At 49.3% G+C, this 68313-nt stretch overlaps 1 protein-coding gene across 1 annotated transcript; it reads right to left on the bottom strand.

Moving 5' to 3' along the window:
* Positions 1-23895: 23895 nt before the first annotated feature.
* LOC139274669 (kelch-like protein 24) lies at positions 23896-45062 on the bottom strand. The gene is made up of 7 exons (XM_070891346.1): positions 44993-45062; positions 35196-36102; positions 32250-32434; positions 30857-30975; positions 25725-25913; positions 24488-24676; positions 23896-24087 (listed from the first exon to the last, which is right to left on the bottom strand). Exons 2-7 carry the CDS (start codon positions 36065-36067, stop codon positions 23896-23898), a joined length of 1746 nt encoding a protein of 581 aa, XP_070747447.1. The 5' UTR covers positions 36068-36102; positions 44993-45062.
* Between the last annotated feature and the right edge of the window lie 23251 nt (positions 45063-68313).

Raw genomic sequence — 68313 nt, 5'->3', positions numbered from 1 at the left:
ATTTTAAACGTTTCTATGAGGTCCCCTCTCATTCTTCTGAACTCCAGTGAATACAAGCCCAGTTGATCCAGTCTTTATTGATAGGTCAGTCCCGCCATCCCGGGAATCAGTCTGGTGAACCTTCGCTGCACTCCCTCAATAGCAAGAATGTCCTTCCTCAGGTTAGGAGACCAAAACTGTACACAATACTCCAGGTGTGGCCTCACCAAGGCCCTGTACAATTGTAGCAACACCTCCCTGCCCCTGTACTCAAATCCCCTCGCTATGAAGGCCAACATGCCATTTGCTTTCTTAACCGCCTGCTGTACCTGCATGCCAACCTTCAATGACTGATGTACCATGACACCCAGGTCTCTTTGCACCTCCCCTTTTCCTAATCTGTCACCATTCAGATAATAGTCTGTCTCTCTGTTTTTACCACCAAAGTGGATAACCTCACATTTATCCACATTATACTTCATCTGCCATGCATTTGCCCACTCACCTAACCTATCCAAGTCGCTCTGCAGCCTCATAGCATCCTCCTCGCAGCTCACACTGCCACCCAACTTAGTGTCATCTGCAAATTTGGAGATACTACATTTAATGCCCTCATCTAAATCATTAATGTACAGTGTAAACAGCTGGGGCCCCAGCACAGAACCTTGCGGTACCCCACTAGTCACTGCCTGCCATTCTGAAAAGTCTCCATTTACTCCTACTCTTTGCTTCCTATCTGACAACCAGTTCTCAATCCATGTCAGCACACTACCCCCAATCCCATGTGCTTTAACTTTGAACATTAATCTCTTGTGTGGGACCTTGTCGAAAGCCTTCTGAAAGTCCAAATATACCACATCAACTGGTTATCCCTTGTCCACTCTACTGGAAACATCCTCAAAAAATTCCATAAGATTTGTCAAGCATGATTTCCCTTTCACAAATCCATGCTGACTTGGACCTATCATATTACCTCTTTCCAAATGCACTGCTATGACATCCTGAATAATTGATTCCATCATTTTACCCACTACCGATGTCAGGCTGACCGGTCTATAATTCCCTGTTTTCTCTCTCCCTCCCTTTTTAAAAAGTGGGGTTACATTGGCTACCCTCCACTCCATAGGAACTGATCCAGAGTCAATGGAATGTTGGAAAATACTGTCAATGCATCCACTATTTCCAAGGCCACCTCCTTAAGTACTCTGGGATGCAGTCCATCAGGCCCTGGGGATTTATCGGCCTTCAATCTCACCAATTTCCCCAACACAGTTTCCCGACTAATAAGGATTTCCCTCAGTTCCTCCTCCTTACTAGACCTTCCGACCCCTTTTATATCCGGAAGGTTGTTTGTGTCCTCCTCAGTGAATACCGAACCAAAGTACTTGTTTAATTGGTCCGCCATTTCTTTGTTCCCCTTTATGACTTCCCCTGATTCTGACTGCAGGGGACCTACGTTTGTCTTTACTAACCTTTTTCTCTTTACATATCTATAGAAACTTTTGCAATCCGTCTTAATGTTCCCTGCAAGCTTCTTCTCGTACTCCATTTTCCCTGCCCTAATCAAACCCTTTGTCCTCCTCTGCTGAGCTCTAAATTTCTCCCAGTCCCCGGGTTCGCTGCTATTTCTGGCCAATTTGTATGCCACTTCCTTGGCTTTAATGCTATCCCTGATTTCCCTTGATAGCCACGGTTGAGCCACCTTCCCTTTTTTATTTTTACGACAGACAGGAATGTACAATTGTTGTAGTTCATCCATGCGGTCTCTAAATGTCTGCCATTGCCCATCCACAGTTAACCCCTTCAGTATCATTCGCCAATCTATCCTAGCCAATTCACGCCTCATACCTTCAAAGTTACCCTTCTTTAAGTTCTGGACCATGGTCTCTGAATTAACTGTTTCATTCTCCATCCTAATGCAGAATTCCACCATATTATGGTCACTCTTCCCCAAGGGGCCTCGCACAACGAGATTCCTAATTAATCCTCTCTCATTACACAACACCCAGTCTAAGATGGCCTCCCCGCTAGTTGGTTCCTCGACATATTGGTCTAAAAAACCATCCCTTATGCACTCCAGGAAATCCTCCTCCACCGTATTACTTCCAGTTTGGTTAACCCAATCTATGTGCATATTAAAGTCACCCATTATATCTGCTGCACCTTTATTGCACGCACACCTAATTTCATGTTTGATGCCTTCCCCAACATCACTACTACTGTTTGGAGGTCTGTACACAACTCCCACTAATGTTTTATATTATATTATAAGAGAATAGCAGTTCCTATGTATATTATAGAGAATAGCAGCTCCTGTGTATATTATCGAGAATAGCAGCCCCTGTGTATATTATAGAGAGTAGCACCCTGTGTATATTATAGAGAATAGCAGCCCCTGTGTATATAGAAACATAGAAACATAGAAAATAGGTGCAGGCGTAGACCATTTGGCCTATCGAGCCTGCACCACCATTCAATAAGATCATTCACCTCAGTACCCCGATCCTGCTTTCTCTCCATACCTCTTGATCCCTTTAGCCGTGAGGTCCACATCTAACTGCCTCTTGAATATATCTGCCAACCAGTTCTCTATCCACGTCAGTACATTACCCCCAATACCATGTGCTTTGATTTTGCACACCAATCTCTTGTGTGGGACCTTGTCAAAAGCCTTTTGAAAGTCTAAATACACCACATCCACTGGCTCCCCCTTGTCCATTCTACTAGTTACAATCTCAAAGAATTCTAGAAGATTTGTCAAGCATGATTTCCCTTTCATAAATCCATGCTGACTTGGACCGATCCTGTCACTGCTATTACATCTTTAATAATTGATTCCAACATTTTCCCCACCACCGACGTCAGGCTAACCGGTCTATAATTCCCCGGTTTCTCTCTCCCTCCTTTTTTTAAAAGTGGTGTTACATTAGCTACCCTCCAGTCCATATGAACTGATACAGAGTCTATAGAATGTTGGAAAATGACCACCAATGCATCCACTATTTCTAGGGCCAATTCCTTAAGTACTCTGGGATGCAGACTACCAGGCCCTGGAGATTTATCGCCCTTTAATCCCATCAATTTCCCTAACACAATTTGCTGAATAATAAAGATTTCCTTCAGTTCCTCCTTCTCGCTAGACCCTCGTTCCCCTAGTATTTCCGGAAGGTTATTTGTGTCTTCCTTAGTGAAGGCAGAACCAAAGTATTTGTTCAATTGGTCTGCCATTTCTTTGTTCCCCATTATGACTTTACCTGATTCTGACTGTAAGGGACCTACATTTGTCTTCACTAATCTTTTTCTCTTCAAATTATAGAGAATAGTGCCCCCTGTGTATAGTATAGAGAATAGCAGCCCTGTGTATATTACAGAGAATAGCAGCCCCTGTGTATATTATAGAGAATAACACCCTGTGTATATTGTAGAGAATAGTATCCCCTGTGGATATTATGGAGAATAACACCCTGTGTATATTATAGAGAATAGCAGCCCTGTGTATATTATAGAGAATCGCAGCCCCTGTGTATATAATTATTTGCGGGCCCTGACACGAGAATCCCCATGGATTTTCAGGGCCAGAGACAGACAGAAAGTGAGACAGACTGAGGGAGGGGGAGACAGAGAGAGAGAGAGAGAGAGAGACCGAGAGAGAGCAGAGAGAAAGAGAGACAGAGATACAGAGAGAGGAAAACAGACAGACTGAGAGAGAGTGATCGACAGAGAAAGACTGACTGAGAGAGATAGCGAGAGAGAAAGACAGACAGGCAGAGAACGAGAGAGAGAGGGAGACACAAAGACACAAAGGCAGACAGAAAGACAAAGACATAGAGATAGAGAGATGAACAGATAATACAGAGGGAGAAAGAGACAGAGATAGCAGATAAAGACAGAAGGAGAGGCAGGCAGAGAGAGATAAAGACAGTCGGAGAAAGACAGAGACAGCCCGAGAGATAGAGAGCGACAGAGAGAGACACAGACAGAGAGAAGTAAAGAGAGAGAGAGACCGACAGCAAAGATAGAGACAAACAAAGAGAGTGGGGAGCGAAACAAAGAATGTCCTTTGTGCTGTTATTTTCCGTCCTGTGCGATTTGCCAGACTGAAGGCAGTGCTGTTCTACCAGGGCAGCCTGCACCCTCAGCTACCGTGCAGCTCGGGCTAGCCACGCCCCCCTACAACCCCACAGCCCACCCACACCCCTCCTCCCCCTCACCACTCCCCTCCCCCCCCACCCTCCCTCTCACCACTCCCCTCCCCCCTCACCACTCCCCTCCCGCTCACCCCCCTCACCACTCCCCTCCCCCTCACCACTCCCCTCCCTCTCACCCCCCTCACCACTCCCCTCCCCCTCCTCCCCCTCACCACTCCCCTCCCCCCCCACCCTCCCTCTCACCACTCCCCTCCCCCCTCACCACTCCCCTCCCGCTCACCCCCCTCACCACTCCCCTCCCCCTCACCACTCCCCTCCCCCTCACCCCTCTCACCACTCCCCTCCCCCTCACCCCCCTCACCACTCCCCCTCCCCCCACTACTCCCATCCACCCTCACCACTCCCCCTCCCCCCTCACCACTCCCCCCCCCCCCCCCCACCACTACCCCGGTGGGTGAGAACTCTGAGATACTCTGCAGTTCCTGACACTGGGGCTGTGTGACCGACAGCAATCGACGAGAGTATTGCTTATCAATGTGTGGTGCAGTCATTGCTATGGAAACCGAGGGCCTGTTGGTCCTGTGTTGGGAGCAGAGCTGGGCTGGGTATTTGCTGATGGGGAGGGAGCAGAGTTGGGGACAGCTGGTATTCCGGTCTCCATCCCCTGAGGCCAATCCCGGGGAGGGACTTACATATAATTAACGTGCTCCCGTCTCCAAGGTCGTAGCTGTGAAAGGGAAATCGTGCAGAGGTTGTGGCTAGGCCCGAGTGCAAATTGAATATGGTTAAAAGGGTATCCTTCATGCAGTTGCGAGACTAAGACACGAGAAGGAATATTAGAAGGTGAACAAGAGTATGCAGAAATGGTGCAAAGCCTGATAAAAAAGAAAGGAAAGATTTGCATTTCTGTAGCGCCTTTCACAACCACTGCATGCCTCAAAGCACTTTACAACCAATGAAGAACTTTTTGAAGTTGTAATGTGGGAAACGCAGCAGCCAAATTTGCGCACAGCAAGCTCCCACATCCTGCAATGTGATATTAATCTGAAACTGTTTTTTAGTGATGTTGATTGAGGGATAAATATTGGCCCCAGGACACCGGGGATAACTCCCCTGCTCTTCTTCGAAATAGTGCCATGGGATCTTTTACATCTACCTGAGAGAGCAGACGGGGCCTCGGTTTAATGCCTCATCCGAAAGATGGCACCTCCGATAGTGTGCGCTCCCTCAGTACTGCCCCTCCGACAGTGCGGCGCTCCCTCAGCACTGCACCTCTGACAGTGCGGCGCTCCCTCAGCACTGCCCCTCCGACAGTGCGGCGCTCCCTCAGTATGCACCTCCGATAGTGCGGTGCTCCCTCAGCACTGCCCCTCCGACAGTGCAGCACTCCCTCATTACTGCCCCTCTGACAGTGCGGCGCTCCCTCAGTACTACCCCTCCGACAGTGCGGCACTCCCTCAGTACTGCCCCTCCGACAGTGCGGCGCTCCCTCAGTACTGCCCCTCCGACAGTGCGGCGCTCCCTCAGTACTGCCCCTCCGACAGTGCGGCGCTCCCTCAGTACTGCCCCTCCGACAGTGCGGCACTCCCTCAGTACTTTCCCTCCGACAGTGCGGCGCTCCCTCAGTACTGCCCCTCCAACAGTGCGGCGCTCCCTCAGTACTGCCTTGGGAGTGTCAGCCTAGATTTCTTTTGTGCTCAAAGTCCCTGGAGTGGGACTTGAACCCACAACCTTCTGACTCAGAGGCGAGAGTGCTGCCCCCTGAGCCACGGCTGACAAGCGAGTGGGATCTCTGGTGCCGTCTTTCAGATGAGAAATGAACCAGGTGGATCCCAAGGCCACTATTTGGAAGAAAAGCAGGGGAGTTCTGCCCCCGTGTCCTGGGGTCAATATATTTCCCTCATCTAACATCACTGAAAACAGATTACCTGGTCATCCTGAGATCATTAAAGGTGCCAGAAACAGTATGGAGAATCACAACCTGTAATTAAGCTAGCACGATTGTAATGTATGCACCTGTGAGCATCGAGTCGCTAAAAACAGCATTGGGCCCTGACTCCGTTAGGTGTGTCGAGGAGGCTCAAGCACGTGGGGAGATCCCGTCCGAACTGACCCCCGTCCGGACGGAATTCCTCATCGGCGCCAAACCCCGGAACCTCCCTCGGGAGCCGGCGCCTCACAACTTGAGCCTCCTCAGGGAAATCCCCTCCGTGCCTTTCAGTTCTGCGCGGAGGGGTTTCCTGTACGGGCTGTTCCTGCACACTCTCCACCTTGCCATCCTCGCCGGCCGTCCGGACACACCATGGTTCAGCATCATGTCATCCGGAGGAGGCGGGGGTCCCCAATGGAGTGCACTCTAGCGGGAGTCCTCCCTCTATTTATTGGGGACTCGGCCTGGAGGGTGGTGCATGGAGCAGTCCTGTGCAATTGATTTTTAAATCAGTTCACGGGCTCCCAGGCTGCCTGCAATTTCTGCGGTCTGGAGGAGTCCGTGTTCCATGTTTTTATGGAATGTACGAGGTTGCAGCCCCTGTTCCACTATTTGAAGGGGCTGCTCCTCAAATTCTGGTTGCACTTCAGTCCCACACTCCTGATCTTTGGGCACCCTGTGCAGAGGGGAGCGGGTCGGTCCGAGGGCCTCCTCGTAGGCCTGCTCCTGGGCACAGCCAAGGGGGCCATCAGCCGGTCCAGGCAGCGGGCGGTCGAAGGGGTCGTTCAGCCCGACTGCCTGCCTCTCTTCCGCGGTCACGTCCGAGCCAGGGTGTCCCTGGAGATGGAGCACGCGGTGTCCACCGGTACGCTCGCGGCCTTCCACGAGAGGTGGGCGCCGGAGGGACTGGAGTGCATCATCACCCCCGGCAACCAAATTATAATTTGAATTAAGTTTACAGTAAAAAGTTAAATTCTTTAATTTGTCGGTTTTAGCGCCCCTTTAATAAGGGGGTACTTGATTTATATTTCAACTTAAAATAGTTATAGAGCTGTTGCATTGTGAGTGGCTTAGCCAGTCACGTGATGTTCACAAGACTCAATAAAACCCCAGCCAGTTGGTTTCGTGGAATCCACGATGGGGCAGGTGGTTGTGAGCCTGGTGAAGGTGCTCCCACAGTGCTGTTAGGGAGGGAGTTCCAGGATTTTGATCCAGCGACGATGAAGGAACGGATGATATATTTCCAAGTCAGGATGGAGGGGAATGTGGAGATGTGGTGTTCCCATGCGCCTGCTGCCCTCATCCATCTAGGTCAGGGAGTGCGATATTTTTTTTACGACATCACCAACAAACACACTCGACAAGATGGCTCCAATACACGATGTGACTGGGCACATTACCCTTTTATTGTTTACATCAGTAGTTGCATTACCACGGTAGTCCACCAGGTGGAGCAGCAGTGCACTAAGGGGAGCTCTGTATTGCCGGGAGGTTGCGGGCTTGGGAGGTGCTGATGTTTTTGGGGCATAAATCCGTAAACCTGAGCTCATCCAAAACTCGGCCACCCGTGTCCTAACTCGTACCAAGTCCCGCTCACCCATCACCCCTGTGCTCGCTGACCTACATTGTCTCCCGGTCCGACACCGCCTCGATTTCAAAATTCCCATTCTTGTTTACAAAGCGCTCCATGGCCTCGTCCCTCCCTATCTCTGTAATCTCATCCCCTACCCCCCAACCCCCCCCCCCCCCCCACCGAGATCTCGGCGCTCCTCCAATTCTGGATCCTTGTGCATCTCCTATTTGAATCATTCCACCACTGGCTGGCCGTGCCTTCAGCTACCCGGGCCCCAAGCTCTGGAATTCCCTCCCTAAAACCTCACCGCCTCTCTACCTCTCTCGTTCCTCCTTAAAACCTACCTCTTGACCAAGCTTTTGCTGTGTAAGCTGCTTTCTGACCTGCTCAACTGCACATTTAAACAGGCCGGTGTGTGCTGAGCTTTACCCGTGACCATCCGCGTGCACACATTTCCGCTGCCACTCCGGACCCAAGCCATTCAATACTGTTCCACTTGGAGATGATAATGATGACTTATATCCCCCTCTTTTTCTTTTCTCTCCATTCCTCCCAGACCAGGTCTCTCCTGTGGTCGTGCCTCCTTTCATCTTTCCGCTCTCGAATACACCCCTGCCTCAACCTCTCCGCCTCTCGACCTCTCTTTCCTCCTTCAATACGCTCCTTACAACCGACCTCTTTGACCAAGCTTTTGGTCACCTGACCTAATTTCTCCTTATGCGGCTCGGTGTCAAATTTTTTAAAATCTCCTAACGCTGCTGTGAAGCGCCTTAGAACGTTTCACTACGTTAAAGGCGCTAGATAAATATAAGTTGTTGTTGTTGTCATCCTGATATTTCCATATGTGGCTCGGTGTCAATTTTTATAAGAACATAAGAAATAGGAGCAGCAGTCGGCCATTTGGCCCCTCGAGCCTGCTCCGCCATTCAATAATATCATGGCTGATCTGATCATGGACTCAGCTCCACTTCCCTGCCCGCTCCCCATAACCCTTTACTCCCTTATCGCTCAAAAATCTGTCTATCTCCGCCTTAAATATATTCAATGACCCAGCCTCCACAGCTCTCTGGGGCAGAGAATTCCACAGATTTACAACCCTCTGAGAAAATAAATTCCGTTTTAAATGAGCGACCCCTTATTCTGAAACTGTGCCCGTTAGTTCTAGATTCCCCCATGAGGCGAAACATCCTCTCTTCATCTACCCTGTCGAGCCCCCGCAGAATCTTATACGTTTCAATAAGATCACCTCTCATTCTTCTAAACTCCAATGAGTAGAGGCCCAACCTGCTCAACCTTTTTTCATAAGTCAATCCCCTCATCTCCGGAATCAACCGAGTGAACCTTCTCTGAACTGCCTCCAATGCAAGTATATCCCTCCTTAAATAATAAATTTTCTTGTGATAATCGCTCCTGTGCACCATCTTGGGACTTTTTACTTAAGGAGTACTTAAGGAGGTGGCCTTGGAAATAGTGGATGCGTTGACAGTCATTTTCCAACATTCCATTGACTCTGGATCAGTTCCTATGGAGTGGAGGATAACCAATGTAACCCCACTTTTTAAAAAAGGAGGGAGAGAGAAAACAGGGAATTATAGACCGGTCAGCCTGACATCGGTAGTGGGTAAAATGATGGAATCAATTATTAAGGATGTCATAGCAGCGCATTTGGAAAGAGGTGACATGATAGGTCCAAGTCAGCATGGATTTGTGAAAGGGAAATCATGCTTGACAAATCTTCTGGAATTTTTTGAGGCTGTTTCCAGTAGAGTGGACAAGGGAGAACCAGTTGATGTGGTGTATTTGGACTTTCAGAAGGCTTTTGACAATGTCCCACACAAGAGATTAATGTGCAAAATTAAAGCACATGGGATTGGGGGTAGTGAGCTGACGTGGATTGAGAACTGGTTGTCAGACAGGAAGCAAAGAGTAGGAGTAAATGGGTACCACAGTGAATAGTGGGGTACCACAAGGTTCTGTGCTGGGGCCCCAGCTGTTTATATTGTACATTAATGATTTAGTCGAGGGGATTAAATGTAGTATCTCCAAATTTGCGGATGGCACTAAGTTGGGTGGCAGTGTGAGTTGCGAGGAGGATGCAATGAGGCTGCAGAGTGACTTGGATAGGTTAGGTGAGTGGGCAAATGCATGGCAAATGAAGTATAATGTGGATAAATGTGAGGTTATCCACTTTGGTGGTAAAAACAGAGAGACAGACTATTATCTGAATGGTGACAGATTAGGAAAAGGGGAGGTGCAACGAGACCTGGGTGTCATGGTACATCAGTCATTGAAGGTTGGCATGCAGGTACAGCAGGCGGTTAAGAAAGCAAATGGCATGTTGGCCTTCATAGCGAGGGGATTTGAGTACAGGGGCAGGGAGGTGTTACTACAGTTGTACAGGGCATTGGTGAGGCCACACCTGGAGTATTGTGTACAGTTTTGGTCTCCGAACTTGAGGAAGGAAATTCTTGCTATTGAGGGAGTGCAGCGAAGGTTCACCAGACTGATTCCTGGGATGGCGGGACTGACATATCATGAAAGACTGGATCAACTGGGCTTGTATTCACTGGAGTTCAGAAGAATGAGAGAGGAATCTCATAAAAAAGTTTAAAATTTTGACAGGTTTAGACAGGTTAGATGCAGGAAGAATGTTCCCAATGTTGGGGAAGTCCAGAACCAGGGGACACAGTCTAAGGATAAGGGGGAAGCCATTTAGGACCGAGATGAGGAGAAACTTCTTCATCCAGAGAGTGGTGAACCTGTGGAATTCTCTACCACAGAAAGTTGTTGAGGCCAATTCACTAAATATATTCAAAAAGGAGTTAGATGAAGTCCTTACTATTAGGGGGATCAAGGGGTATGGCGAGAAAGCAGGAATGGGGTACTGAAGTTGCATGTTCAGCCATGAACTCATTGAAGGGTGGTGCAGGCTTGAAGGGCCGAATGGCCTACTCCTGCACCGATTTTCTATGCTTCCATGTTTAAGGTGCTATATAAATGCAAGCTTTTGTTGTTGTAAGTTCACAGCCACTTTCTCCCCCTTTTCCACTGTTATGCCATCAAAATGTGGGCGGGATGGAGGAGGGATCTACAGCCCTCGTTGCTGGTGTGACTGAGGCACGAGAATCAGATCAATGACTCACGTCGTGAGTCTGGGTGTCACAGCCTGTGAGAGAGGCTGAGGGTCAGATGATTTAATTTTCATTTAAACGGAGAAAAATTGCAAAGTGCTGCAGTACAGAGGGACCTGAGGATCCTTGTGCATGAAACACAAAAAGTTGGTATGCAGGTACAGCAAGTAATCAGGAAGGCAAATGGAATGTTGGCCTTTATTGCAAGGGGGATAGAATATAAAAGCAGAGAAGTCCTGCTACAACTGTACAGGGTATTGGCGAGGCCACACCTGGAGTACTGCGTACAGTTTTGGTCTTCGTATTTAAGGAAGGATATACTTGCATTGGAGGCTGTTCAGAGAAGGTTCACTCGGTTGATTCCGGAGATGAGGGGATTGACTTATGAAGATAGGTTGAGTAGGTTGAGCCTATGCACATTGGAGTTCAGAAGAATGAGAGATGATCTTATTGAACCTTGTAAGATAACGAGGGGGCTCGACAAGGTGGAAGCAGAGAGGATATTTCCACGCATAGGGGAGACTAAAACTAGGGGACATAGCCTCAGAATAAGGGGCCGCCCACTTAAAACTGAGATGAGGAGGAATTTCTTCTCTCAGAGGGTTGTAAATCTGTGGAATTCTCTGCCCTAGAGAGCTGTGGAGGCTGGGTCATTGAATATATTTAAGGCGGAGATAGACAGATTTTTGAGCGATGAGGGAGTAAAGGATTAAGTGGAGCGGGCGGGGAAGTGGAGCTGAGTCCATGATCGGATCAGCCATGATCGTATTTAATGGCGGAGCAGGCTCGAGGGGCCGAATGGCCGACTCCTGCTCCTATTTCTTATGTTCTTATGTGAGAGAGGCTGAGTGTCACAGCAGGTGAGGGAGGTTGGGCCAAAGGGTATAACAGGTGAGCACTGCAATAAGAAACAGTTAATAATTAATATCAAACCAGCACTGACGGTGAAGTGCAAACGGTGGAAAATATTAATCCGATGATTTTGAAAATTGATGGAAGAAGTGGAGTTTCTCAGGGTGACGTTTCCATTGGGGCCACAAGATGGCAGTGTGAGTCGCTGACAATTCTTAAAGGTGGAACATCAGGAGGCTAATATTGCTCAGACAAAAGGAGGAAAGGAAGGAAAGACCGAAAGACAGAAAGAAAGAAGGAAAGAGAGGAGGACAGACAGATATAAAGAAATTGCAGTTATGTAACGCCTTCCACGATCACCGGACGTCTCAAAGCACTTTACGGCCAATGAAGTACTTTTGGAGTGTAGTCACTGTTGTATTGTGGGAAATGCAGCAGCCAATTTGCGCACAGCAAGCTCCCACAAACAACAATGTGATAATGACCCAGATAATCTGTTTTAGTGATGTTGATTGAGGGATAAATATTGGCCCCAGGCCACAGGGGATAACTCCCCTGCTCTTCTTCGAAATAACGCCATGGGATCTTTTACGACCGCCTGAGAGAGCAGACGGGTCCTCGGTTTAACGATTCATTCGAAAGACAGGATTTCTGACAGTGCAGTGCTCCCTCAGTATTGCCCCTCCGACAGTGCGGCGCTCCCTCAATACTGCCCCTCCAACAGAGCAGCACTCCCTCAGTACTGCCCCTCCGACGGTGCAGTGTTCCTGCACTACTGCCCCTCCGACAGTGCAGTGCTCCCTCAGTATTGCCCCTCCGACAGTGCGGCGCTCCCTCAGTACTGCCCCTCCGACAGTGCAGTGCTCCCTCAGTACTGCCCCTCCGACAGTGCGGCGCTCCCTCAGTACTGCCCCTCCGACAGTGCGGCGCTCCCTCAGTACTGCCCCTCCGACAGTGCAGTGCTCCCTCAATACTGCCCCTCCAACAGAGCAGCACTCCCTCAGTACTGCCCCTCCGACGGTGCAGTGTTCCTGCACTACTGCCCCTCCGACAGTGCAGTGCTCCCTCAATACTGCCCCTCCGACAGTGCAGTGCCCCCTCAGTACTGCCCCTCCGACAGTGCAGTGCTCCCTCAGTACTGCCCCTCCGACAGTGCAGCACTCCCTCAGTACTGCCCCTCCGACAGTGCAGTGCTCCCGCACTACTGCACTAGATTTTGTGCTCAAGTCGCTGGAGTGGGATTTGAACCCACAACCTTCACCATCGCTGCGAGTGCTAGATAAGGGAGACCAATCAGCCCATCGTAGCCAATCCTCCCAGAAATGCTCTTCAATGCCTGGTTCTTTGATGAGACTAAGATGCTCATCTCCATTATTCCTGTATGAAGAAATTCTCCCTGATCTCGGTCCTTCGTTTGTGCTACTTCAGTTTGAACCTGTGTCCCCGATGCCTTACTGTCGTGTGTGTCCAGACAACAACCATGGGGAGGAGGAGGGGCGGCTATTCAACCATGAAAGGCGCTGCCTTCACTCAGTGCCACACACCGCGTACCGTCTACAAGATGCACTGCGGCAACTCGCCAAGGCTTCTTCGGCAGCACCTCTCAAATCCACAACCTCTACCGCCTAGAAGGACGAGGGCAGCAGGCGCATGGGAACACCACCACCTCCACGTTCCCCTCCGAGTCACACACCATCCTGACTTGGAAATATATCGGCCGTTCCTTCATCGTCGCTGGGTCACAATCCTGGAACTCCCTCCCTAACAGCACTGTGGGAGCACCTTCACCACACGGACTGCAGCGGTTCAAGAAGGCGGCTCACCACCACCTTCTCCAGGGGCAATTAGGGATGGGCAATAAATGCTGGCCTTGCCAGCAACGCCCACATGCCAGGAACAAGTAAAGAACAACACACAAGATCATTGGCAGCAGTCAGGAACAGGAACCCTGGCTCACCCTTGGGTCAAACTGAGGTCAATAAATGGCTCTCCCTCCCCATTCAGCTGAGATTCAACATGGTCATGAGGACTGAGCATGTGACCTCCCTGGGTCTGTGTTTGGGTCTCATTAGCTAAGGAAGGTTATATCTGTCTTGGAGGCAGGGCAAGGAAGGTTCACTACATTGATTCCTGGAATGAGAGGGCTGTACTTGGCCTGGAGGATGTTGCAGGGAGCAGACCCGTGCAATAGGTTTTTAAGTCGGTTCACAGACTCCCAGGCCGACTGCAATTTCTGCGGTCTGGAGGAGTCCGTGTTCCACCTTTTATGTTAAATGTGCGAGGTTGCAGCCCCTCTTCCATTATTTGAAGGGGCTGCTCCTTAAATCTGGTTACACTTTAGTCCCACACTCCTGATCTTTGGGCACCCTGTGCGGAGGGGAGCGGGCAGGTCAGAAGGTCTCCTCGTAGGACTGCTCCTGGGCATGGCCAAGGGTGCCATCAGCCGGTCCAGGCAGCGGGCGGTTGAGGGGGTCGTTCAGCCCGACTGCCTGCCTCTCTTCCGCGGTTACATCCGAGCCAGGGTGTCCCTGGAGATGGAGCACGCGGTGTCCACCGGTACGCTCGCGGCCTTCCGCCAGAAGTGGGCACCGGAGGGACTGGAGTGCATCATCACCCCTGGCAATCAAATTTTAATTTAATTTTTTTAATGTCAAAAGTTTAATTTGATTAATGTGTCGGTTTTAGTGCCCCTCTAAGAAGGGAGACAGAATATTATCTGAATGGTGACAGATTCAGAAAAGGAGAGGTGCAACGAGACCTGGGTGTCATGGTACATCAGTCATTGAAGGTTGGCATGCAGGTACAGCAGGCGGTTAAGAAAGCAAATGGCATGTTGGCCTTCATAGCGAGGGGATTTGAGTACAGGGGCAGGGAGGTGTTACTACAGTTGTACAGGGCCTTGGTGAGGCCACACCTGGAGTATTGTGTACAGTTTTGGTCTCCTAACTTTAAGGAAGGACATTCTTGCTATTGAGGGAGTGCAGCGAAGGTTCACCAGACTGATTCCCGGGATGCCGGGACTGACATATCAAGAAAGACTTGATCAACTGGGCTTGTATTCACTGGAGTTCAGAAGAATGAGAGGGGATCTCATAGAAATGTTTAAAATTCTGACGGGTTTAGACAGGTTAGATGCAGGAAGAATGTTCCCAATGTTGGGGAAGTCCAGAACCAGGGGTCACAGTCTAAGGATAAGGGGTAAGCCATTTAGGACTGAGATGAGGAGAAACTTCTTCACCCAGAGAGTGGTGAACCTGTGGAATTTTCTACCGCAGAAAGGTGTTGAGGCCAATTCACTAAATATATTCAAAAAGGAGTTAGATGTAGTCCTTACTACTAGGGGGATCAAGGGGTATGGCGAGAAAGTAGGAATGGGGTACTGAAGTTGCATGTTCAGCCATGAACTCATTGAATGGCGGTGCAGGCTCGAAGGGCCGAATGGCCTACTCCTGCACCTATTTTCTATGTTTCTATGGGCCCAAGTTTCGAGCCTGACCTGGACGCCCGTTTTTCACGCCACAAAGTGCGCCTAAAAAAATTAAGAAATTAATTCTTATTAATTTTTTTTGATTGATTTATTGGTTGATTTGATGTATTTATCATTTATTATTGATGATGGCTCTTTATTTGTAAAACTGAAGTGTTTAATGTTTGTAAACTTCCCTTTAAACCCCCCCCCCCCCCACCATTCCCTACGCCTGATTTGTAACCTACGCCTGATTTTCTAAAGTGTAGACAAGGTTTTTTCGAGCGTACAAAAATCTTCACTTACTCCATTCTAAGTTAGTTTGGAGTAAGTTTTCACTGACGAAACGTTGAAAACAGGCGTAAGTGGCCGGACACGCACCCTTTTGAAAACAAAATTCTGTTCCAAAGTGAAACTGTTCTAACTGACTAGAACTGGAGCAAACTAAATGACGAGAATTCCGATTTCTAAGATACTCCGTTCTACACCAGTTGCTCCTAAAAATCAGGAGCAAATCACGCGGAAGCTTGGGGCCTATGTTTCTATGATTGTGTAGAATGGGCTCATTGGAACATACACAATTCTTACAGGGCTCAACAAGGTAGATGCAGGGAGGATGTTTCCCCTGGGCTGGGGAGTCTAGAACCAGGGGTCACAGTCTCAGGATAAGAGGTCGGCCATTTAGGACTGAGATGAGGAGAAATTTCTTCACTCAGAGGGTGGTGAATCTTTGGAATTCTCTGCCCCAGAGGGCTGTGGATGCTCAGTAATTGAGTATATTCAAGGCTGAGATCGATAGATTTCTGGGCACGAGGGGAATCGAGGGATATGGGGATCAGGCGGGAAAGTGGAGTTGAGGTAGAAGATCAGCCATGATCTTATTGAATGGCGGAGCAGGCTCGAGGGGCCATGTGGCCCACTCCTGCTCCTAGTACTTATGTTCTCATGCAATACTGCACCGGCCTGTCCTACAGTGGGGCTGGCATCACCAATATGTATCAAAGCTCGACAAGGCCCTTCTCACGGTACTGCTCCTGGGCTGGACAAGGATGGCCCTTCACAGACCCAGGATGCCCTCGGCCTGGCCATCTCTTCCACGGTTTAGTCCGCGCCCGTGTGGCCCTGGAGAAGGTGGGCACTGCTGGGGATAGAGGGGTAGAGTTTCTGCGAGTTGTATCAGCACAATCCGGGTGAAATCGGACCAAACTGACACGAAAGATTGTGAAATTGTAAACGTAAGATACGTCAAGCACAAGTCGCTAAGCGGGACCTTATCATCATCATCATCATCATCGGCAGTCCCTCAAAATGAGTTCGCGGGTAACTGTACAGTCCAATACAAGAACCACAGTCTCTGTCACAGGTGGGACAGACAGTGGTTGAAGGAAAGGGTGGGTGGGGAGTCTGGTTTGCCGCACGCTCCTTCCGCTGCCTGCACTTGGTTTCTGCATGCTCTCGGCGACGAGACTCGAGGTGCTCAGCGCCCTCCCGGATGCACTTTCTCCACTTAGGGAGGTCTTTGGCCAGGGACTCCCAGGTGTGGGTGGGGATGTTGCACTTTATCAGGGAGGCTTTGAGGGTGTCCTTGTAACGTTTCCTCTGCCCACCTGGGGAACGCTTCCCATGTATAGAGCACAGAAGGAGACCACTCGGCCCATTGTGCCTGTGTCGGCTCTGTGAAAGAGCGATCCAATTAGTCGTCCCACTCCCCCCTGCTCTCTCCTCATAGCCCTGCACATTTTCACATGTATATCCAATTCTCTTTTGAAAGTTACTATTGAATCTGCTACCACTGCCCTTTCAGGCAGCACATTCCAGATCACAACAACTCGCTGCGTAAAAACATTCTCCCCATCTTGCCTCTGGCTCTTTTACCAATGCTTTTAAATCTGTGCCCTCTGGTTACCGACCCTCCTGCCACTGGAAACAGTTTATCCTTATTTATTCTATCAAAGTTCATGATTTTTAACACCTCTATTAAATCTCCCCTTAATCTTCTCTGCTCCAAAGAGAACAACCCCAGCTTCTCCAGTCTATCCATGTCACTGAAGTCCCTCGTCGCTGCTCCCATTCTGGTAAATCCCCTCCGCACCCTCTCCAAGGCCTTGACATCCTTCCTAAAGTGCGGTGCCCAGAATTGGACACAATACTCCAGCTGGGGCCTAACCAGGGATTTGTACAGGATTCCCGTTACTCCCTCACTTGTGCAGTTGAGTTTCTGTTAGTGACACCGGGGCAGAAGGGTTCAGAGGGGATTTGAGGGGGAGTGGGGCTTCTTTACGCAGAGGGTTGTGGGGATCTGGAACTCGCTGCCTGGAAGAGTGGTGGATGCAGAAACCCTCACCACTTTAATAGATGGTTGGATAGGCACTTAAAGTGCAGCAACCTGCAGGGTTACGGACCTAGAGCTGGTAATTGGGATTAACATAGAAACATCGAAAATAGGTGCAGGAGTAGGCCATTCGGCCCCTCGAGCCTGCACCACCATTCAATAAGATCATGGTTGATCATTCCCTCAGTTCCCCTTTCCTGCTTTCTCTCCATACCCCTTGATCCCTAGATGACCTTTTGTTGGCCGGGGCAGATATAACGGTAAGTACTGCAGGGAATAGAATACGGCCAGGGTGCTCTCCTGGACTAGTTTCCATCGCCTGGATGGGTCGGAGAGGAATTTTCCCAGATTTTTTTCTCCCTAAATTGGCCTGGGTTTTTATCTGTTTTTTTTGCCTCTCCCTGGAGATCACATGGTTCCGGTTGGGGTGGAGTGTAGAATGTTTCAGTGTAAGGGGTGTCGCAGTTGTGTGAGGCGGACTGGTTGGGCTGGGTGCTCTTTGCCTTTCCGTCATTGTTCATGGGTTTATCTGTAACCTTCAGGGCTGCTGACCGAGGGCCGTGCGGCTCTTTGTCGGCCGGTACGGACATGATGGGCCGGAATGGCCTCCTTCTGCGCTGTACATTTCTATGTTTCTAACTAAGCGACACCTCTGTGGGTTTAGTATAGGCAATGAATGTGTTAAGCAACAGCAGGATGGGACAGCCTGTGGCCAGCGAGGAGTACAATTCTATTTAACGGCTCCCAGATGGCTAATAAGCTTTAAAGTCAGTCAATCAACACCTTCAACAGATTGGCTGGGCACAGACACACAAACACAGCTCCATCTCATCTTCCCCCATCACCTGAGCCACCATCTGCTATTTTAGGTCTCCCTGGAGGGGAAGGAGCAGGGGATTTACTCTCCAATAACAGACTGGTCATTAAATCAGCAGTGCTTTTGAACTCCGTCTCGGAGGAAGAGTCAGAGATCACCTCAGGTGCTGGCTCCCTGCACAATGGGCCCCCTTTAGGAAGCAGGACGTCCGTTATCCCTGGGGGTCGTGTCAGCAATGGAAGATCCTCTTTCTCCATTCTTGCTGCAAACTCAAAGCCAGTCGTGAGGGTTCTGCCGCTTCAGTTTGGGTTCTGGGAGGCCAGGAGTCCGTGTGCTCACTGCTGATTCCGGCTCCGTCACACCCCACAGCGCACTCACAGAGCCACTTCCTCCTGGGCCTTCAAACAGGGATCCAAGATAAGGGAACTGGATTTAATAGCGGAAAGGAAAGAGAGAAAATGAGAAAGAGAGAAAGAGAGAAAGTGTGAGAGAGAGAGAGAGTGAGAGAGAGAGAGAAAGTAAGAGAGTCAGAAAGAGAGAGAGAGCGAGAGAGAGCGAGAAAGTGAGAAAGTAAGAGAGAGAGAAAGTGAGATTGAGAAAGTGAGAGAGAGTGAGAGAGAGTGAGAGAAAAGAGTGAGAGAGAGAGAGAAAGTGAGAAAGTAAGAGAGAGACAGAAAGTGAGAGAGCGAGAGAGAAAGAGAGAGAAAGGGAGAATGAAAGAGAGAGAGAGAGAAGGAAAGAAAGGAAAAACAGAAAGAGAAAGCAAGCAAGAAAGAAAAAATAGAGAAAGAGAAAGAGATAGAAAGCAAGAAAGAAGACAGAGAGAGAAAGAAGGGAAAGTTGTAACGAAGACAGAAAGAGAGAAAGAGAAGGAAAGAAAAGATGGAAAGCAATAAAGAAACAAAGAAAGCAAAAAAGGAAAAACAGAAAGAGAGAAAACAAGAAATAAAAGGAAGAAAGGTTTGCATTTATATAGCGCCTTTCACAACCTCAGCTACCATGTTTCCCACATTACGACAGTGACTGCTTCAAAAAATACTTCTTTGGCTGTAAAGTGCTTTACGATGCCACGAAAGGCACTATATCAATGCAAGTGTTTCTTTGAATACAAATATTAAACAGAAACAAGTTTAAATAACAGAAAGCTTTATTTGTTCTTCTGCTTTCATTGAACATAAAATAAAAATTCCAGTGTTGAAAATGCACAGCACAGTCTTAGTAACACGACAGTCTTACCAATACACACGGTCTAATCGCAATCTAATAACTACAATGCTGAAAGTTTACTGGCTCAAATTTTTACGTGGCTCAGCCGTGGCTCAGTGGGCAGCACTCTTGCCTCCGAGTCAGAGGGTTATGGGTTCAAGTCACACTCCAGGAATTTGACCACAAGTCTAGTCTGTCACTCCAGTGCAGTGCTGAGGGAGGGCTGCACTGTCGGAGGGGAAGTACTGAGGGAGCGCCGCACTGTCGGAGGGGCAGTACTGAGGGAGCGCCGCACTGTCGGAGGGTCAGTACTGAGGGAGCGCCGCACTGTCGGAGGGGCAGTACTGAGGGAGCGCCGCACTGTCGGAGGGTCAGTACTGAGGGAGCGCCGCACTGTCGGAGGGGCAGTACTGAGGGAGGGCCGCACTGTTGGAGGGGCAGTACTGAGGGAGCGCCACACCGTCAGAGGGGCAGTACTGAGGGAGCGCCGCACTGTCGGAGGGTCAGTACTGCGGGAGCGCCGCACTGTCGGAGGGGCAGTACTGAGGGAGTGCCACACTGTCGGAGAGGCAATACTGAGGGAGCGCCGCACTGTCGGAGGGTCAGTACTGAGGGAGTGCCGCACTGTCGGAGGGGCAGTACTGAGGGAGCGCCGCACTGTCGGAGGGTCAGTACTGAGGGAGCGCCGCACTGTCGGAGGGGCAGTACTGAGGGAGTGCCGCACTGTCGGAGGGGCAATACTGAGGGAGCGCCGCACTGTCGGAGGGTCAGTACTGAGGGAGTGCTGCACTGTCGGAGGGGCAGTACTGAGGGAGCGCCGCACTGTCGGAGGGGCCGTCTTTTGGATGAAACGTTAAACCGAGCTCCCGTCTGCTCTCACAGGTGGACGTAAAAGACCGCGTGGCTCTATTTCGAAGACCAGGAGGAGAGTTCTCCTCGGTGTCCTGGGACCAATATTTGTCCTCCATTAACATCACAAAAGAAAAATGACCTGGTCTTTATCACATTGATGACTGTGGGACCCTGCTGTGCCGACGACGCAGTGGATATGGGGAGGGGGAAGGGAATCCTCTGGGAACGATTATGGGGAACTTCCGAACTCCGCGAGTTCTCTGCCCGATTTGGAGCTTGTACCCATCTTACCAACGCCCCCCCCTCTCCCCAACCCCTTTAAAATCACAGCCCCTATAATTTTTTGACCGATCTGCTGTACTGAAATCAACATTTATCACACACCATCCGACTCAAACTCATTACCTCCCATGAACTGAAACCTGGGGACGTTGGGGGAAGGAGAATCGCTCAATTTTTCTTTTGTTGGGTAAGGGTATTGAGAGCTACGGAGGTGGAGTTAAGGCACAGATCCACCATGATCTAATTGAAGGGTGGGCTCAGGCTCGAGGAGCTGAATGGCCTCCTCCTTACTCCTATGGTCATCATCATCATCATAGGCGGTCCCTCGAAGCGAGGATGACTTGTTTCCACGCCAAAAAGGGATGAGTTCACAGGTGATTCAATGAAGGACCTGATATTCCAGATCCCGAACTACATCCTGAAGGGTGGAAGATGCCTGTGCGTGGATTTTTTTTTAACATGGGGTGACCGTTGCACACCAGCCACCACACGGGCTTGACAGAGCTAGGTCTTGGTCCAGTGGCAAGGGTTAACCCAAGACAACTGGAGACCAGCTCTGCTGCACGGACCTAGTGCGCGCACATATCGCACAGTGTGGGCTGGGCCCGTGCTGCCCCTGGGGCCCTCGCCTCTTCTGAGACCCGAACTCACGCCTCCCCTGGGCCCCCCGGTCACTTCCCTCTACAGACTCTTGCTCCTTCGCCCCTCCTGCTGTGCCTGCCCGCACTGCAATCAGCGACCTGGCTTCGCAGCCGCCGCCCTCCTGCAGCGGTATACCGCCGCGCGCTGCTCCCTCTGCGGGCCCCGGCCTGCTGATGGTGTTGCAGGCCGGGACTGCTTCGATTTCTGGGGCGGGCCGCCACACGCTGCTCCCTCCAATGCAGCCTTTCAATCACAGTTTTCCTATGGAGCCCACTGCTGAAGCCCTCAACTCTTTGCGTAGATTTCCCAGTGACACAAGTGTCAGGGAATCAATGCGGGGGGGGGGGGGGGGGAGGGCAGGTGGAGAGCTGGGGGCAAGAGTGCTGGAAAGCAGAGCCAGATGTCATCCTAAAAAAAATATATACAAGGTTCACATTACAGTATTCGTTAGAAATGAGGTATTAATGGGATATTCACATCTAACGTTCCATTTAAAGACATCATTCACAGTTTTAATAATGATATATATTTCTGCAATACATAGTATGTTAGTGAGGCAGGAGCCCTTGCCTTGAAGAGCGTTTTGCCTTTATCTGGAGCAGGTTAGTTGTTGCAATCAATTCCAAACTCTTCACTTGGTCTTGTATGCAGAGCGGGGAGGGGGAGTTGATGGGAGGGTGATCATGTGACATCACGATTCACACTAGGATTTCAACGTGTAACGGTGGGTGCCTGAAGTCAGGGGCTGGTATTTGGATTGTTGAACTGGCATGTCTCCTGCAAGAAACTCAACACCATCCTGGGCAAAGCAGCCCGCTTGATCGGCACGCTACCCACCACCTTCAACACTCACTCCCTCCACCACTGGCGCACCCGTGGCTGCAGTGTGCACCATCTACAAGATGCACTGCAGCAACTCGCCAAGGCTTCTTCGGCAGCACCTCCCAAACCCGCGACCTCCCAAACCTAGAAGGACAAGGGCAGCAGGTGCATGGGAACACCACCACCTCCACGTTCCCCTCCCAGTCACACACCATCCTGACTTGGAGATTTGGGTCCAATCTGAAGGCAGTTCTGGGAACTACACTGGTTGGGTATGTGATTGAGACCAAACCCATTGCATGTAGGACCTGGACAGCCAAGACAGGGAAGTCTTTAATCCAAACACTCTGGGTTGGATTCATACGCAGTGCATGAATGAACAGACTATGTAAACGCACCCACCACTTGAAGATTTAAGACCATGAAACTATGGGTGTAAACAAGCTCCATTGAGATATCGGTCAAATGAAGTTTAGGAAAGTGTGACAAAGGTTCAAATATAAATATGCCCACACCATAATTTCAAAGCGTAACTTTGTGAGCCCTTTTATTCTCATTTTATACTCTTCCTGAGGGCAAGAACAGGGCTAATTTCCATCAGTACAGCACTGCTTTAGATGGAGCTAATGAGGAATAATTCATCAACAGAGGTGGATTTTGTTCACATCACGTAACCAAGATTTTGTGTTCTCGACACCCATTAATTATGCTCCATTATTGGCCATTTCTAGAAATTCCCAAAACAGAATCTAATGGCAACACCGAGTGAAAACAGCTCGTGATAATATGGACAAGTAACGCAAGGGAACATTGTAACTCATTGCTCCAGAGCTAAGGCTTTACATCATTAAAGGATTCGGTAACTCTTAGGGTAAGTGCCTGTCAATGATGAGACGGGGAACCTTATGGGTTAGAGACCACCAGCGCTGCCTCCGCAAGATCCTGCAAATCCCCTGGGAGGACAGACGCACCAACGTTAGCGTCCCTGACCAGGCCAACATCCCCAGCGTCGAAGCACTGACCACACTCGACCAGCTCCGCTGGGCGGGCCACATTGTCTGCAAGCCTGACACGAGACTCCCAAAGCAAGCGCTCTACTTGGAACTCCTACACGACAAGCGAGCCCCAGGTGGGCAGAGGAAACGTTACGAGGACACCCTCAAAGCCTCCCTGATAAAGTGCAACATCCCCACCGACACCTGGGAGACCCTGGCCAGAGACCGCCCGAAGTGGAGGAAGAGCATCCGGGAGGGCGCTGAGCACCTCGAGTCTCGTCGCCGAGAGCATGCAGAAAGCAAGCGCAGGCAACGGAAGGAGCGTGCGGCAAACCAGACTCCCCACCCACCCTTTCCTCCAACCACTGTCTGTCCCACCTGTGACAGAGACTGTAATTCCTGTATTGGACTGTTCAGTCACCTGAGAACTGTCTATGCTGATGATGATGGAACAAGGGATTTCCATGGGTTAGAAACCTCATCATCATAGGCGGTCTCTCGGAATCGAGGAAGACTTGCTTCCGCTCAAATATTGAGTTCTCAGGCGACTGAACAGTCCAACACGGGAATTGCTGTCTCTGTCACGGGTGGGGCAGTAACCACCAGTGATGGTACAGGAGGAAGTGTTTGGGTCAGTACCTGTCAGTGGTGGGACAGAAGATCAATACATAATTAGTTACTCACTCGTACAGTCACATTTTCCATTGCAGACAAGACAACCCAACTCTTTCCTTGCTCCTGCCCCTGGCGACTTTGCATGGAGCAGAAGGTAAAGAAAAAGACATTTGGCGCGTCGGTATTACATCCAACGTCAAGTGTCCGGTATAAATAAAGCAATGTACAGTCTGCGTGCCGCAAATGTGCCCGCTCATTGTCTTCTCACCCGCTGGTGAATGGTGACACAGCCGTGGTAACTGGCGCAGCGTGGCATTGTGGCAACTCGGCTCAGCTTGTTCGAGGAGGGGTCGATGCTGAACACTCCATCTGTGCCTTCCGCTGTGTTATCTTTCCCGCCCAGGATGTAAATGATTCCACTGCATACTGTCAGCCCGCAGTTCTCCTGCAGATAAAAGTGGAGATTACTATTTAATAACTAAGAAATAGGAGCAGGAGTCGGCCATTCGGCCCCTCGAGCCTGCTCCGCCATTTAATACGATCATGGCTGATCTGATCATGGACTCAGCTCCACTTCCCCGCCCGCTCTCCAGAACCCTTTACTCCCTTAATCGCTCAAAAATCTGTCGATCTCCGCCTTAAATATATTCAATGACCCAGCCTCCACAGCTCTCTGGGGCAGAGAATTCCACAGATTTACAACCCTCTGAGAAGAAATTCCTTCTCATCTCAGTTTTAAATGGGCCACCCTTATTCTGAAACTATGCTCCCTAGTTCTAGATTGCCCCAACGAGGGGAAACATCCTCTCTGCATCTACCCTGTCGAGCCGCCCTGAGAATCTTACCAGAGGTCCTGGAGTATTGGTCATCACGGTCCAGTAGTCTTTCGTTGGGTCGTATTTATACATGCTCTCCATGAGTCCTCCCATAATGTAGATGGTACCGTTCAGAGTCCCTGCACTGAGGCAACGTTGAGCAAACGGAGTGGTGCCTGCAAACCTCCATTCCTCTGTCACTGGATCGTAACACTGAACCTGCAATAAAGGAACATGCCCTCTTAGATGTGTACATATGAAAAGCCGCGGGCAGGAAAAGATCCGCTGCTCCGTCAAGCCTGCCCCACACTCGCAATGGCCGGAGCTTCAGGACTACAACAGCAAAATCTTGCATTTATGTAGCGCCTTTCACGGAGCAAAACGTCCCAAGGCTCTTCAGCCGAGGCTCAGTGGGCAGCACTCTCGCCTCCAAGTCAGAAGGTTGTGGGTTCAACTCCCACTCCAGGAGCTAGATCTCAAAAATCGAGGCTGACACTCCCAGCGCAGTGCTGAGGGAGCGCCGCACTGTCGGAGGGGCTGTACTGAGGGAGCGCCGCACTGTCGGAGGGGCAGTACTGAGGGAGCGCCGCACTGTCGGAGGGGCAGTACTGAGGGAGCGCCGCACTGTCGGAGGGGCAGTACTGAGGGAGCGCCGCACTGTCGGAGGGGCAGTACTGAGGGAGCGCCGCACTGTCGGAGGGGTAGTACTGAGGGAGCACCGCACTGTCGGAGGGGTAGTACTGAGGGAGCGGCGCACTGTCGGAGGGGCTGTACTGAGGGAGCGCCGCACTGTCGGAGGGGCTGTACTGAGGGAGCGGCGCACTGTCGGAGGGGCAGTGCTAAGGGATGCTGCACTGTCGGAGTTGCCGCCTTTCTGATGCGACGTTAAACAGGGGCCCCGTCTGCTCTCTCAAGTGGACGTAAATGGTCCCATGGCCCTATTTCGAAGAAGAGCAGTGGAGTTACCCCGGTGTCCTGGGGCCAATATTCATCCCTCAATTAACAGCACTTAAAAACAGATTATCTGGGTCATTATCACATTTCTGTTTGTGGGAGCTTGCTGTGCGCACATTGGCTGCTGCGTTTCCCACATTATAACAGTGACTGCACTCCAAAAGTAATTCACTGGCTGTAAAGATCTTTGAGACGTCCGGTGGTCATGAAAGGCGCTATATAAATGCGAGTCTTTCTTTCTTTCTAGACGCACGAGCGAGATAGCCTGAACCTCTGAGCCTTCAGGGGAGAAAGGGAAAAGTTGGTGCCTCACCTTGCTGGAGTTCAGTTGATCGCTGAGCGCCCCACCGATCACGTAGAGCTTGTTTGAACAGGCAACGACGGCGGCCGAACTCACGGCGTCCAATAGCGGGGCGGTGAAAGACCAGCAGTTCAAGTACGGGTCGTAGCACTCCACGCTGGACATCCGGCTGAACCCATTGAAGCCACCCACTGCGTACAGCTGCCAAATCAAAGAGAGCAGCAATCAGTCAGTGTTTAGACAGGACCTGCCTGACCACACTCGATCAGCTCTGCTGGGCAGGGCCACATCGTCCACATGCCAGACACGAGACTCCCAAAGCAAGCGCTCCACTTGGAGCTCCTTCACGGCAAACGAGCCAAAAGTGGGCAGAGGAAACGTTACAAGGACACCCTCAAAGCCTCCCTGATAAAGTGCAACATCCCCACCGACACCTGGGAGCCCCTGGCCAAAGACCAGTTTGCCCTAAGTGGAGGAAGTGCATCAGGGAGGGCGCTGAGCACCTCGAGTCTCGTCGCCAAGACCGCGCAGAAAACAAGCGCAGGCAGCGGAAGGAGCGTGTGGCAAACCAGACTCCCCACCCACCCTTTCCCTCAACCACTGTCTGTCCCACCTGTGACAGGGACTGTGGCTCTCGTATTGGACTGTTCAGCCACCTAAGGACTCATGGGCTGCCTATGATGATAATGATGATTAAGAGTGGAAACAAGTCTTTCTTGATTCCGAGGGACTGCCTATGATGATGATGATGATGGATCTGCTCCCCGTCCGAAGCCTTGGGCCAACAAGACACAGTCTTCGAATTCAAGCTCAGCTAGTGCAGACCTGTTCGAGAAGGCAACTCATACAATCATCCCAATCCACCACTTTAAACACTCACTCCCTCCACCACCGGCGCACCGTGGCTGCAGTGTGCACCATCTACAAGATGCACTGCAGCAACTCGCCAAGGCTTCTGCGGCAGCACCTCCCAAACCCGCGACCTCTACCGCCTAGAAGGACAAGGGCAGCAGGCGCATGGGAACACCACCACCTCCACGTTCCCCTCCAAGTCACACACCATCCCGACTTGGAAATATATCGGCCGTTCCTTCATCGAGCATCTCGAGTCTCGTCGCCGAGAGCATGCAGAAATCAAGCGCAGGCAGCGGAAGGAGCGTGCGGCAAACCAGACTCCCCACCCACCCTTTCCTCCAACCACTGTCTGTCCTACCTGTGACAGAGACTGTAATTCCCGTATTGGACTGTAGTCAGCTGAGAACTCATTTTTAGAGCGGAAGCAAGTCTTCCTCGATTTCGAGGGACTGCCTATGAAAATATCGCCATCCCTTCATCGTCGCTGGGTCACAATCCTGGGACTCCCTCCCTAACAGCACTGTGGGAGCACCTTCACCACACGGACTGCAGCGGTTCAAGAAGGCGGCTCACCACCACCTTCTCAAGGGGCAATTAGGGATGGGCAATAAATGCCGGCCTTGCCAGCGACGCCCACATCCCGTGAATGAATGAAAAAAAAGTACAAAAATAGATATTACCCTCAACCCTTTGGAGTGGAGGCGGCCAAGGGTTGAAACTCTCTGTTCTTTGCTCCTGGACTTTCCTGCTCTCATTAAGGCGGTTCTTTATATACCCCCAATTACCATGACATCATCCACCCTCAGCCAATCGGGATTGTAGGAGTGCACCATTCAGCCCCTCGAGCCTGTTCTGCCATTCAATGAGACCATGGCTGTTTGGTATCTTAACCCCATCTACTGCCTGGGTTGTGCAACCCTTAATACCCAACAAAGCTCTATCAATCATCATCATCAGCAGTAGTCCCTTGCAATCGAGGAAGACTTGCTTTCACTCTTAAAATGAGTCCTTAGGTGGCTGAACAGTCCAATACGAGAACCACAGTCCCTGTCACAGGTGGGACAGTCAGTGGTTGAAGGAAAGGGTGGGTGGGGAGTCTGGTTTGCCGCATGCACCTTCCGCTGCCTGCGCTTGCTTTCTGCACGCTCTCGGCGACGAGACTCGAGGTGCTCAGCGCCCTCCCGGATGCACTTCCTCCACTTAGGGCGGTCTTTGGCCAGGGGACTCCCAGGTGTCGGTGGGGATGTCGCACTTTATCAGGGAGGCTTTGAGGGTGTCCCTGAAACGTTTCCTCTGCCCGCCTGGGGCTCGCTTGCCGTGAAGGAGTTCCGAGTAGAGCGCTTGCTTTGGGAGTCTCGTGTCTGGCATGCGGACAATGTGGCCCGCCCAGCGGAGCTGGTCGAGTGTGGTCGGTGCTGTCAATATATACACACAGAAAATGCAGGAAATCTCAGTGGATCAAGCTGTTTTGAAATTTTCAATTGACCTCTGGACTCTACAGCCTTTTTGGGGGAGAGAGTTCCAGATTCCCAGCACCCTTTGTGTGAAGAAGTGCTCCCTGACATCACCCCTGAATGGCCAGGCTCTAATTTTAAGGTGATGTCCCCCTTGTTCTGGACTCCCCCACCAGAGGGAATAGGTTCTCTCGATCTACTCTAACAAATCATTTATTCAGCTTAAATACCTCGTCAAGATCACCCCTTAATCTTCTAAACGCAAGTGAGTACATGCCCAGTCTGTGCAACTATCGTCCTCACTGTGGTCCATTTAACCCATATGCTTCTATTTTGCCTCGTGCCGATTCTGTGCCGCGGTTTTACAGCACCCACAACATAAAACAAACTGCGGTATGTCAGTTTAGGATTACACTAGTTTCACCAGCAAATTCAGCCAAATGCAGAAGCAAGGGTCCGGAGAATGCGGAACAGACTGGTCCAGAGTGCCTCCCTGCTCTCCTTCGAGTAGTGCCCTGGGATTATGAATACCAACCCGAGACGGGTAAATGGGGCCTTGAGCTGACTGATGCATGCTCTCAGCCCAGATTGTGATTCAAGGCCCTTGACCTGGGGCTCAAACCACAATCTGCAGATCAAGAACGAGGGGACATCATCTTAAAATTAGAGCCAGACCGTTTTGGAGGGAACTCAGGAAGCACTTCTTCACACAAAGAGTAGTAGGAATCTGGAAATCTCCCCCCAAAAAGGCTGTGGATGCTGGGTGGTTAATTGGAGCTTTCAACATAAGAACATAAGAATTAGGAGCAGGAGGAAGCCATACAGCCTCTCAAGCCTGTTCCGCCATTCAATAAGATCATGGCTGATCTTCGATCTCAACTCCACTTTCCCGCCGATCTCCATGTCCCTTGATTCCCCTTGTTATGTATGTAAATATTATAACTGTGTAAGACTTGCCACCAGAGGGCGCAACTGTTGGAAGCCCAAGGGTCACCTGCACACCTCGTGTAGGGGAGTATAAAAGGTTGTCTGCCCTGCTGCTTTGCACTCTGGAGTTGTATTAAAGAGACTAAGGTCAGATCAGTTTAAGCTTACAGTATTCAGTCTTGTGGAGTTCTTCTAAACATAACACCCCTAGACTCCAGAAATCTAGCGATCTCAGCCTTGAATATATTTAGAGATCAGCATCCACAGCCCTCTGGGGCAGAGAATTCCAAAGATTCACCACCCTCTGAGTGAAGAAATTCCTTCTCATCTCAGTCCTAAATGGCCGACCCCTTATCCTGAGACTGTGACCCCTAGTTCTCGGCTCTCCAGCCCGGGGGGAAACATCCTCCCTGCATCTACCCTGTCAATCCCCCTCAGAATCTTGTATGTTTCAATGAGATCACCTCTCGTTCTTCTAAACGCCAGAGAATATCCGAATCTACTCAACCTCTGCTCATAGGACAGCCCTCGCATCCCAGGAATCAATCTAGTGAACTTTTGTCGCACTGCCTCCAAGGCAAGTATATTCTTTCTTAGATAAGGAGACCCAAACTGTGCCCAGTACTCCAGGTGTGGTCCCACCAAGGTCCTGTACAATTGTAGCAGATGGAGTATAATGTTGGAAATTGAGGTCATGCACATTGGCAGAAAAAAAATCAAAGAGAAAATTATTATTTAAATAGAGAAAGATTGCAAAGTGCCGCAGTACAGCGGGACCTGGGGGTACTTGTCATGAAACACAATAGGATAGTATGCAGGTACAGCAAGTGATCAGGAAGGCCAATGGTGTCTTGGCCTTTATTGCAAAGGAGATGGAGTATAAAAGCAGGGAAGTCTTACTGCAGCTATATAAGGTATTGGTGAGGCCACACCTGGAATACTGCGTGCAGTTTTGGTTTCCATATTTACTAAAGGATATACTTGCTTTGGAGGCAGTTCAGAGAAAGTTCACTCGGTTGATTCCGGGGATGAGGGGGTTGATTTATGAGGAAAGGTTGAGTAGGTTGGACCTCTACTCATTGGAATTCAGAAGAATGGGAGGTGATCTTATCGAGATGTATAAGATTATGAGGGGGCTTGACAAGGTGGATGCAGAGAGGATGTTTCCACTGATGGGGGAGACTAGAACTAAGGGGCACTGTCTTAGAATAAGGGGCCGCCCATTTAAAACTGAGATGAGGAGGAATTTCTTCTCTCAGAGGGTTGTAAATCTGTGGAATTCACTGCCTCAGAGAGCTGTGGAGGCTGGGTCAATGAATAGATTTAAGACAGAAATAGACAGTTTCTTAAACGATAAGGGAATAAGGGGTTATGGGGAACGGGCAGGGAAGTGGAGCTGAGTCCATGATCAGATCAGCCATGATCATATTAAATGGTGGAGCAGGCTCGAGGAGCCGTATGACCTACTCCTATTTCTTATGTTCTTATGTTCCTTACTCTTATACTTCAACCCCTTGCAATAAAGGCCAACATGCCATTTGCCTTCCGTATTGCTTGCTGTACCTGCATGCTAGCTTTCTGTGTTTCTTGCACAAATCTCTCTGAACAGTTTCTGTTTTTATTTCAGATTTCCAGTATCCGCAGTATTTTGCTTTTGTTATTGATCGATTTTTGTTGGGCAAAGGGATCGAGAGAGATGGAGCAAAGGCAGGTAAATGGAGTGGAGTTAACAGACCAGTCATGGTCTGATTAATTGGAGTTAACAGACCAGTCATGTTCTGATTGACTGGTGGGGCAGGCTCAAGGGGCTGAATGGCCTCCTCCTGCTCCTGGGGTCCAGAAGCGGAACTACTGCCAATGGTCCAGGCCATTACTACGAACAATATGATGGGTCTACCCAGTGCCTACCTTGCCATGCAGTGCTACCAGTCTGTGCCTCCATCGTCCTTTATTCAAAGAAGCCACTCTGACCCAGACATTGAGCTGTGAATTATACATCCACACGTCATGACTGTACAGGTGCCCACCTGAAAAAGAAAAAGCAGATTTATTACAAGTCCAACATTTCGGAAATGTGCCTTTAAGAATAGCATTGCATCCTATCTGGTCATTAGAGTGGAAGTCTACACGCTTTGTTTATAAATATAACCAGAGAGAACTGGTTAACTAGTTCTACAAGGGAATGCACATTCAAGCACACACTCGCTCTCACACATTCACAAATGCACACACACTCACACACGCACTCACACATTCACAATGCACACACACTGACATATTACATAGGATTGCACAGGATATACAGCACAGAAACAGGCCATTCGGCCCAACCCGTCCATGCCGGCGTTTATGCTCCACTCGAGCCTCCTCCCGTCTTTCCTCATCTAACCCTATCAGCATAACCCTCTATTCCCTTCTCCCACAAATGCTTGTCATCCTCCCCTTAAATGTATCTATACTATTCGCCTCAACCCCTCCCTGTGGTAGTGAGTTCCACATTCTCCATCACTCTCTGGGTAAAGAAGTTTCTTCTGAATTCCCCATTGGTGACTATCTTATATTGATGGCCTTTAGTTATGCTCTATCAAACTACTCTATCAAACACTTTTCATGATTTTAAAGACCTCTATTAGGTCACCCCTCAGACTTCTTTTTTTTCCAAGAGGAGAGAGACCCAGCCTGCTCATCCTTTCCCAATAAGTATAAAACCTGCGAGAGACATTGGCGGCAGGTCGGGGCCATAAAAGGAGCGGCAAGCGGCGGCCATGGACAGCGTGGAGGCGTACCACGGCAAGGTAGAGCGCGAGCTGGTGCAGGAGGGCGACGGCGGCAAAGAGTGACCTCATCAAGGTCCAGGTCGGTGATTGGAGCGCGGGGCAGGTACAGCAGGAGCGGCGAGGTCGGGGCGAAGGAGCGGCGAGATGGTAGAGAGATGTGATCGGGGGCCCAGGAGAGGCGTGAGTTCGGAGCCCAGAAGAGGCGAGGGGCCCAGGGGCAGCACGGGCCCAGCCCACACTGCGATATGTGTACGCGCACTAGGTCTGTGCAGCAGAGCTGGTCTCCAGTCGTCCTGGTTAACCCTTGCCACTGGACCAAGGCCTAGCTCTGTCGAGCCCCGTGTGGTGGCTGGTGTGCAACGGTCACCCCACGTTAATAAAATCCACGCACAGGCATCCTCGTTTCGAGGGACTGCCTATGATGATGATGAATAGCTGATCCCACACATTTACATTTGCGCGCGGACATGCACGCGCCTATTCCCGCGCAAACACTCAACGTCCCCGAGGTGCCTGTGGCTGACCTGCGAGGAAGATGTCGTTCTTCAGAGCACAGACGGCGAACTCGGACTTGGAGTAGTCTGGTATCTTGGTCAGCTGCGTCCATTCGCCGGTGGCTGGGTTGTACTGCTCGGTGTACGGTAGTGGTAAGTGACCCTTCTGGTCACAGCCTCCCACCACAACGATCACCTCCGCGACGTTGGCGAACCTGAGCCAAGGAGAAGTGCCGGCAGTTAGGTTGGATCGCCCGTGGCATTGCTTCCCGACCGCATAGCCGCAGCGTAACTAAGACCATCTATTTCCAACCTCCGTAACATTGCCCGTCTCCGCCCCTTGCCTCAGCTCATCCGCTGCTGAAGTCCTCATCTGTGCCTTTGTTACCTCCAGACTTGACTATTCCAACGCACTCCTGGCTGGCCTCCCACATTCTACCCGACGTAAACTCGAGGTGATCCAAAACTCGGCAGCCCATGTCCTAACTCGCACCGGGTCCCGCTCACCCATCACCCCCTGTGCTCACTGCCCCGTGTCCTAACTCACACCCAATCCCACTCACCCATCACCCCCTGTGCTCACTGCCCCGTGTCCTAACTCGCACCGAGTCCCGCTTACCCATCACCCCCTGTGCTCGCTGACCCGTGTCCTAACTCGCACCGAGTCCCGCTTACCCATCACCCCCTGTGCTCACTGCCCCGTGTCCTAACTCGCACCAAGTCCCGCTCACACATCACCCCCTGTGCTCGCTGACCTACATTGGCTCCCGGTTAAGCAACGCCTCGATTTCAAAATTCTCACCCTAGTTTACAAATCCCTCCATGGCCCTCACCCCCTCCCTATCTCTGTAATCTCCTCCAGCCCCACAACCCCCGCCACCCCCCCCTCCCGAGATGTCTGCGCTCCTCTAACTCTGCCCTCTTGAGCATCCCTGATTATAATCGCTCAACCATCGGTGGCCGTGCCTTCAGCTGCCGGGGCCCCAAGCTGTGATACTTTCTCCCGAAATCTCTCCGCCTCTCTACCTCTCTTTCCTCCTTCAAGACGCTCCTTAAAACCTACCTCTTCACCTGCGCTAATTTCTACTTATGCGCTCGGTGTCAAATTTGTGTCGCATAACACTCCTGTGAAGCGCCTTGGGACATTTCACTACGTTAAAGGCGCTATATAAATACAAGTTGTTGTTGTAACTCTGTTGCTCCGTGTAATGGGAACAGGAGCACTGTACCCCGTAACACACTGTGCAGTACTCCAGCTAAAGGTGTTCCTGTGCTCCCTCAAGCCCACAAGCCCAGGCTGGCTGTAAACTGGTCCATCCTAGGAACATAGGAGCAGGAGGAGGCCATTCAGCCCCTCGAGCCTGTCCTGCCATTCAATGAGATCGTGGCCCATCTGTATCTTAACTCCAGCTACCCGCCTTGGTTCCGTATCCCTTAATACTCAACAAAAATCGATCGGTCTCAGTGTTGACATGTTCAATTGACCCTCCCGGCCTCAGTAGCTTTTTGGGGGGAGAGAGAGTTCCAGATTCCCAGCACCCTTTGTGTGAAGAAGTGCTCCCTGACATCACCCTGAACGACCGGGCTCTAATTTTAAGGTTATGCCCCCCTCGTTCTGGACTCCCCCCACCCGCCAGAGGAAATAGCTTCTTTCTGTCTAACTTATCGAATATTTTAATCATCTTTACATAGCTGTTACAGCTCAGAAACAGGCCATTTGGCCCAACAGCTCTTCACTGGTGTTTTTGCTCCACAGAAGTCATCTTTGACACCTCTATCAGATTACTGATTCATCTTCTACACTCCAGGAGATACACAGTCTGTGCAACCTGTTCCCATAATTTAACCCGTTAACCCTGCTCCCCCGCCCCCACGATGACAATATATCCTCCCCGAGGGGCAGCACCCGGACTGAATGCTGACACTTCAGGTGTGACAGTGCATGTCGTCTGGGTGCCTCCTCCCCCAGTCAAATCCAATTTTATCCAGGCACACGTTCACTGGGTAAGCCCAGCCCATATTGCCATTGCTAGCTCAGGAGGGCCAGCCTGCACAGTCTCAAATGAGAGGCCTTCCAGGTCCGAATCCGTGCCACACTCGGCTGTCAACAGAGCCAACAGAGGAGCCAGAGTTAACGAAATACTTGCCTTTACATCGCGACTTTCCTGCCCTAAGGATGTCGCAAAGCGCTTTACAGCCAATAATACACAGACGAAGTGTTGTCACTGTTGTAATGTGGGAAACGCGGCAGCCAATTTGCACACAGCAAGCTCCCACAAACAGCAATGTGATGATGACCAGATAATCTGTTTTTTTAGTTATGTTTGTTGAGGGATAAATATTGGCCCCAGGACACCGGGGAGAATTGCCCTGCTCTTCTTCAAAGTGATGCCGTGGGATCTTTTAAGCCCAGCTGAGAGAACATCTCATCTGAAAGACGGCACCTCCAACAGTGCGGCACTCCCTCAGTACTGCCCCTCCGACAGTGCGGCGCTCCCTCAGTACTGCCCCTCCGACAGTGCGGCGCTCCCTCAGTACTGCCCCTCCGACGGTGCGGCGCTCCCTCAGTACTGCCCCTCCGACAGCGCGGCGCTCCCTCAGTACTGCCCCTCCGACAGTGCGGCGCTCCCTCAGTACTGCCCCTCCGACAGTGCGGCGCTCCCTCAGTACTGGCCCTCCGACAGTGTGGCACTCCCTCAGCACTGCCCCTCCGACAGTACGGCGCTCCCTCAGTACTGCCTCTCCCGACAGTGCGGCGCTCCCTCAGTACTGCCTCTCCCGACAGTGCGGCGCTCCCTCAGTACTGCCCCTCCCACAGTGCGGTGCTCCCTCAGCACTGCACTGGGAGCGTCAGGTCTAGATTTGTGTGCTCAAGCCTCTGGAGTGAGACTGTGAACCCACAACCTCCTGACTCCGAGGCGAGGGCACTACCCACTGAGCCACGGCTGAAGCGTTCAACAAAATGCTCCCACTTACTTCCTTGGTCTTGTCCGTGGAGACATGATCTCGTTGCCAAAGATGTGGTATCTCCTCGCCTCTTGCAGCAGGGGCAAGCACTCTTTGGAGCCCAGGATGAGCTCATCCGTCTCCACTTTCTCCACGAAGTAGATGCGATCCAGCAAGGGGATGCGGACCCGCTCCAGCAGCTCCTTCAGCGCGGCTCTCCTGCCCGCCACGTCGTGGTGGACCCACTGCATCACCGCTTCAAAGACCGTCTCCTCCTTGGTCACCGCCAGGAAGTCGCTGGACAGATGGTCGCACAGGTCGCCCTTGGACAGCTGCAAGAACTCCTCGTGCTGGATCACCTCCGAGAAGTCCTTGAGCAGCAGCCTCCGGCTCTTCTCGGACAAGGCGGGAATGCAGAAGGTGTTGGCGAAGCTCAGGAAGCCCAGGCAGTTGCATGGGTCCAGCTGCTTCTCCAGGAAGCTGCCGCACGCGCTCCGGAGCGCGGCAATCTGGAAGCGGTCGGATGCCTCGAGCAGACTCTGGACGTTGTCCTCGCGGATATTACCCCGGCCTCCGTACATGTAGTTCAACACGCAGTCCATGGTGTCCGCCGAGATCTCTTTGATGTCCACGGTGCCCTGTTGGCTCTCCTTGAGGTCAGTGCTGAACATGGTCCTGAAGTACACGCTGTTAGCGGAGAGCGTGGCTCGGTGGCAATGGAACTCCTGCCTCTCGATCCGGAGCACGACATCGGTGAAGAGCCTGTTCTGGCGGAATGCATTCAGATTGTTCAAGACATCTTCAGCGTGGCTGGTCACCAGGAAAAGGTCTGTGCTGGAAGACTCGGTGGCTAATTGTGTTTCTCCTGTCGCTCGTTCGGGAACTGTGCTTCCAAACCCCATCGTCGATTACCGGGGGTCCTCCGTTTGTTAAACCACTGGACAATCAAAAGATAAACAGTGAGTGAAATTCCTCAGATCACTGGGGGTAATACCACTCTCGCTAAACCCCACAAAGGTGTTCCTGTGCCTTCCATTGAACACGGAAGGAGGCCATTCGACCCATCGTGCCTGTGAAAGAGCAATCCAATTAATCCCACTCCCCTTTCCCCATAGCCCTGCAAATTTGCCCCCTTCACATATTTACACAATTCACTTCTGAAAGTTACTATTAAATCTGCTCCCTTTCAGGCAGCGCGTTCCAGGTCACAACACCTCGCTGCGCAAATCTTTTCTTCCTCATGTTGCCTCTGTTTTCCTTTTGCCAATTACCTTCAATCTGTGCCCTCTGTTACCGACCCTCCTGCCACTGGAAACAGTGTCTCCTTATTCACTCTGTCTTAACTGTTCATGATTTTGAACGCCTCTATCAAATCTCCCCTTAACCTTCTCTGCTTTGCTCTGCAGCATCAGCCGTGGCTCAGTGGACAGAACGTAAGAAATAGGAGCAGGAGTCGACCATACTCGGATATATTCAAGAGGGAGTTAGATATGGCCCTTACGGCTAAAGGGATCAAGGGGTATGGAGAGAAAGCGGGAAAGGAGTACTGAGGTGAATGATCAGCCATGATCTTATTGAATGGTGGTGCAGGCTCGAAGGGCCGAATGGCCTACTCCTGCACCTATTTTCTATGTTTCTATACGGCCCCTCGAGCCTGCTCCGCCATTTAATAAGATCATGGCTGATCTGATCATGGACTCGGCTCCACTTCCCTGCCCGCTCTATATAACCCTTTATTCCCTTATCTGTCAAGAAACTGTCCATCTCTGTCTTAAATTTATTCAATGACCCAGCTTCCACAGCTCTCTGAGGCAGTGAATTCCACAGATTTACAACCCTCTGAGAGAAGAAATTTCTCCTCATCTCTGTTTTAAATGGACGACCCCTTATTCTAAGATCATGCCCCCTAGTTCTAGTCTCCCCTATCAGTGGAAACATCCTCTCTGCATCCACCTTGTCACGCTCCCTCATAATCTTATACGTTTCGATAAGATCACCTCTCATTCTTCTGAATTCCAATGAGTAGAGGCCCAACCTCCTCAACCTTTCCCTCATAAGTCAACCCCCTCATCCTCGGAATCAACCGAGTGAACCTTCTGTGAACTTCCTCCAAAGTAAGTAAATCCTCCTTAAATACGGAAACGAAAACTGTACGCGCTATTTCTGATCACTCGCCTGTGAGTCATAAGGTTGTGGCTTCAAGTCTCACTTCAGCACATAAATCTAGACTGACACTCCAGTGGAGTGCTGCACTGTCAGAGGTGTCATCTTTCGGATGAGACGTTAAAACTGAGGCCCCGTCTGCTCTCTCAGGTGGACGTAAAAGTTCCCAGGGCCACTATTTCAAAGAAGAGAAGTGTGTTTCCTCAGGTTACTGACCCTTCCGCCACTGGAAACAATTTCTTCTTATTTACTCTATTGTAACTGTTCATAATTTTGAATGTCTCTATTAAATCGCCCCTCTGCTCTAAGGAGAACAACCCCAGCTTCTCTAGTCCCCCCACATAATGAAGACCCTTATCCCTGGAAACGCGTGAGTAAAGTTCCTCTGCACCCTCTCTAAGGCCTTAACAGCCTTCCCAAAGTGTGGGGCCCAGAATTGGCCACAGTATTCCAGCTGCGGTCTAAACAGTATTTTTGAAAGGTTTAGTATAACTTCCTTGCTTTTGTACTCTGTGCCTCTGTTTATAAAGCCCAGGATCCCACATGCTTTTTTTAAATCAGCCTTCTCAACATGTCTGACCACCTTCAAAGATTTGTGTACAAACACCCCAGGTCTGTGTTCCTGCATCCCCTTTAAAGTTATACAATTGTCATTAGTTTATGTAGGCACACAGGGCAACCAGGCTATACACCGCAAGATCCAACCAACTGTAAATGACCTGTTCATTGGCTGTAAGTCGCTTTGGGATGTGCTGAAGATTAGAAAAGGCGCAAGTCCTTCCTATCTTTTCTTTAATCCGTGATGTTGATTGAGGGATAAATATTGGCCCCAGGAAACCGGGGAGAACGCCCCTGCTCTTTTCAAAATAATGTCACAGGATGTTTTACGTCCACCCGAGAGGGCAGACGGGGCCTCGGTTTAACGTCTCATCCAAAAGACGGCACCACCGACAGTGCAGCACTCCCTCAGTGCTGGCCCTCTGACAGTGCAGCACTCCCTCAGTACTGCCCCTCCGACAGTGCCGCGCTCCCTTGGTACACAGAAACATAGAAATATAGAAAACAGGTGCAGGAGTAGGCCATTTGGCCCTTCGAGCCTGCACCGTCATTCAATGAGTTCATGGCTGAACATGCAACTTCAGTACCCCATTCCTGCTTTCTCGCCATACCCCTTGATCCCCCTAGTAGTAAGGACTTCATCTAACTCCTTTTTGAATATATTTAGTGAATTGGCCTCAACAACTTTCTGTGGTAGAGAATTCCACAGGTTCACCACTCTCTGGGTGAAGAAGTTTCTCCTCATCTCGGTCCTAAATGGCTTACCCCTTATCCTTAGACTGTGACCCCTGGTTCTGGACTTCCCCAACATTGGGGACATTCTTCCTGCATCTAACCTGTCTAAACCCGTCAGAATTTTATGAGATCCCCTCTCATTCTTCTGAACTCCAGTGAATACAAGCCCAGTTGATCCAGTCTTTCTTGATATGTCAGTCCCACCATCCCGGGAATCAGTCTGATGAACCTTCGCTGCATTCCCTCAATAGCAAGAATGTCCTTCCTCAAGTTAGGAGACCAAAACTGTACACAATACTCCAGGTGTGGCCTTACCAGGGCCCTGTACAACTGTAGTAACACCTCCCTGCCCCTGTACTCAAATCGCTTCGCTATGAAGACCAACATGCCATTTGCTTTCTTAACCGCCTGCTGCACCTGCATGCCAACCTTCAATGACTGATGTGCAATGACACACAGGTCTCGTTGCACCTCCCCTTTTCCTAATCTGTCACCATTCAGATAATAGTCTGTCTCTCTGTTTTTACCACCAAAGTGGATAACCTCACATTTATCCACATTATACTTCATCTGCCATGCATTTGCCCACTTACCTAACCTATCCAAATCACTCTGCAGCCTCATAGCATCCTCCTCGCAGCTCACACTGCCACCCAACTTAATGTCATCCGCAAATTTGGAGGTACTACATTTAATCCCCTCGTCTAAATGATTAATGTACAATGTAAACAGCTGGGGCCCCAGCACAGAACCTTGCAGTACCCCACTAGTCACTGCCTGCCATTCTGAAAAGTACCCATTTACTCCTACTCTTTGCTTCCTGTCTGCCAACCAGTTCTCAATCCACGTCAGCACACTACCCGTAATCCCATGTGCTTTAACTTTGCACATTAATCTCTTATGTGGGACCTTGTCGAAAGCCTTCTGAAAGTCCAAATACACCACATCAACTGGTTCTCTCTTGTCCACTCTACTGGAAACATCCTCAAAAAATTCCAGAAGATTTGTCATGCATGATTTCCCTTTCACAAATCCATGCTGACTTGGACCTATCATGTCACCTCTTTCCAAATGCACTGCTATGACATCCTTAATAATTGATTCCATCATTTTACCCACTACCAATGTCAGTCTGACCGGTCTATAATTCCCTGATTTCTCTCTACCTCCTTTTTTAAAAAGTGGGGTTACATTGGCTACCCTCCACTCAATAGGAACTGATCCAGAGTCTATGGAATGTTGGAAAATGAATGTCAATGCATCCGCTATTTCCATAAGTACTCTGGGATGCAGTCCATCAGGCCCTGGAGATTTATCGGCCTTCAATCCCATCAATTTCCCCAACACAATTTCCCGACTAATAAGTATTTCCCTCAGTTCCTCCTTCTTACTGGACCCTCTGACCCCTTTTATATCCGGAAGGTTGTTTGTGAGCTCCTTAGTGAATACCGAACCAAAGTACTTGTTCAATTGGTCTGCCATTTCTTTGTTCCCCGTTATGACTTCCCCTAATTCTGACTGCAGGGGACCTACGTCTGTCTTTACTAACCTTTTTCTCGTTACATATCTATAGAAGCTTTTGCAGTCCGTCTTAATGATCCCTGCAAGCTTCCTCTCGTACTCTATTTTCCCTGCCCTAATCAAACCCTTTGCCCCTCCAACAGTGCGGCGCTCACTCAGTACTGCCCCTCCAACAGTGCGGTGCTCCCTCAGTACTGGCTCTCCATCAGTGCGGCGCTCCCTCATTACTGCCCTTCCGACAGTGCGGCGCTCCCTCAGTACTGCCCCTCCGACAGTGCGGCGCTCCCTCAGTACTGCCCCTCCGATAGTGCGGCGCTCCCTCAGTACTGCCCCTCCGACAGTGAGGCACTCCCTCAGTACTGCCCCTCCGACAGTGCAGCGCTCCCTCAGTACTGTCCCTCCGACAGTGCAGCGCTCCCTCAGCACTGCCCCTCTTACAGTGCAGCGCTCCCTCAGTACTGCCCCTCCGACAGTGCAGCGCTCCCTCATTACTGCCCCTCGGACAGTGTGGCGCTCCCTCAGTACTGCCCCTCGGACAGTGCAGTGCTCCCTCAGTACTGCATCTCCGACAGTGCGGTGCTCCCTCAGTACTGCACTGGGAGTGTCAGCCTAGAATTTTATGCTCACGTAGCAAATGTAATTTAGCGCAGAAAAGTGCAAAGTGATACATTTTGGTGGAAAGAATAAGGAGAGTAAATATAAACTAAAGGGTACAATCCTGAAGCGGGTACATGAACAGAGAGACCTGGGGGTATATGTGCACAGTTCGTTGAAGGTGGATGGACGGGTTGAGTATGCGGTTAAAAAAGCTCACGGGATCCTGGGATAAACAGAGGCATAGAGTGCAAAAGCATGGAAGTCATGATGAACCTGTATAAAACTCTGGTTCGGCACCAATGGTGTCCAATTCTGGGCACCGCACTTTAGGACGGCCTTAGAGAGGGCGCAGAAAAGATTCATGAGAATAATTCCAGGGATGTGGGCCGTCAGTTACGTGGATAGACTGGAGAAGCTGGGGTTGCTCTCCTTAGATCGGAGAAGATTGAGAGGAGGTTTGATCGAGGTGTTCAATATCATGAGGGGCCTAGACAGAGTAGATAGAGAGAGACTGTTCCCATTGGCGGAAGGGTGGAGAACCAGAGGACACAGATTTAAGGCGATCGGCAGAAGAACCAAAGGGCGACATGAGGAAAATCTTTTTTACGCAGCGAGTGGTTAGGATCTGGAATGCGCTGCCTGAGAGGGTGGTGGAGGCAGACTTAATCGTGGCTTTCTAAAGGGAATTGGATAAGTATCTGAAGGGAAACAATTGCAGGGCTACGGGGAAAGGGCGGGGGAGTGGGACTGGCTGAGGTGCTCTTGCAGAGAGCCGGCACGGGCTCGATGGGCCGAATGGCCTCCTTCCGTGCTGTAACTGTTCTGTGATTCAAGTCTCTGGCGTGGGACTCTGAATCCACGAACTTCTGACTCAGAGGCGAGAGTGCTAGCCACTGAGCCAGGGCTGACAACTAAACTGACGGGGCTGGGGTGGTGCTCTCATGACCGTCTCCCCGACACCTCCCCGCCCCCCCCCCACCCCACCCCCCACCCCGCCACCACTGGCTCCAACAGACAGAGGCACACGCCACGCGTGAGTGTCACCACTGTTGCTACAATGAATGCCAGTGTCCGCGAATTGGGAACACAACCAAGAGTACGGTTAGCCAAGGACAACAGAGAGCTATTTTAGTATGGCTGTACAGAAGGAGCATTGTTCTTGGGTTGGGAGGACTGCAATCAGCAGGAAGGGCTCCAGCCAGTGCCAGGCTTGGTTTCAGTTTAGGGATGGGGGCCGGGGGTGGCGCAGGGGGGAGGGGGCCCCGGGGGGGAAGGGGGCGGGGGCGGGGGGCTGCTGTTAAGATTCAGTGGGGGGCGATGTTAGGTAGCAACAGCCGCGAGACGAGAGTTCCTGCACCAGGCACGGAAATCCCGCCCCGCGAACGATATTGGGCTTAGCACGCCCGGGACGGACTGCGGTGCGAACTCTCGCACTCCGCTTCCTCTCGGGGTGGGCTGGGGAGGGGGCGGGACTGGGCCGCGAAGCCACGCGACGTTTGCAGCGCTAGGCGGAGGGACACATAGCACTGGCGGATGGACAGGGCCCCCTCCCCCGTCCATTAAAAGGGGGAGGGGCCGAGCGGCCAACGCCGATTACGGGAAACGGGGCCAATCGCTGGACCACCAGGGGGAGCCGTGGGGCAGCGGCAGCGACACACAAGCGGAGCGCCGGGCTGCAAGATGGCAACACCGACCCCGCATCCCGGGCATGTTCAGATAGAGGATCGGCCATGATCATATTGAAACATAGAAATACAGAAACATAGAAAATAAGTGCAGGAGTAGGCCATTCAGCCTTCGAGCCTGCACAGCCATTCAATAAGATCATGGCTGATCATTCCCTCAGTACCCCTTTCCTGCTTTCTCTCCATACTCCTTGATCCCTTTAGCCGTAAGGGCCATATCTAACTCCCTCTTGAATATATCCAATGAACTGGCATCAACAACTCTCTGCGCTTGTGAATTCCACAGGTTAACAACTCTCTGAGTGAAGACGTTTCTCCTCATCTCAGTCCTAAATGGCTTACCCCTTATCCTTAGACTGTGACCCCTGGTTCCGGACTTCCTCAACATCGGGAACATTCTTCCTGCATCTAACCTGTCCAGTCCCATCAGAATTTTCTATGTTTCTATGAGATCCCCTCTCATCCTTCTAAACTCCAGTGAATACAGGCCCAGTCAATCCAGCCGCTCCTCATATGTCAGTCCTGCCATCCCGCGAATCAGTCTGGTGAACCTTCGCTGCACTCCCTCAATAGCAAGAACGTCCTTACTCAGATTAGGAGACCAAAACTGAACACAATATTCCAGGTGAGGCCTCACCAAGGCCCTGTACAACTGCAGTAACACCTCCCTGCTCCTATAGTCAAATCCCCTAGCTAGAAGGCCAACATACCATTTGCCTTCTTCACTGCCTGCTGTACCTGCATGCCAACTTTCAATGACTGATGTACCATGACACCCAGGTCTCGTTGCAACTCCCCTTTTCCTAATCTGCCGCCATTCAGATAATATTCTGCCTTCGTGTTTTTGCCCCCAAAGTGGATAACCTCACATTTATCCACATTATACTGCATCTGCCATGCGTTTGCCCACTCACCTAACCTGTCCAAGTCACACTGCAGCCTTTTAGCGTCCTCCTCACAGCTCACACCGCCACCCAGCTTAGTGGCATCTGCAAACTTGGAGATATTACACTCAATTCCCTCATCCAAATCATTAATGTATATTGTAAAGAGCTGGGGTCCCAGCACTGAGCCCTGCGGCACCCCACTAGTCACTGTCTGCCATTCTGAAAAGGACCCATTTAGCCCGACTCTCTGCTTCCTGTCTGCCAACCAGTTCTCTATTCACGTCAGTCCATTACCCCCAATACCATGTGCTTTAATTTTGCACACCAACCCCTTGTGTGGGACCTTGTCAAAAGCCTCTTGAAAGTCCAAATACACCACATCCTCTGGTGGAGCAGGCTCGAGGGGCCGAATGGCCGACTCCTGCTCCCATGTTTCTATGTTTCTGTGATCCGCAGTGACCAGTAAGTCGGACATTTTTGTTTGCTGCTGCCCGATTTTCGCTGCAGGGTAAAAATTACGTCATCATCGCCAGCCCGGCAGCATGGGGTGCTACTGTTTACTGCAGCCGCTCACGGGAAGGTGTAAACGACCCGAATTTTTCCCCCCATAGCTGTGTTGCCCCCAATTTCACAGAATCACAGAAATTTACAGCACGGAAGGAGGCCATTTCGGCCCATCGTATCTGCTCCGGCCACCCAGCCTAATCCCACTTTCCAGCTCTTGGTCCGTAGCCCTGTAGGTTACGGCACTTCAGGTGCACATCCAAGTACTTTTTAAATGTGGTAAGGTTTCTGCCTCTACCACCCTTTCAGGTAGTGAGTTCCAGACCCCCACCAGCCTCTGAGTGAAGAAAGTTCTCCTCAACTCCTCTCTAATCCTTCTTCCAATTATTTTAAATCTATGCCCCCCCGCCTGGTTATTGACCTCTCTGCTGAGGGAGCCCATTGAATCTATCTGGACCATGCTCCCAGTCCGTTTCAGGAGACTGGCTGACAGAGCGACATGGAGGGAGAACTGAATCCCTTGCAAAACAAAAAGTGTGTGCTTTTGTCTGCTTGCAGCCGAGGCTGGACATGCTCCTACTACTGAACAGAAGCACACGCACACACAGGACACACAGCTTTCGTTTCTCTGATCTCAACTCGCTGCTGGTTCATGAGGATGCAAATGTCAAAAATGCACCGAACGTGATGGACAGCTCAAATCACAACCTCACGAAAAACAAGACCAGGCAAATTTCCAGGGGTCGCTTTACAAATCCTGCCTGTTGACACGTTAAGATTATTGACATTCTGACAAACAGACTTCTGCTCAATGGCTGATCGCTTGGCAGTTGCCAAACTATCAGCTTGGAAGACGATTTATGGATGGGAATTGGATATTTGTAAATTTGTAAATGAATGCGTCTCTTTCGACCCTGCAAGCAGCAAATGTAAATAAAATCCACTGACACGGGGAGGCAGGTGGCGAATTACACTCAAAATAACCTTTTTTCGGTCGAATCGCTTGATTCGAGAGCAGCCAGAGGATTGACAAAAAGCGTGGTGAAATTTACACACACTGAAATTGAAAAAAAAAGATGGAATTGACACAAACGAGGAATGCAAATATCCTTCTGGGCTTTGAAACCCGTTTTTTCTATCCCTCTCTCCCCTCCCCATTGTCTCAACTCCTACCTACCTCCTCTGGTAGTGTCCTCTGCAAGCGCTTTGTGTGGAATATCGTTCTCTCTCTGCACAGACTCGACCCTTTTAAATGTTCGCTCCTTGCAAGCACAGTTCTGTTTATAAACATAACCAGGGTCGATGACACCGATTCCTCCCACTCCTTACCCCGCCTTCTTGGAACTAACTTTAGTCTTGTGGTTAAAATATTTCCTGCAGCAGGAAAACTGACCGGGAGGTTGGAGTCTTGTGAACATTACGTGACTGGCCAACTCAATCCTAACTCTACACTTCTGCAAATATTTTAGCGGAACATTAAATCAAGGGCCCCTTCAACAGTTCTGCAACTATTTTAGTGCAAAACTATAATTCAAGTGCCCCCTTTATTATTATAATAATTAGAACCAACAAATTAAACTTTGGAACAAAACAAAAATCACTTTTTAAATTTGGTTGTCAGGGGTGATGATGCACTCCAGTCTCTCCGGCGCCCAGCTCTTGCGGAAGGCCGCGAGCGTACCGGTGGACACCGTGTGCTCCATCTCATAAGAACATAAGAAATAGGCCATACAGCTCCTCTAGCCTGCTCCGCCATTTAATATCATGGCTGATCCAATCATGGACTCAGCTCCACTTCCCCGCCTGCTCCCCATAACCCCTTATTCCCTTATTGGTTAAGAAACTGTCGATTTCTGTCTTAAATTTATTCAATGTCTCAGGTTCCACAGCTCTCTGAGGCAGCAAATTCCACAGATTTACAACCCTCTAAGAGAAGAAATTTCTCCTCATCTCTGTTTTAAATGGGCGGCTCCTTATTCTAAGATCATGCCCTCTAGTTCTAGCCTCCCCTATCAGTGGGAACATCCTCTCTGCATCCACCTTGTCAAGCTCCCTCATAATCTTATACGTTTCGATAAGATCACCTCTCATTCTTCTGAATTCCAATGAGTAGAGGCCCAACCTACTCAACCTTTCCTCATAAGTCAACCCCCTCATCTCCGGAATCAACCGAGTGAACCTTCTCTAAACTGCCTCCAAAGCAAGTATATCCTTTTGTAAATATGGAAACCAAAACTGCACGCAGTATTCCAGGTGTGGCTTCATCAATACCACCAATTAACAAATTAAACTTTGGAACAAAAAAAAATCACGATAAAATTTGGTTGCCGGGGGTGATGATGCACTCCAGTCCCTCCGGTGCCCACCTCTCACGGAAGGCCGCGAGCGTACCGGTGGACACCGTGTGCTCCATCTCCAGGGACACCCTGGCTCGAACGTAGCTGCTGAAGAGAGGCAGGCAGTCGGGCTGAACGATCCCCTCGACCGCCTGCCGCCGGGACCGGTTAATGGTCCCCTTGGCCGTGCCCAGGAGCAGCACCCACGAGGAGGATCGGGAAGTTGGACTTGGTGAATTGAGGTGGAAGATATTCAGTAAACGGGAGGGGCGGAATGGGGAGCGACCATGGGGTTTCACATCTTCCTGTTAAGAGTCATGTGTGCAGCAGAGAAAAGGAAAGACTTGCATTTATATAGCACCTTTCAAGACCACCAGACATCCCAAAGTGCTTTACAGCCAATGAATCCAACCCAGAATTCTTTACCCAGAGAATGCTGAGAATGTGGAGTGGTAGATGTATTTAAGGGGAGGCCAGATAAGCATATGAGGGAGAAGGGAATAGAGGGTTTAGCTGATAGATTTAGATGAGGAAAGACGGGAGGAGGCTCGAGTGGAGCATAAACGCCGGCATGGACTGGTTGGGCCGAATGGCCTGTTTCTGTGCCGTATATCTTGTGTAATCTTAGGAACTACTTTTTTGGCGTGTAGTCACTGTTGTAATGTAGGAAACATGGCAGCCAATCTGCATACAGCAAGTTCCCACAAACAGCAATGTGACAATGATCAGATGATCTGTTTTTGTTATGTTGATTGAGGGATAAATATTGGCCAGAACTCCCCTGCTCTTCTTCGAAATAATGGCCGTGGGATCTTTTACGTCTGCTGAGCGAGGAGACGGGACTTCGGTTTAACGTCTCATCCGAAATTCGGCACCTCAGTACTGCACTGGGAGTGCCAGCCTAGATCTTGTGCTCAAGTCTCTGGAGTGGGATTTGAACCCACTACCTCCTGATTCAGAGGCAAGTGTGCTGCCTGCTGAGCTACAATTGTGGAGGTTGCCATTCGGCCCATCAAGTCTGCACCAGCTCTTTTTAGTCCCACTCCCCCACTCTTTCCCCATATCCTTGTAAAATACTTTCCTTCAAGTATTTATCCAATTGTCAGGGTTTCTGCATTCATCCCGAATTTATCAAGCGGCACTTACTCACCAATAACCTGCTCACTGATGCTCAGTTTGGGTTCCAGCAGGACCACTCGGCTCCAGACCTCATTACAGCCTTGGTCCAAACATGGACAAAAGAGCTGAATTCCAGAGGCGTGGTGAGAGTGACTGCCCTTGACATCAAAGTAGCATTTAACCGTGTGTGGCATCAAGGAGCCCTAGTAACATTTTGTGGCGAGTGTCTCACCTCCTGACTCCCCAAACCCTCTCGACAATCTACAAAGGCACAAGTCAGGAGTGCGATGGAATACTCTCTACTTGAATGAGTGCAGCTCCAACAACACCATCCAGGACAAAGCAACCCGCTTGATTGGCACCCCATCTGCCACCTTTGACATTCACTCCCTCCACCACTGGTACACCTGATAAAGTGCAACATCCCCACCGACACCTGGGAGTCCCTGGCCAAAGACCGCCCGAAGTGGAGGAAGTACATCCGGGAGGGCGCTGAGCACCTCGAGTCTCGTCGCCGAGAGCATGCAGAAATCAAGCGCAGGCAGCGGAAGGAGCGTGCGACAAACCAGTCCCACCCACCCTTTCCCTCACGACTGGTAGTAGTAGTGAGGAAAATGCTTGAAACTATCATTAAGGAAGAAATAGCGGGACATCTAGATAGGAATAGTGCAATCAAGCAGATGCAGCATGGATTCATGAAGGGGAAATCATGTTTAACTAATTTACTAGAATTCTTTGAGGATATAACGAGCATGGTGGATAGAGGTGTACCGATGGATGTGGTGTATTTAGATTTCCAAAAGGCATTCGATAAGGTGCCACACAAAAGGTTATTGCAGAAGATAGAGGTACACGGAGTCAGAGGAAATGTATTAGCATGGATAGAGAATTGGCTGGCGAACAGAAAGCAGAGAGTCAGGATAAATGGGTCCTTTTCGGGTTGGAAATCGGTGGTTAGTGCTGTGCCACAGGGATCGGTGCTGGGACCACAATTGTTTACAATATACATAGATGACCTGGAGGAGGGGACAGAGTGTAGTGTAACAAAATTTGCAGATGACACAAAGATTAGTGGGAAAGCGGGTTGTGTAGAGGACACAGAGAGGCTGCAAAGAGATTTAGATAGGTTAAGCGAATGGGCGAAGGTTTGGCAGATGGAATACAATGTTGGAAAATGTGAGGTCATCCACCTTGGGGAAAAAAACAGTAAAAGGGAATATTATTTGAATGGGGAGAAATTACAACATGCTGAGATGCAGAGGGATCCGGGGGTCCTTGTGCATGAATCCCAAAAAGTTAGTTTGCAGGTGCAGCAGGTAATCAGGAAGGCGAATGGAATGTTGGCCTTCATTGCGAGAGGGATGCAGTACAAAAGCAGGGAGGTCCTGCTGCAACTGTACAGGGTATTGGTGAGGCCGCACCTGGAGTACTGCGTGCAGTTTTGGTCACCTTACTTAAGGAAGGATATACTGGCTTTGGAGGGGGTAGAGAGACGATTCACTCGGCTGATTCCGGAGATGAGGGGGTTACCTTATGATGATAGATTGAGTAGACTGGGCCTTTACTCGTTGGAGTTCAGAAGGATGAGGGGTGATCTTATAGAAACATTTAAAATCATGAAAGGGATAGACAAGATAGAGGCGGAGTGGTTGTTTCCACTGGTAGGGGAGACTAGAACTAGGGGGCACAGCCTCAAAATACGGGGGAGCCAATTTAAAACCGAGTTGAGAAGGAATTTCTTCTCCCAGAGGGTTGTGAATCTGTGGAATTCTCTGCCCAAGGAAGCAGTTGAGGCTAGCTCATTGAATGTTTTCAAATCAGATAGATTTTTAACCAATAAGGGAATTAAGGGTTACGGGGAGAGGGCGGGTAAGTGGAGCTGAGTCCACGGCCAGATCAGCCATGATCTTGTTGAATGGCAGAGCAGGCTCGAGGGGCTAGATGGCCTACTCCTGTTCCTAATTCTTATGTTCTTAAATTCTTATGTTCTATCTGTCCCAGCTGTAACAGAGATCGTGGTTCTCGTATTGGACTGTACAGCCACCTAAGGACTCACGTTAAGACTGGAAACAAGTCTTCCTCGATTCTGGGGGACTGCCTATGATGATGACCCTGGCTGCAGTGTGTACCATCTACAAGATGCACTGCAGCAACTCGCCAAGGCTTCTTCGGCAGCATCTCCCTCGAGAGGTCCCCATGACGTCCACCACCTCGGACAAGAACAGCTGCTCAGGGGAACACAATCACCTCCATACACCTCTCCAAGTAACGCACATCAAGCTTGCCTTGGAAATATATCGGCCGTTCCTTCATCGTCGCTGGGTCAAAATCCTGGAAATCCCTCCCCAACAGCGCTGTGGGAGCACCTTCACCACACGGACTGCAGCGGTTCATGAAAGCGGCTCACCACCTCCTGCCCAAGGGGCAATTAGGGATAGGCAATAAATGCCGGCCTTGCCAGCAACGCTCACTTCCAAGGAACTAATTTATTTTAAAATTGTTTGATGTGACTCCAAAATGGTACAGTGCTATTTTTAGGTATTACACAAAGGTCACCACTTATCTGTGCATTTGCAGTTGTTTACAGTACAGAATGAGAATGATATCACCCGTGCCGTTCTGGGTAGATTTCGCACCCGCTTGATAAGAGCCTTGAAGGAAGCTTTCTCCCCACCTGGGGTCTCTTCCTGCTCACCCCGCCCAGGGTAACCTCTGTCAGATCCTCTCGTGGGACACTGCTGCCTGGTTCCTCTCCGAGGTCAACCTTTGCTCCTGGTAAGTGGTCCTCCTTTTATGCTACTTTTGAAGGCGGTTACAGGAGTCCCTATTGACCCAGGCATCTACCCTATCGGGGTCTTTCCAAAGGTTGCGGTGGGCAATAGGGCGTCGAGTGTCTTTCAGACAAAGGACAGAAGAGTCAGCCCACTCCCCATGCCTATCTTGGATGGACAGTGGGGGGGTGATTGATTGGTCCTCAAGATGCCAAACCTGACCACGGCTGACCAATCATCGGCCTACAAGCAGAGGAAGAGGGCTGTTTCTCCATCCGATCTGGCTCTTGCTTCTTCTGAGCCATCGGATCAGCCATGATCGGATCAGGACCTGTTGTCTCCTGTTCCACAGAGGCCACACTTCGAATACTGTGTGCAGTTTTGGTTTCCATATTTACAGGCAACTCTCGATTATCCAGGGCCCTCGGGGATCGGGCTATTCCGGGTAAACGATTTTGCCGCTAGGGCGAGTGCACGTACTTGCCAAAAATGTTTGGGTCCCAAATTTATACACTACTTTGATGCTTTTCTGCTTCTGTGCACTCCAGGATGGGATTGTCCACCTATTCATTTTAATATAAAAGTGAAGAGACCCATGTTGTACTGTGTCTACTTTTCCGTAAAATGGCCAGTCTAAAGGCTTCAGCCGCTGGAGGTCGAATGAGACTCGGCTTTACTTACCCCCGCGGTGGTACCCTCAGTGATACTCCAGACTGCACAAGAGCACATTCACCAAGATCAGAAAACGGAAAGAGGGCAGGGAAGGGAGGAAGAGTTGGATAAATCTTTTGCCCCTCTGAACTTGCTTCCAGCGTGATGATCGGGACAGTGCCCTAAAAGAGCGGGATTGGGAGCAATGCCTTCGATCTGATAACGTGAGGATGGGTAGCAGTATGAGCGGACAGACTGTCCAGGTCCGAGTTAATTTGATTGCTCTACAAGGATTCCTTTAAGGTCGAGACAGCATTAAACTTTATTATAGAATAAAGCCCTTCCTCTGTGTGTAGTGATAATGCTGTGTGTCAGCGCAGGACTGTGTGTGGGGCGGGTTTAATGGTCGTACACGGGACAGAATCACAGTTTTTAAAAGTGCCGTTGCAACGGGTTCTCTGTTAAATCCGTGTACGGATAATCGAGAGTTGCCTGTACTTGCTTTGGAGGCAGTTCAGAGAATGTTCGGTAGGTTGATTCCGGGGATGAGGGGGTTGTCTTATGAGGAAAGGTTGAGTAGGTTGGGCCTCTACTCATTGGAATTCAGAAGAATGAGAGGTGATCTTATCGAAACGTATAAGATTATGAGGGGGCTTAACAAGGTGGATGTAGAGAGAATGTTTCCACTGATGGGGGAGACTAGAACTAGGGGGCATAATCTTAGAATAAGGGGCCGTCCATTTAAAACTGGGATGAGGAGGAATTTCTTCTCTCTGAGGGTTGTAAATCTGTGGAATTCGCTGCCTCAGAGAGCTGTGGAGGCTGGGTCATTGAATATATTTAAGACAGAGATAGACAGTTTCTTAACCAATAAGGGGTTATGGGGAGCAGGCGGGGAAGTGGAGCTGAGTCCATGATCAGATCAGCCATGATCGTATTGAATGGCGGAGCAGGCTCGAGGGGCCGTATGGCCGACTCCTGCTCCTATTTCTTATGTTCTTATGCTCTTATTAGACATTGTCTGGTCCCAGGGCTGGTAATTCCAAGACCCTACCGTAAAGAGAGAGGTTGAGAAATTCGGGGCACCAACGACTTTCCGCCCGGGCGCGACACCGCTACCGACTCCCGCGGGGATTTAGCGGGTCCAAGAACCGATAGCGGACCCGCTCCGTCACGCCGATCATGACGACATCATCACCGCGCGCAACGACCCGTTTTCGCCCCCGGAGCGAACATTTAGTAGCGCCCCCCCCCCTCCCCCCCCCCGAAGTCGCCCACGACAGCTTCACGGGGCGTGTACCCCGGGGTTGTCGGCCGTTCCCTCCTTGGGGGGTGGCGGGGGGGCGAAAATTAAAGGGGAAGGTGCCGGGTTCAAAACGTTTAAAAATTGGCCAACTTACCAGCCGTGGCCTTCTTGCTGCTGGGTCGCGAGGTCCGTGCCGCCATCTTGTTGCCGCGGCACCCCGGTGGTCCAGCAACGGCCCCGTTTCCCGCCCGCAGAGTCGACAGCTTGGGCCCTCCCCTTTAATGGAGTCCTTTCGCCCTGCCTCGCGCCCCATTTGCGCTCCGCTTGCCCTCGGGGGCACGGTAAGCCGAATATAGGCCGCAGGGCGGGACCTCCGTGCCTGCCTCAGGAACTCCCGGCATAGCGGCTGTTAATCGCTCCCAAATGGGGCGGTACGCAGTTTCGGCCCCAGCGTCTTATATCTGGTCCCCAAGACCAGTTAGTTGATTCTCACACTGCGTTAATTGCGAGAAGGCAGAATGTTACTTTATATCGCACAGTTTTGCAAAGCTTGTCAAATCTTAGGTTTTATGAGGGTTGTATGCTTCATTAATATGAAAAAGGCGATCATACAAAAGTTATGTAAAAGTTACGTATCAAAAATACATCTGGTACAATGAATCAAAGTACAAGTATGAGGTTATAACATGTGCTTACAATCTGTTACCTTTGTTACCTCGAGACTTGGCTATTTCAACGCACTCCTGGCTAGCCTCCCACATTCTACCCTACATAAACCTAAATTCATCCAAAACTCGGCTGCCCATGTCCTAACTCGCACCAAGTCTCGCTCATCCATCACCCCTGTGCTCGCTGACCTACACTGGCTCCTGGTTAAACTCAAGAACACAAGAAATAGGAGGTGTCGGCCATTTCACCCCTCGGGGCTGCTCCGCCATTCAATAAGATCATGGCTGATCTGATCATGGACTCAGCTCCACTTCCCCGCCCCCTCCCCGTAACCCTTTACTCCCTTATCGCTCAAAAATCTGCCTATCTGTGCCTTAAATATATTCAAAGACCCAGCCTCCACAGCTCTCTGGGGCAGAGAATTACACAGATTTATAACCCTCGATTTCAAAATTCTCACCCTTGTTAACAAATCCCTCCATGGCCCTCGCCCCTGCCTATCTCTGTAATCTCCTTCACCCTCACAACCCTCTGAGGTCCGAGAGTTCGAGAGCTCGGTGAGTCGGTAGGCCCTGAGGTCGGTGAGTTGGGAGTTCGGAGGCCGGGAATTCTGAGGCCGGTAGGTCGGGAGTTCAGAGGCCGGTAGGTCGGGAGTTCAGAGGTCGGGAGGCCACAGAGGTCAGTGAGGTCGGTGAGGTGAGTTGGCATGTAGCTCTCTTTTCTCTATTTCTTTTTAATTAGATTTTAAACTAGACAAGTCTAACTAGAGGGCTGGCAGTGCAGCTCAGTCCCGTGGAGTGCACATCCTGCGGCATGTGGGAAGTTCTGGACGCTTCGCGCAGCCTAGACAACCCTGTGTGCAGGAGGTGTCCACAGCTTCAACTGCTCGAGCTCCGCGTTTTAGAACTGGAGCAGCGGGTGGAGTCAATACGGTGCATCCGTGAGGCTGAGAGCTACGTGGATAGCACCTTTCAGGAGGTGGTCACCCCGCAGCTTAAAGTTGTGCAGGTGGAGGGGAAGTGGGTGACCACCAGACGTAGTAAGTGTGCTCGGCAGGTAGCGCAGGAGTCTTCCCCCCCGTGAGCCCATCTCGCTTTCAAACCAATATTCAATTCTGAGTATCAGTGAGGACGATGGTGCCTCTGGGGAGTGCAGCCAGAGCCAGTTCCAAGGCTCCACGGGTGGCTCAGCTGTACAGAGGGGGGGGGGGGGGGGGGACAAAGCCCTAGTGATAGGGGATCCTATAGTTAGGGGAACAGACAGGCGTTTCTGCGGCCGTAGATATGATTCCCAAATGGTTTTGTGCCTCCCTGGTGCCAGGGTCAAGGATGTCATGGAACGGACGCAGGGTATCCTGGGGCGGGGGGAGGGTAAACAGCTAGAGGTCGTGGTCCATATCGGGACCAACGACATAGGTAAAATGAGGGATGAGGTCCTACAGGAAGAATTTAGGGAGCTAGGAAGAAAATTAAAGGTTGGACCTCAAAGGTAGTAATCTCCGGGTTACTACCGGTGCCACGTGCTAATGGGTAGAATAGAAGGATAGAGAGGATGAGCATGTGGCTGGAAAGTTGGTGTAGGAAGGAGGGCTTTAAATTCTTGAGGCATTGGGACCGCTTCTGGGGGAGATGGGACCTGTACAAACTGGACGGGTTACACCTCAATAGCGGCGGGACCAATATCCTCACGGGGAGTTTTGCTAGTGCTGTTGGGGAGAGTTTAAACTAGCTTGGCAGGGGGATGGGAACCTGAGATCGAATTCAAATGGGAAGGAAGTAAAGCAGAAGTTGGATAGCAAGAATCTAGCAAGTGAATCTATAAGACAGAGGAAACAGTGCTTAGTACGTAGTAAGCAAGGAGGTCTTCCTGTGCTGAATGGTATATACTTTAATGCAAGGAGTATAGTGAATAAGGTGGATGAGCCAAGAGCGCAGGTAGACAGTTGGGAGTATGACATTATAGCCATTACAGAAACATGGCTGAAGGAGGGTCAGGTTTGGCAGATCAATATTCCTGACTACAGGATTTTTAGACAAGACAGAGAGGGGGGTAAAAGGTGTGGGGGGTGGGGTGGGGTCGCGGTATTGATTAAAGAAACTATTACAGCGGTGAGGAGGGATGATCTGTGAGAGGGATCATCAAATGAGGCCATATGGGTAAAATTGAAAAATAAAAAAGGGGCAATCACACTGCTGGGCGTGTATTATAGACCCTCAAACAGTGGGAGGGAGATAGAGGAGCAAATATGTAGGCAAATTGCTGTGAAGTCCAAAAACCGTAGGGTAGTAATAGTAGGAGATTTTAACTATACAAATATTGATTGGGACAAATTTAATGTGAAGGGTATAGAGGGTGTGGAATTCTTGAGATGCTTTCAAGAGAACTTTTTTAGTCAGTATGTAGCAAGCCCAACACGAGAGGGGGCGGTCTTGGATTTAGTTTTGGGGAATGAAGCTGGGCAGGTTGAAGGGGTATTAATGGAGGAACACTTGAGTGCCAGTGACCATAATTCAGTTAGATTCAAGTTGGTTATGGATAAGGACAAGAATAGGCCTAGAATGCAAAAGAACATAACATAAGAACATAAGAATTAGGAACAGGAGTAGGCCATCTAGCCCCTCGAGCCTGCTCCGCCATTCAACAAGATCATGGCTGATCTGGCCGTGGACTCAGCTCCACTTACCCACCCGCTCCCCATAACCCTTAATTCCATTATTGGTTACAAATCTATCTATCTGTGACTTGAATACATTCAATGAGCTAGCCTCAACTGCTTCCTTGGGCAGAGAATTCCACAGATTCACAACCCTCTGGGAGAAGAAATTCCTTCTCAACTCGGTTTTAAGTTGGCTCCCCAGTATTTTGAGGCTGTGCCCCCTAGTTCTAGTCTCCCCGACCAGTGGAAACAACCTCTCTGCCTCTATCTTGTCTATCCCTTTCATTATTTTAAATGTTTCTATTAGATCACCCCTCATCCTTCTGAACTCCAACGAGTAAAGACCCAGTCTACTCAATCTATCATCATAAGGTAGCCCCCTCATCTCCGGAATCAGCCGAGTGAACGAGTGAATCGTCTCTGTACCCCCTCCAAAGCTAGTATATCCTTCCTTCAGTAAGGTGACCAAAACTGCATGCAGTACTCCAGGTGTGGCCTCACCAATACCCTATACAGTTGCAGCAGGACCTCCCTGCTTTTGTACTCCAACCCTCTCGCAATGAAGGCCAACATTCTATTCGCCTTCCTGATTACCTGCTGTACCTGCAAACTAACTTTTTGGGATTCATGCACAAGGACCCCCAGGTCCCTCTGCACCGCAGCATGTTGTAATTTCTCCCCATTCAAATAATATTCCCTTTTACTGTTTTTTTTTCCAAGATGGATGACCTCACATTTTTCGACATTGTATTCCATCTGCCAAACCTTCGCCCATTCGCTTAACCTATCTAAATCTCTGTGTCCTCTACATAACCCGCTTTCCCACTAATCTTTGTGTCATCTGCAAATTTTGTTACACTGCACTCTGTCCCCTCTTCCAGGTCATCTATGTATATTGTAAACAGTTGTGGTCCCAGAAGCGATCCCTGTGGCACAACACTAACCACCAATTTCCAACCCAAAAAGGTCCCATTTATCCCGATTCTCTGCTTTCTGTTAGCCAGCCAATTCTCTATCCATGCTAATACATTTCCTCTGACTCCACGTACCTTTATCTTCTGCAATAACCTTTTGTGTGGCACCTTATCGAATGCCTTTTGGAAATCTAAATACACCACATCCATCGGTACACCTCTATCCACCATGCTCGTTATATCCTCAAAAAATTCCAGTAAATTAGTTAAACCTGATTTCCCCTTCATGAATCCATGTTGCGTCTGCTTCATTGCACTATTCCTATCTAGCTGTCCCGCCAATTCTTCCTTAATGATAGCTTCAAGCATTTTCCCCGCTACAGATGTTAAACTAACCGGCCTATAGTTACCTGCCTTTTGTCTGCCCCCTTTTTTAAACAGAGGCGTTACATTAGCTGCTTTCCAATCCACTGGTACCTCCCCAGAGTCCAGAGAATTTTGGTAGATTATAATGAATGCATCTGCTATAACTTCCGCCATCTCTTTTAATACCCTGGGATGCATTTCATCAGGACCAGGGGACTTGTCTACCTTGAGTCCCATTAGCCTGTCCAACACTACCCCCCTAGTGATAGTGATTGTCTCAAGGTCCTCCCTTCCCACATTCCCGTGACCAGCAATTTTTGGCATGGCTTTTGTGTCTTCCACTGTGAAGACCGAAGCAAAATAATTGTTTAAGGTTTCAGCCATTTACACATTTCCCATTATTAAATCCCCCTTCTCATCTTCTAAGGGACCAACATTTACTTTAGTCACTCTTTTCCGTTTTATATATCGGTAAAAGCTTTTACTACCTGTTTTTATGTTTTGCGCAAGTTTACTTTCGTAATCTATCTTTCCTTTCTTTATTGCTTTCTTAGTCATTCTTTGTTGTCGTTTAAAATTTTCCCAATCTTCTAGTTTCCCACTAACCTTGGCCACCTTATACGCATTGGTTTTTAATTTGATACTCTCCTTTATTTCCTTGGTTATCCACGGCTGGTTATCCCTTTTCTTACCGCCCTTCTTTTTCACTGGAATATATTTTTGTTGAGCACTATGAAAGAGCTCCTTAAAAGTCCTCCACTGTTCCTCAATTGTGCCACCGTTTAGTCTGTGTTCCCAGTCAACTTTAGCCAACTCTGCCCTCATCCCACTGTAGTCCCCTTTGTTTAAGCATAGTACGCTCGTTTGAGACACTACTTCCTCACTCTCAATCTGTATTACAAATTCAACCATACTGTGATCACTCATCCTGGGAGGATCTTTTACTAGGAGATTGTTTATTATTCCTGTCTCATTACACAGGACCAGATCGAAGATAGGTTGCTCCCTTGTAGGCTCTGTAACATAATGTTCAAAGAAACAATCCCGTATGCACTCTATGAATTCCTTCTCCAGGCTACCCCGTGCGATTTGAGTTGACCAATCGATATGTAGGTTAAAATCCCCCATGATTACTGCCGTTCCTTTTTCACATGCCTCCATTATTCCCTTGATTATTGTCCGCCCCACCGTGAAGTTATTATTTGGGGGCCTATAAACTACGCCCACCAGTGACTTTTTCCCCTTCCTATCTCTAATCTCCACCCACAATGATTCAACAATGGTTCATTAGAGCCAATATCGTCTCTCACAACTGCCCTGATATCATCCTTTATTAACAGAGCTACCCCACCTCCTTTCCCTTCTTGTCTATCTTTCCAAATTGTCAGATACCCCTGTATGTTTAATTCCCAGTCTTGGCCACCCTGCAACCACGTTTCTGTAATGGCCACCAAATCATACCCATTTGCAATGATTTGTGCCGTCAACTCATTTACTTTATTTCGAATGCTGCGTGCGTTTAGGTGGAGTGTTTTAATACTAGTTTTTAAACCATGCTTTTTAGTTTTGACCCCTCCTGCAGCCCCTTTATATTCATACATATTGTCCCTTCCGATCACCTTGTGGTTTACACTTACCCCAGTGCTACTCTGCTCTGTTGCCTCCTGCCTTTTGCATTCTTTCTTGGGGTCCTGTTCATCTGAGCTCTCAGCCACTCGAACTAGCTCAGAGCCCTCTCCTGGGTTCCGAATACTCCTTGCATTAAGGCACCGAGCTTTCAGGCTTGCCTTTTTATTATACTTTGACCCTTTAGAATTTTGCTGTACAGTTGCCCTTTTTGGTTTTTTGCCTTGGGTTTCTCTGCCCTCCAGTTTTACTCATCTCCTTTCTGTCTTTTGCTTCTGTCTCCATTTTGTTTCCCTCTGTCTCCCTGCATTGGTTCCCATCCCCCTGCCATAAAAGTTCCAAATTGGGGAAAAGCTAATTTTGCTACATTAAGGAATGATTTGCCCATAGTGGACTGGGAACAGCTACTTGTGGGTAAATCAGTGTCGGAACAGTGGGAGGCATTCAAAGAGGAGATCCGGAGGGCTCAGGCCAAACATGTGCCCTTAAAGAAAAAGGCTGGGAAAAATAATTCTACAGCCCCCTGGGGAGGATTTTTTTAAAAATGGATGCTTATGTCATATATCAACGGCTAAATATTTTAGAATCTTAAGAGGAATATAGAAAGTTAAGAGGCAAAATTAAAAAGGATATTAGGAATGCTAAGAGAGAGCACGAGAAATTCTTGGCCAGTAAAATTAAGGAAAACCCTAAGATGGTCTATAAATATATTAAGAGTAAGAGGGTAACTAAAGAAAGGGTAGGGCCTGTTAGAGACCATGAGGGTAATCTTTGTGTGGAGGCGGAAGATGTTGGTAGGGTTCTTAACGAATACTTTGCATCTGTTTTCACAAAGGAAAGGGGCAATGCAGATACTGCTATCGAGGAGGAGTGTGATATTCTGGATGAAATAAATATAGTGAGAGAGGAATTGTTAAGGGGTTTAGCAGCTTTGAAAGTAGATAAGTCCCCAGGCCCGGATGAAATGCATCCCAGGCTGTTGAGCGAAGCAAAAGAGGAAATAGCAGAGGCCTTGACCATCATTTTCCGGTCCTCTTTGGATCTGGGCATGGTGACGGAGGATTGGAGGACTGCGAATGTAGTACCCTTGTTTAAGAAGGGAAAAAGGGATAGGCCGAGTAATTACAGGCCTGTCAGCCTAACCTCAGTGGTGAGAAAATTATTGGAAAAAATTCTGAAAAACAGGATAAATCTGCATTTGAATAGACTAGGATTAATTAAGGACGGTCAGCACGGATTTGTTGAGGGAAAATCGTGTTTGACTAACCTGATTGAATTTTTCGAGGAGGTAACCAGGAGGGTCGATGAGAGTAGTGCGTACGATGTAGTGTATATGGACTTTAGCAAGGCTTTTGATAAGGTCCTGCATGGTAGACTGGTCACGAAGGTTAAAGCCCATGGGATCCAGGGCAAAGTGACAAGTGGGATCCAAAATTGGCTTGGAGGTAGGAAGCAAAGGGTAATGATTGATGGATGTTTTTGTGATTGGAAGGATGTTTCCAGTGGGGTTCCACATGGCTCAGTATTGGGTCCCTTGCTTTTCGTGGTATATATCAACGTTTTAGATTTGAATATAGGGAGTATGATTAAGAAGTTTGCAGACGACACTAAAATTGGTTGTGTGGTTGATAATGAAGAGAAAAGTCACGGGCTGCAGGAAGATATCAATCTACTGGTCAGGTGGGCAGAGCAGTGGCAAATGGAATTTAATTCAGAGAAGTGTGAGGTGATGCACTTTGGGAGGGCTAATAAGGAAAGGTTATACACATTAAGCGGTAGGCCACTTAATAGTGTAGATTGACAAAGGGACCTTGAAGTGCTTGTCCACAGATTCCTGAAAGTAGCAGGCCAGGTGGATAAGGTGGTTAAGAAGGTATAGGTAATGCTTGCCTTTATTGGCCGAGGCATAGAATATGAAAGCAGGGAGGTTATGCTTAAATTGTATAATACTTTGGTTAGGCCACAGCTGGAGTACTGCGTGCAGTTCTGGTCATCGTATTATCGAAGGATGTGATTGCACTAGAGAGGGTGCAGAGGAGATTTACTAAGATGCTGCCTGGAATGGAGAATCTTAGGTATGAGGACAGATTGGATAGGCTGGGTTTGTTCTCATTGGAACAGAGGAGGTTGAGAGGAGGCCTCATTGAGGTGTACAAAATATTGAGGGGCCTGGACAAAGTGGAGAATAAGGGTCTATTTCCATTGGTGGAGGGGTCTATTAAGAGGGGGCATAGTTTTAAGGTGGTTGGATGAAGGTTTAGAGGGGATTTGAGGGGGGACTTCTTTACGCAGAGGGTTGTGGGGATCTGGAACTCATTGCCTGGAAGAGTGATGGATGCAGAAACCCTCACCACTTTTAAGAGATGGTTGGATAGGCACTTAAAGTGCCATAACCTGCAGGGTTATGGACCTAGATCTGGTAATTGGGATTAGACTAGATGACCATTTGTTGGCCGGCGTTGATATAATGGTAAGTACTGCAGGGAATAGAATACGGCCAGGGTGATCTCCTGGACTAGTTTCGATCGCCTGGATGGGTCGGAGAGGAATTTTCCCAGATTTTTTTTCTCCCTAAATTGGCCTGGGTTTTTATCTGGTTTTTGCCTCTTCCAGGAGATCACATGGCTCCGGTTGGGGTGGAGTGTAGAATGTGTTCAGTATAACGGGTGTCGTGGTTGTGTGAGGCGGACTGGTTGGGCTGGGTGCTCTTTACCTTTCCGTCATTGTTCATGGTTTATATGTAACCTTCAGGGCTGCTGACCGAGGGCCGTGCGGCTCTTTGTCGGCCGGCGAGGACACGATGGGCCGAAATGGCCTCCTTCTGCGCTGTAAATTTCTATATTTCTATGGCTGCGCTCCTCTAATTCTGCCCCCTGAGCATCCCGGATTATAATCGCTCAACCATTGGTGGCCGTGTCTTCAGCTGCCTGGGCCCCAAGCTCTGGAACGCCCTCCCTAAACCTCTCTACCTCTCTTTCCTCCTTCAAGACGCTCCTTAAAACCTATCTCTTTGACCAAGCTTTTGGTCACGTGCCTTAATTTATTCTTAGGTGGCTCACTGTCAAATTTATTTGCTTCACCTTAATAACACTGCCATGAAGCGCCTTGGGACTACGTTAAAGGCGTTATATAAATACAAGTTGTTGTTGTTGTTATTTTTATGTGGTTTGATTCTCAATCTGGCAGAAAGTGGGAAGTGTATTTCAACGCGGAAACTGGAGGTACATTGTCGAAATCTGCAAACTGGGGGTGGGGGGGGATGGGTTGGTGGGGGGCGGGGTAGACCTAATAATGTGGAGGACCACACTGAAATACAAGGAAATACAAACTGTTTACAGAGTGGGCGGGTCAATGGCAAATGGAATTCAATTTACGATATGTGAGCTGATTAATTTTGTTCCATGGAACAAGGAAGCTGCTTATTAAAGTCAGAGAGAGCGCCAACCAAGCAATGCAATTCATTTCTAGAGAAATAGGTCAAAAGCAGGGGGATATTGTTACATTTACATCGAACCATGGTAAGAACTACCCTTAGAAAATTGTGTGCAGTTCATAGGCAAGGACTTCCTAGAATAAGCTATCAAGTTATTATTTTCACCTGCACACACCTGACTTTCAGAATGTACATTAATACCTGTGATTGATATCTTTGGGTGAATTGCACCCAGTTGTTTTACTCCAATTTACCTAAGAAAAATTATTTTTAGAAAAAGTCCCATTTGGTGGTGTCAGTTTCCTGATTTTATTTTGCATTGCAAGTGTGTCACCTCATTAATTACCATTCTGTCTCATTCATGACCCCTGGAGGAACTTTAACGTCCAATACAATATTCTCGTCGCTAGTTGTTATGTCTGTAATGTACTTATGAATGACTCCACGAGGCAATGTGTTGTACTCAAACTGTAGTGACCTTGATCCTTTATTCGTAACTTAGAGGACTTTTTAATTCCCAAAATAACCCGATGTATTGTCCATTCTATCATTCCAAAATGATCCCAAATCCAAATAATAGTGTTGTTACGCTGACAGGTTTTGTCAATATTCAATAACGAACTACTTTCTTCATTAACACGCAGCAATTGCCAGGACCACTGAGACTGCTCTCAACCAGTTTATTATAATAAAAGTTTAATTATCCTCTTTAAGTTCAGGTAGATTTCCCCTTCTCATTTCAATTTATCTCATCAATTCCAATTTCAGAAACAAGTGATACCCAGGCTAGGTCTTTATCATTAGAGACAGAAGTATTCGCGGTTAGTTTACAGTGTCAGCCGTGGCCCAGTGGGTAGCACTCTCGCCTCTAACTCAGAAGGTTGTGGGTTCAAGTCCCACTCCAGGAGCGTGAGCACATAAATCTAGGCTGACACTCCAGTGCAGTACTGAGGGAGTGCTGCACTGTCGGAGGGGCAGTACTGAGGGAGGGCCGCACTACTGAAGGAGTGCTGTAGTGTCGGAGGGGCAGTACTGAGGGAGTGCTGCATTGTCGGAGGGGCAGTACTGAGGGAGTGCTGCACTGTTGGAGGGGCAGTACTGAGGGAGTGCCGCACTGTCAGAGGGGCAGTACTGAGGGAGTGCCGCACTGTTGGAGGGGCAGTACTGCGGGAGCGCTGCACTGTCGGAGGGGCAGTACTGAGGGAGCGCCGCACTGTCGGAGGGGCAGTACTGAGGGAGCGCCGCACTGTTGGAGGGGCAGTACTGAGGGAGTGCTGCACTGCTGCAGATGTCATAGGTGATGTAAAAGATCCAATGGGATTATTTTGAAGAAGACCAGGGGAATTCTCCCCGGTGTCCTGGCCAATATTTATCCCTCAATAAACATAACAAAAATAGATTACCTTGTCATTATCACATTGCTGTGTGTGGGAGCTTGCTGTGCGCAAGTTGGTTGCCATGTTTCCCACATTCATTCATAGGCAGTCCCTCAAAATCGATGAAGACTCTAAAAGTGAGTTCTCAGGTGACTGAACAGTCCAATACGGGAATTACAGTCTCTGTCACAGGTGGGACAGACAGTGGTTGAGGGAAAAGGTGGGTGGGAGTCTGGTTTGCCGCACGCTCCTTCCGCTGCCTGCGCTTGGTTTCTGCATGCTCTCGGCGACGAGACCCGAGGTGCTCAGCACCCTCCCGGATGCTCTTCCTCCACTTAGAGCGGTCTTTGGCCAGGGACTCCCAAGTGTCGATGGGGATGTTGCACCTTATCAAGGAGGCTTTGAGGGTATCCTTGAAACATTTCCTCTGCCCACCTGGGGCTCGCTTGCCTTGTAGGAGTTCCGAGTAGAGCACTTGCTTTAGGAATCTTGTGTCGGGCATGTGGACAATGTGGGCAGCCCAACGGAGCTGGTCAAGTGTGGTCAGTGCTTCGATGCTGGGGATGTTGGCCTGGTCGAGGACACTGACGTTGGTGCGTCTGTCCTCCCAGGGGATTTGCAGGATCTTGCAGAGACATCGTTGATGGTATTTCTCCAGCGATTTGAGGTGTCTATTGTACATGGTCCATGTCTCTGAGCCATACAGGAGGGCGGGTATCACTACAGCCCTGTAGACCATGAGCTTAGTGGTAGATTTGAGGGCCTGATCTTCGAACACTCTTTTCCTCAGGCGGCTGAAGGCTGCGCTGGCGCACTGGAGGCGGTGTTGTGTGGCGGGGTCAGGTTGCTGGAGGACCTTTGTCTGACGGATGTTTTGTGTGAGGCCTATGCTTTCGTACGCCTCAGTGAAGATGTTGACTATGACTTGAAGTTCAGTCTCTGAATGTGCGCAGACGCAAGCGTCGTCCACCTATTGTAGTTCGACGACAGAGGTTGGGGTGGTCTTGGTCCTGGCCTGGAGACGTCGAAGGTTGAACAGGTTCCCACTGGTTCTGTAGTTTAGCTCCACTCCAGCGGGGAGCTTGTTGAGTGTGAGATTTCCCACATTACAACAGTGACTACACTCCAAAAGTACTTCATTGGCTGTAAAGCACTTTGAGACGTCCGGTGGTCGTGAAAGGCGCTATATAAATACAAGTCTTTCTTTTTACAAGGTAACTTCCATATCTTATCTCCCCTTTCCGAGCTCTCTGGCTCTGGAAAAAAAAATGGGGGAAAAAATGGGTTCAGTCCAAGTCTAAACTTTTGGAAGGCAAAGCCTTTAGTCCCTGCTGTGACATTTGATGTCTGTTGATGTCTGCAGACAAGCCTTACATTCCTAAATTCTGCTGATCTCTTGTTACCCCATCAATATTCATACGGTCTGAAAAGCCATGGTCGCCTGTTTAAAACAAAATAAAGAAAGAATCCATTGTGACTCTGCTTCAGAGCACAAGGGGTTAATTTGTCAAATCATAAAATCCTTCTGTACCATGGCGAAATAACCACCTAGAGTTAAGAAACTTAAATTTAATAATGTTCAATATACAAACTTGCATTCAGCAATACTAAAGTCAAAAAAACAGCTGTCTGCGAAAAGGGTTAACTAATTGTGCAAAATCAAAGCTCATAGGATTGGGGGTAATGTATTGGCATAGATTGAAAATTGGTTAACTGACAGGAAACAGAGAGTAGGAATAAACGGGTCTTTTTCGGGGTGGCGGGCAGTGACTAGTGGGGTACCACACGGATCAGTGCTGGGGCCCCAGTTATTCACAATATATATAAATGATTTGGATGAGGGAACCAAATGTAATATTTCCAAGTTTGCTGACGACACAAAACTAGGTGGGATTGTGAGTTGTGAGGAGGATGCAAAGACGATTTAGATAGGTTGAGTGAGTGGGCAAACACATGGCAGATGCAGTTATAACGTAGATAAATGTGAAGTTATCCACTTTGGTAGGAAAAACATAAAGAGAAAGTATTAGTTAAATGACGATAGCTTGGGAAGTGTCGATGTACAGAGGGACCTGGGTGTCCTTGTACACCAGTCATTGAAAGCAAACATGCAGGTGCAGCAAGCAGTTAGGAAGGCAAATGGTACGTTGGCCTTCATTGCAAGAGAATTTGAATACAGGAGCAAGGATGTCTTACTACAGTTATACAGAGCCTCAGTGGGACCACATCTGGAGTATTGTGTGCAGTTTGGTCTCCTTACCTAAGAAAGGATATACTTGCCAAAGAGAGAGTGCAGCGAAGGTTCACCAGACTGATTCCTGGGATGGCAGGATTGTCGTATGAGGAGAGATTGGGTCGACTAGGTCTGTATTCACCAGAGTTTAGAAGAATGAAACATAGAAACATAGAAAATAGGTGCAGGAGTAGGCCATTCGGCCCTTCGAGCCTGCACCACCATTCAACAAGATCATGGCTGATCATTCATCTCAGTACCCCTTTCCTGCTTTCTCTCCATACCCCTTGATCCCTTTAGCCGTAAGGGCCATATGTAACTCCCTCTTGGCATTAACTGGCATTTACAACTCACTGCGGTAGAGAAGTCCACAGGTTAACAACTCTCTGAGTGAAGAAGTTTCTCCTCATCTCGGTCCTAAATTGCTTACCCCTTATCCTTAGACTGTGACCCCCTGGTTCTGGACTTCCCCAACATCAGGAACATTCTTCCTGCATCTAACCTGTCCAGTCCCGTCAGAATTTTATATGTTTCAATGAGATCCCCTCTCATTCTTCTAAACTCCAGTGAATACAGACATAGTTGATCCAGTCTCTCCGCATACATCAGTCCTGCCATCCCAGGAATTAGTCTGGTGGACCTTCGCTGCACTCCCTCAATAGCAAGAACATCCTTCCTCAGATTAGGAGACCAAAACTGAACATAATATTGCAGGTGAGGCCTCACCAAGGCCCTGTACAACTGCAGTAAGACCTTCCTGCTCCTATACTCAAATCACCTAGTTATGAAGGCCAACATGCCATTTGCCTTCTTCACCACCTTCTGTACCTGCATGCCAACTTTCAATGACTGATGAACCATGACACCCAGGTCTCGTTGCACCTCCTCTTTTCCTAATCTGCCACCATTCAGATAATATTCTGCCTTCCTGTTTTTGTCACCAAACTGGATAACCTCACATTTATCCACATTATACTGCATCTGCCATGCATTTGCCCACTCACCTAACCTGTCCAAATCACCCTGCAGCCTCTTAACATCCTCCTCACAGATCACAGTGCCACCCAGCTTAGTGTCATCTGCAAACTTGGAGATATTACATTCAATTCCTTCATCTAAATCATTGATATACATTGTAAATAGCTGGGCTCCTTGCACTGAGTCCTGCGGCACTCCACTAGTCATTGCCTGCCATTCTGAAAAGGAGCCGTTCAACCCGACTCTCTGCTTCCTGTCTGCCAACCAGTTCTCTATCCACGTCAGTACATTACCCCCAATACCATGTGTTTTAATTTTGCACAGCAGTCTCTTGTGTGGGACCTTGTCAAATGCCTTTTGAAAGTCCAAATACACCACATCCACTGGTTCTCCCTTGTCCACTCTACTAGTTACATTCTCAAAAAATGCAAGAAGATTTGTCAAGCATGATTTCCCTTTCATAAATCCATGCTGACTTGGACCGATCCTGTCACTGCTTTCCAAATGCGCTGCTATTACATCTTTAATAATTGATTCCAACATTTTCCCCACTACCGATGTCAGGCTAACCGGTATATAATTCCCCGTTTTCTCTCTCCCTCGTTTTTTAAAAAGTGGTGTTACATTAGTTACCCTCCAGTCCATAGGAACTGATCCAGAGTCGATAGACTGTTGGAAAATGATCACCAATGCATCCACTATTTCTATGGCCACTTCCTTAAGTACTCTGGGATGCAGACTATCAGGCCCCGGGGATTTATTGACCTTCAATACCATCAATTTCCCTAACACAAGTTCCTGACTAATAAGGATTTCCTTCAGTTCCTCCTTCTCACTAGACCCTCGGTCCCCTTGTATTTCCGGAAGGTTATTTGTGTCTTCCTTCATGAAGACAGAACCAAAGTATTTGTTCAACTGGTCTTACATTTCTTCGTTCCCCATTATAAATTCATCTGATTCTGACTGCAAGGGACCTACATTGGTCTTCACTAATCTTTTTCTCTTCACATATCTATAGAAGCTTTTGCAGTCAGTTTTTATGTTTCCAGCAAGCTTCCTCTCTTACTCTATTTTCTCCCTCCTAATTAAATCCTTTGCCTCTTCTGCTGGATTCTAAATTTCTCCCAGTCCTCAGGTTTGCTGCTTTTTCTGGCCAATTTATATGCCTCTTCCTTGGATTTAACACTATCCCTAATTTCCCTTGTTAGCCACGGCTGAACCACCTTCCCTGTTTTATTTTTATTCCAGACAGGGATGTACAATTGTTGAAGTTCATCCATGTGATCTTTAAATGTCTGCCACTGTCTATCCACCGTAAACCCTTTAAGTATCATTTGCGAGTCTATTCTAGCCAATTCACGTCTCATAACATCGAAGTTAGCTTTCCTTAAATTCCGGACCCTTGACTCGGAATTATCTGTGTCACTCGCCATCTTAGTAAAGAATTCTGCCATATTATGGTTATTCTTCCCCAAGAGGCCTCGCACAACAAGATTGCTAATTAGTCCTTTCTCATTACATATCACCCAGTCTAGGATGGCCAGCCCACTAGCTGGTTCCTCAACATATTGGTCTAGAAAACCATCCCTAATATAAGCCAGGAAATACTCCTCCACCGTATTGCTACCAGTTTGATTAGCTCAATCTATGTGTAGATTAAAGTCACCCATGCTAAATGCTGCACCTTTATTGCACACATCCCTTATTTCTTGTTTGATGCTATCCCCATCCTCACTACTACTGTTTGGTGGCCTGTACACAACTCTCACTAGCGTTTTCTGCCCTTTGGTATTCCACATCATCCAAGCTAATGTCCTTCCTTACTATTGCGTTAATTTCCTCTTTAACTAACAACGCTACCCCACCTCCTTTTCCTTTCTGTCTATCCTTCCTGAATGTTGAATACCCCTGGATGTTGAGTTCCCAGCCTTGGTCACCCTGGAGCCATGTCTCCGTAATCCCAATTATATCATATCCTTTAATAACTGCATGCGCAGTTAATTCATCCACCTTATTACGAATATTCCTCGCATTGAGGCACAGAGCCTTCAGGCTTGTCTTTTTAACACAGTTTGTCACTTTCGAATTTTGCTGTAATGTGGCCCTTTTTGATTTTTGCCTTGG

Source organism: Pristiophorus japonicus, chromosome 10 (genome assembly GCF_044704955.1).
Source record: "Pristiophorus japonicus isolate sPriJap1 chromosome 10, sPriJap1.hap1, whole genome shotgun sequence".
Classification (NCBI taxonomy): domain Eukaryota; kingdom Metazoa; phylum Chordata; class Chondrichthyes; family Pristiophoridae; genus Pristiophorus; species Pristiophorus japonicus.
Note: the sequence above shows the minus strand (reverse complement) of the source record. Positions and strands in the feature narration are given on the sequence as shown.

Bases quoted from the DNA above. Each gene is read 5' to 3' on its own strand.
- LOC139274669 (XM_070891346.1), bottom strand. From the start codon at position 36,067: ATGGGGTTTGGAAGCACAGTTCCCGAACGAGCGACAGGAGAAACACAA. The intron at 32,435-35,195 runs GTAAGTGGGAGC...TCCTTGGCTCAG, and splicing joins CCACGGACAAGACCAAGGAA to GTTCGCCAACGTCGCGGAGG. The intron at 30,976-32,249 runs GTCAGCCACAGG...TTTCTTTTTCAG, and splicing joins GAACGACATCTTCCTCGCAG to GTGGGCACCTGTACAGTCAT.